At 33.6% G+C, this 56,051-nt stretch overlaps 1 protein-coding gene across 3 annotated transcripts; it reads left to right on the plus strand.

Annotated features, from left to right (window-relative positions):
• Positions 1-8,002: 8,002 nt before the first annotated feature.
• Positions 8,003-53,302, plus strand: LOC129229653 (nicotinamide/nicotinic acid mononucleotide adenylyltransferase 1-like). Of its 3 annotated transcripts, none has more exons than XM_054864011.1 (9): positions 8,003-8,153; positions 10,950-11,106; positions 16,001-16,152; positions 32,172-32,293; positions 34,033-34,134; positions 40,346-40,404; positions 42,164-42,256; positions 44,848-44,980; positions 52,681-53,302. In XM_054864011.1, exons 1-8 carry the CDS (start codon positions 8,075-8,077, stop codon positions 44,951-44,953), a joined length of 870 nt encoding a protein of 289 aa, XP_054719986.1. In that variant the 5' UTR covers positions 8,003-8,074; the 3' UTR covers positions 44,954-44,980; positions 52,681-53,302. The 3 variants fall into 3 exon arrangements, with proteins under 3 accessions (XP_054719986.1, XP_054719984.1, XP_054719985.1); XM_054864009.1 differs by having other exon boundaries at positions 44,848-44,905; XM_054864010.1 differs by lacking the exon at positions 44,848-44,980.
• Positions 53,303-56,051: the final 2,749 nt, after the last annotated feature.

Raw genomic sequence — 56,051 nt, forward strand, 5'->3', positions numbered from 1 at the left:
TCTAAATGGCATTACAATCAAATAATTGCCTTTCGAATGTTTCATATTCGAATAGTGTTATAATTGAATGTATACTGCTGAATGCTTGATCATCAAATGATTCTTTGGGGATGCTTGGTAGTCTAATGATATGTTTTGAGCGAAAGGTGTTAATGAATGAACACATGGACGGGTCTGTGGGAGACATGTGTTGTGTGTTTCGGTGGTGGAAGTAAAGGTTGGAGGCCCTTATAAGGTTCTAACTTGAGGAGGTATTAAAATTATAGTTCAGGTACAAGGGGGGAATACTCGAGACCCACGTGATAACAGGCCAGACAACTCCTCCCCCCCCCCTTCGTTACGCCACCAGTCGTCGATCTATGAACTTGGCGCGAAACTTTGAAAGCAGCGCATTTTACAAGTAAACAGTAGTGCTCTGGCTGAAACAGATGAAATAGGAAATATGTAACTTCGAATGCACATTTTTGAGTACAATACTGTTGTATTTATCTCATCCTTTCCTCGTACCGGAATGTAGAGACAATTAAAAATATATATAATTAAGTATTGCAACTGTCTGCCGAATGAAAGTGAGTCAGCGATTTCAGTTTCCGAACAACCTGCATGCGAAGAAAAAAGTTGGGCTTCTCATGGAATAAATTTTAAAGTTCGGAGGTAAGTACTTTTCTCAGATAAACAAATTTACATTTTATGCTTTTAAGAGTAGGGGAAAAAGGAGAGTTTCGCTGCAGCAAGCGGCTCTGCGGCTATGCATCTGCAATCCGCCTCCCGATAGCCGCCTGCCGATCCCCCTCCACCGCCTGCCGATAGCCGACTGTGACCTCCGTAGAAGATGACGGGGTTTTCGCATCGTGAATGGTTAAGAGGGTTTAGTTTCGGTTTTAAGTATTTTCGCGCATTTTGTCGTTTTTCGCGCGTTTTCGAACTTTGTCATTTTTTCATTGCAAACTTTTACGACGATATTTTCGCGCATTTATTTTTTTCCCCCGCGTTTTCGGACTTCATTACCTTTTTCTCATAATCTTTTACGAGGATATTTTCGCGTGTTTTTAGATATTTTGCCGCCAATTTTATTTATTTACGGTCATACAGGACTTAGTCGTTTTTTCTCACAAACTTTTACGAGGATATTTTCACGCGTTTTGATTTATTTTCAAGCATTTTAGAGTTCGAGGATTATTTTACCGTTTTAGTATTAGACTATTCTAAAGTTTTTTAATCTTTGATTATTTTCTCACATTTTTAGTCTTTCACTATTTTTAATCATTTCAGACTTCGAATATTTTTCACAAGTTAGATTTTTTTTCATGCATTTTTAGACTAGAAATATTTTTCACATCCATACATTTAGGATTTCGATTATTTTTTTCTAGTTAGGTCTTAGACTATTTTAAAGCTCTTTTGCATATTTTTAGCAATTTGTAGACTTAGTTTATTTTTATACCTTTTAATCTTTAATTATTTTTGCATCTTTTATTTATTTACAAGTGTACTCGACTTTATCATTTTTCCAACTTAAACTATTTTTTTTTCATCATTTAAGAGTTCAATTGTATTTTCATACATATTTACACTTAAAATATTTTTCGAATTTTGATTTTTTTTTCATACATTTCATACTTTATCATTTTTACAACTTAGATTATTTGCATGCCTTTCGAACTTCATAGTTTTTCTTACTAAGTTTATTTTCAATTATTTTCTCACATTTTTAGTCTTTAACTATTTCTTCACTTTTTAGTCTTTAACTAATTTCAAGCATTTCAGACTTAGATTATTTTTTCGTGATTTCGATTTTTTTAGTATATTTTAGAGTTTGATCATTTTCTCGCTTGTTTTTACTTTATCGTTTTTTTTTTTTTTTTTACCGATATTTTTAAACTTAGAAATTTTTCACAATTAGTGACAGGAATCAAATCCTCATATTCTTCAAAACATTATCAGGTCTTCAATTTTCATCCTATAAAATTAATTTAAAAACTTGCAATCAATTTACTCTTAGTAGTAAATAACACTTATCATTAACAAATTTTCAAGAATTTTAAAAATGAACTTAATTAATTTTTTCCAGTAAGCAAATTTCGCACTCAAGTTACATTTCATCACTACATATGCTTTTCAAGAGTTTTATTTATTTTATCACATTTCATTTAATTAACGCTACTAATTATTTTATCAGTATACTTTATTTTTGCTATAAGGAAGAAGCCAGAAAGGGGAGGGGCCATTTTAATCAGGTGAAATCTGGTTGCTAATGTAGCAGATAAGCATTAGTTCAGTTATGTTTGATTAAATATGAGTAGAAGAAATTGTCTCAGACATACAGTTCATCAATTGTTTGTATATTTATATATTACAGAGGATATGTTTCTCTTTTGAAAATGAACACTAATAAAAGGTATAATGAAATAGTAATTAGAGAAACTAAGCATTAGTTTCTGACTAATTGATGAGTGGGAGAAATTGTCTCAGTCATGCAATGTTCATCAAGGACATGCTTATTTATATATTAGAGAGGATATGCTTTTCCCTTTCTTAAATCAATACACGAATTGTAAATAGAGCTCACTCATTTTTGCTTTCTCTGTTGTAATTTCTTAGTTTTCCAGATTTTGTTTATTTTCCAAACATTGGCAGGGTTTAATTTCAAATTAATCTTTTATTGATAAAAACAATGTGTATAGATTAAAATTAAAAACTGTTGTGTAACAATAGTTTATCACTTCAAATTTTCTGAAAAATTGAAAAAAGTAATATATTTTTATGACTCTGCTAACAAAGGGGGTACCACAACTATGGAACCTGGGCCAAACTGAAAATATCAAAAAGAGATTAAAATTCATGATTGATACTTCTAAGTTCCACCAAAATGGAAGGGATCGATGTAGTACATTCTGTCAAGAGGCCGCACAATAAAGGATAAAATATAATATAGTTAAATAGAAATGAAAGAGACTAATTAGTTTACAAATATTTTATTGATTTTCTCCCCCATTTTGGGGATTCAAATGACGTGTATTTTATTCATTTTCTCCCTTATGGAGAGAAAAATTTTTAAATAAAAGTTTTAATTTATTTATTTTTTTTTTTTTTTCTAGTGACTCAAGAATTTAAACGGAATATCAACGTCATTTTTTTTCCTGGTGCGGAGTAGAGATGCGACAATGCATTATCATATCGGTCAGCGGCCACTTTAACAATTTTTCTTTTTCAGCCGATTTTTACCGATTAATCCGCGAAAAGATGTCACGAAGTGCCCACGGTAACATTCGTACACATATATGATAAATAAAGACTGGGATGCCTCGAAAAATTATATTTCTTCTAAGGCTGCAGCGAATCGAAAAAGTTTGGGAACACCTGCGCTATGGGATAGAATCTAAACTAAAAGTGAAACTTTCGGAAAACGATGGTCCGCGTTTCTATTCCCTAGTTTTGAATATATGAAAAAAAAAAGATAAATTTTAATTTAAAAATGTAGATTTCACATGTTAAGAGCATCTGTTAAATAAGTGAAGACACAACCAGAAAGTTAGAAAATTTGAAGAGAATGATGAAATTTTTTCAACAAACACTACCTTTATGTTGGTATGATGAATATGATTTTTGAGACTTTGATACTAATTTATATACCTGAAATTATTTTCGTTAGTAGATATTGGGCCAAATTTGACCATATTTAAAATTAATAAGCTGCCCAGCCACCAGAGAAAATGTCAATGCTTTATTGAAGGTATTTAATAAACGCCCTTTCATAATAATCGAAGCTTTCTTTTTTATTACTAATTTAAAATGGAAATATTTTCTTAGTTACTCCGTAAAATTACACATACAAATGTCTACGTATGCAGGCAGTCGAGGAGGGGGCGGGGGAGGGAATAACAGTTGCAATTTGGCCCTGAGCTCACAGATTGGTCCTGTAAACGAGATGCCTGTTCAAAATTATGTTTTCCGATTTTATTAAATTTTTTTTAACTATGGGTTTTTAGGAGTTTACTAACGAAAATTTTTTCTAGAATTTCATTTGCATTGGGCTGCGAAAAAACAAAGAAATAAATTCACCAAAAAAAAAAAAAAAAAAAACTGATCTGATTAAAACAAAAAATTTATCTTTGTACTGAAATGAGAAATTTATATTAAACAAAGTATAGAATGCGCAAATATGCTATCCATTGCAAATTTTATTAAGGAACGGCTCCAGATGGGGACGGGTACCCCCCATTTGAGCTCAAGAAGAGCAATGTGACACGAACCCTTCCCCCCTTTTCTGAATAACCCCCTCTAAAAGCAGAAGTTGGATCCGCCCTTGATTTATGCATGCTCTGACTAATTCGAGCACTTTATTATGTAAGTTTGTAGCAGTGTGTCTTTTGTCTCAAAGGCCCACCATTTCAAATTTTCTGAAATGGAGGGAGGGGTGCTCGAATCGGTCAGATTGTGTGCAATGCATTTAATTAAAAAAAACCCCCACCAAATTCGTACAAAAATGCCCAATTTCAGAAACATTTCAAAAATCCAGGGGGAAAGGGCAATTGAGTCCCTGATCACCCATATGACGGGCATGGTTGTATGTGTTGGGGGGGGGGGTTCATGGGACAGAACTGTGCTGCCATTAAAATTTTCTTTTCAGGTATTTTGGTTTCGTTTTGGGGGGGGAGGGGGAGGGGTATCACACTCTTGAAGGAATGGGCACCCCTGCAGATCATGGCACAAACTTTGCCGTTGATTTTTTGGGGGGGGGGGAATTGAGGGAGTATTTAAAGGAGTCTTTTTTCTTTCATTTATGGTGTCTCTTTTTTTGGGGGGGGGGGACTTTGTACAAATAGCTCCTATGAGTTATTAGAGTCCATGTATGAAAAGTTTATGACCCTATATGACTTTACCATAAGTATATTAATCAACTAACATATAACCAAATTTCACGGTGAAGTTATAATAAAACAAGTAACTGCATTTAAAAATAATTTTTCATATTTGCCTCTTATTTGACATTAAAAATATTTTTAAATTAATTAAGACGAATTGGATGAATAAAACACAATTTGGGAATTCGGAACTCCAGCGCTCGAATACGCCACCTTGCGGTGATTTACAAAACTGCCGATGAAACTAAAACATTGCCACGTTGCGTTCCACGTGTGTCTGTTGACGTAAACACAGGCAGTTTGTTCTGAGTATTTATTAACGCAATCGATGAGTCTTAGTTTGCTTTCAGCTACAGAAATTAATTCGTCCCTTAGTAGTATTCTCGAGCTTCTCAAAATAATGTTAGTTTTCCTTATTTCCTTCTAAAATATGAGTTGATTGAAAATGGTGAAAGCGAAAACTGGATTAACAAACTTGGATAACGTTATACAAGGTAAAAAATTTTATTGTTTTGTATGAATTTGTAATAATATGAGTTTTTTTTAATCTTAAATTAATTTAACTAACCATCTTTTACAGCAGCATTTAGTTGGAATGGACGGTATGCAAAATATTTTCTTGAAAATATTATCGTAGAACAAAATGAAAAATGTTCCTCCGAGAAAGAATTTACTTTATTCCTTTTATTCTCAGCTGAAAGGTTTCGCCAAATTTGTTTAGGGTTATAGTTTTAGTATTGTGCGAGCAAAGTAGCCTTGGCGAGATGTCGCGTTTTTAGTTAAACCATTTTTAATTTTTATGGTTGCGTTCGACGAAACTCACCGGTCGACCGGTAAGTAACTGGTTACTAACCGAATCGTTCTATGATCAACCGGTTACCATAATGGTCAATCAACTGAAAAGAAAACTACCACCATATATCCGTAAGAATTCTGTAGATGATTTGCATAACTTGACATAATTAAATCGTAACTCAGAAATTAGAAAAATCGAAACAGAAAAATTTTAAATTAACCGATTCGGGAATTCGAGAGAAATAACTCAGCAACAAATGCAAAACAATTCGCAACTCCAACGAACTATAGGGGGCACTGAAGTCACTGTCTAATGGCGGACTTAAAAACTAAATCAAACGCACATGGTAACGAAGAAAATGCTAAAAGTGTTCTGATTTTTGTTCGTACGTATGATTTTTTCGCTTTATTCTTTTTAAATTAATTTTCAAAGTCTTGTGGATATTCTGGCCCACGTAGAAAGAAATGAGAATTCAAGAAGCATTACTAAACGTCAAAGATTAATGCAAACTACGTAGTTCGTAGTTCTAAGCAGCTATTTCCACGATGTTGAATTCGATATTTATCAATTCTTGATAAAACTAAATAATAATTGTGGCCTGACAAGAATAACAATTAATATGCTAGAAAATTCAATATGACATTACAAATTGTTATCGAAAGAAGATGATACTTTTTTGCCTTGCTTGGCTAGCACTTATTGTTTTCCATTTGTAGCTTAGTTATTTCTCTCGAATTCCCGAATCGGTTAATTTAAAAATTTTTGTTTTGATTTTTCTAATTTCTGAGTTACGATCTAATTGTGTCATGCTATGCAAATCATCAACGAAATTCTCACGGATATATGGTGGTAGTTTTCTTTTCAATTGATTGACCATTATTTCTTTTCACTTATCGAATTCTGTAATCTTACTACCATTTTATTCCACTCATGATAAAAATTAAAAATGGTTTAACTAAAAACGCGAAATCTCGCCAAGGCTACTTTGCTCGCACTATACTAAAACTATAACCCTAAACAAATTTGGCGAAACCTTCAGCTGAGAATAAAAGGAATAAAGTAAATTCTTTCTCGGTTATTCATTTTGTTCTACGATAATATATTCAAGAAAATATTTTGCATACTGTCCATTCCAACTAAATGCTGCTGTAAAATATGGTAAGTTTAATTAATTTAAGATTAAAAAAACCCCATATTCTTACAAATTCATACAAAACAATAAATTTTTTTACCTTGTATAACGTTATCCAAGTTTGTTAATCCAGAATTTTCGCTTTCACCAATTATTAAGGAAATAATGAAAACTAACATTATTTTGAGAAGCTCGAGAATACTACTAAGGGACGAATTAATTTCTGTAGCTGAAAGCAAACTAAGACACATCGATTGCGTTAATAAATACTCAGAACAAACTGCCTGTGTTTACGTCAACAGACACACGTGGAACGCAACGTGGCAATGTTTTAGTTTCATTTGCAGTTTTGTAAATCACCGCAAGGTAGCGTATTCGAGCGCTGGAGTTCCGAATAAGCGCTAGCCAAGCAAGGCAAAGAAGTATCATCTTCTTTCGATAATAATTTGTAATGTCATATTGAATTTTCTAGCATTAATTGTTGTTCTTGTCAGAATATTTGTCTTGAATTCTCATTTCTTTCTACGTGGGCCAGAATATACACAAGACTTTGAAAATTAATTTAAAAAGAACAAAGCGAAAAATATCATACATACGAACAAAAATCACAACACTTTAGCATTTTCTTCGTTACCACATGCGTTTGTTTTAGTTTTTAAGTCGGCCATTAGACAGTGACTGCAGTGCCCCCTATAGTTCGTTGGAGTTGCGAATGGTTCTTAAGTTCAATTATAAACTAATATATTTAAATTATTAAAAATAAAAAAATGTTTTTGTTAAATGTTTTGTTTTTCTTAACTGTGCACCATTAATGAAGTAACTTAACTTGATCCGTAACGATTATATCAAAAGAATTGCTGCATTTTGCTTATCGCCAAATATGGCGATAAGCAAAAGAATCTAGCAACTTTTTTCAAATATGGCGACTGGATTTTGCTGTATTTAACGGACGGCGTCTGATGTCAGACACGCTCAGACATGCTTAATACAGTTACGGTCAAAGCATAATTCCATAATAAGGTCTTCCGCATCTCTTATTTTGGGATATTTATCGATTAAAAATAATCATCAAGTAGCATTGTTTTAGAATATCTTTAAGATACATTATAATGATTCAGCTAGCACCTTTTTAATTTCTTTTTCGATACTTAAGCCTGCTTTAAAATCCCTAACGGTTTTTTTAACTGTTTCGTTTCGTATTGTTTACAATTCGAGATGAACCGTGTCTACTTGAGAAATCGTCTGCAAAATTCCGATATTTAACGGCATTTATTTTTAAAGATGACTACTAAAACTCGAATAATGTTGCTTAGTTGTGGTTCATTTAATCCTATTACAAATATGCATCTCAGAATGTTTGGTAAGTTTTCAAAAATTGATCGAAATATCATATATACATGAGAGTCACTTTTAGATACTCGATATGACAAATCCTAATGATTTTGGAAAACTAACAAAATTCTTAGTTTTTAGTCTTTAGAATTGAATTGAAAATTTCAAAAACCAGTCAAGTGACAAAATTGCTAATTTTAGGAAAACATCTATATCACCATATTAAATTATTCAATGATGATTACAACATTATTTATTGAAAAAAAAATATACCGAAATATGTTTCCCTTTCAGTTTGAAACATTGTAATCCTTATAGAAAAAATTTAACACGAAGGTGAAAATGCTTTTTCAAAATTTTAGAGTTTGCCGCTTGACTGGATTTTGAAATAAATGGTTCAATCTTAAAATAGACATTTTTTGACCTATATATGTGATAAACTAGAAAAAGTATTTCATCAGAACAGCTTTAGCATGATCCCCCGATTGGCAACTTTTCTACATAATGACATTTTTTAACTTCAAACCATGCTAATGGGTAGTTTTTGCCAGAAATGCATAAAATACATCACATAATCATTAAAAATGCATAAGCCTTTAAAGTGGAAACCAATCAAACACAAGGTTTAAATGTCAGGGAAATGATTTCCCTCAACGTTGAAAAGTACATATAGGCCTGGATTTACGTACAAGCTGAGTAAGCTATAGCTTTGGGCCCCCGCTTTGTTAGGGGCCCCCATATCCTAGAATTTACCATGATTTGCCCCCCCCCAAAAAAAAGGGAACAAATCTGATATACCCCCCTCTTGGCGACTTTTTCCTGTTGGCGCCAAAAAAGCGTCGCCAAGAAAACTATGTATGACGTCATATGTCATACATCGTTCTTAGCGATGCTTTTTTAGCGCCAACAGGAAAAATTCAAATTATGTCATTAATTATTTAATGAAATTAATGCATTAATTTTTTTCCGTTGTTTCTCCGGGATACGAGCCCTCGGTCTCATAGTACTTTCGTAATGAGACCTCGGCTCGCCGGCCCTGCCTCGGTCTCATTACGAAAGTACTATGAGACCTCGGGCTCGCCAGGACCTCGCTGCCGCTCGGTCCGTTATCCCTCCGACTTTTAATATACATCACAGTCGGATATAAGTCACAGATCTCCTCCGTTCAGTATACAATAAAGTCACAGATTTTATGTGAAATTAACACCATTTTTGTGCTACAAAAATGCCAACCAGACCAAAATACAAACTACCAGAAACACACTAAAAACACAATAATTCAAAATATGTTCACTTACCTTTTTTACTTTTCTTTTACTTCCTCACGTGAGGCAGTGCACATATGTTCCGCTCTTAGGGAAATTATCCCATTTTTTATTATCATTACTTTACAAAAATATTTAAATATAAAATATATATATAAAAAATCTATTTAGGACTCCGGTACGTCCAAACGTTGGACGACCTGACGAAAAAGAAAAAGAAGATTCATTCAAAAATTTCAATTGATACATTTGGACAACATCACAAACCGAACTCATAATTAAAATAGAAAATTCAACTAAATTAACATTAAAAAACAACAAGAAAAAGAATACTCTAAAATAAAGTTTGAATTGAAACTTTATTTTAGAGTATTCAACTTAAAATCTCCCTAAGAGCGGAACATATGAGCACCTACCTCCTACCACACAGACACGTGCAAAAAGACAGACTTCGAGAAACTACTTTCCAGCGTTCAAGTTGCAAAACCAGGGTTGCCAAGTTATCGCCTTATTGGCGATTTTCGTATCGAGCGAAAAATTAAAATCTCGCCAAGAGGGGGGCATATCAGAGGAGAGCCAAAAAAAGTACTTGAAAAGATAAGTTTCATTTTCTGCTGCTTGAAAACCTTGAAAATTTGGAAAAGTGTGGCTACAAAACACAAATAGGAGGGAGTAGGGAGAAGGAATGCCAATATATATCAAATTCAGCTGCTTGCTACATCCTACACCAAAAATGTAAAAACAATGGTTCTCACGTTTCTGAAACATATTAAAAAAAATTTGTGACTCACATATTTCATATCTTGCTATGTATATAATTCCGAACACAGTATTATGGAAATTCTTTTGTTATTACAAGCTTTTATCTTACTTCTTCTGCATATTGTCAATCTGTTTAGCACAGAAAAAAAAAAAAAAAAACACTACCTCTATTCCTTTTTTTGTTTTCTGCTCCCCTTGGAACTGAAGCAAAGTTGTTGTCCTGAATAATCTATAGTTTCTTTTTCTTTTAATAAAAAAAACTAATAAAAATATCTATAAAAAAAAAAAAACTCTTAAAATAGCTGTTTCTTGCAAAGTTAGAACAGGACTAAAAATTTACAATCAAGTACTAAAATATCAGAGACAGGAAAGTACAAATGAAGTGCGTTAAATAATTGTTCTGGAGTCCTTGAAAATATTTTTATGAGTCTTTGAAAATCCTCAGCAAAGTGGGCTCCAATTTTATTTCTTATCAAGTGTATAATTTATGAATTGTTCAAATGGGCAGTATGTTACTCTCTTGCTAACTATTTTGTAAAACTGTTCACCATTTCTTTAAAGAATTTTTTACCATTGATCATTTTATATTTAATTCCTCTTTTACCCTTTTCTATGGCTAAAATGTGTTTGGAACCCAGCATAAGCTAACAAATCTCAATTGCAAACTTATATTTGAGTGTGGATATTTGTTCCCTTATTATGTTGTACATTTAATAAATTGTTTGCTTAAAAATTCCAGCAACATTACTTTTAACTGTCAGTTCCTTCCTTAAGATTATAAACTTGTATTTTATTAGAACTTGCTAGAGACTACCTACATTCCACCGGTATTTATCAAGTTATTGGAGGCATTATATCCCCTGTGAATGATGCTTATGGTAAGAAAGGCCTCTTGCCAGCCAAGCATCGATGTGAAATGGTGTATCTAGCACTTCATTCCAATGACTGGATCAAGTATGCTTTGTAATTTAATATAATAATTATCATATTGATAAGCAAGGGTTTTTTTTCCTATGTGAATGAATGTTACTGAATTTAATATAAATATATTGAATTTCAGTAATATTTTCAAAGTAGTGAGAAGCTAAGAGATGTAAGTGATCTTTTTAAAGTTGAGTAGAGATTACTGTAGATTTCGAAGTGGTGGGGGGAAAAAAGTTTATTTTTCCAGTTTTATTCTGAAAAAATTGATTTTTTTTTCAAATTAAAATGTAGTTTACCAGTTACATTTTTGTGGAAAACAGGAAATGTTGAATCTCTTTATAATAAATTAAAGTAAGGTTTCAAAGAAATTCTGGAGGGAAGTCTGTGGCGGACGTGCGTCCAGGACGCCCCATAGCACCTACAGCCTTGAAATCTTGTACAAAATTGCTTCGAGCCCCGGGGATGTGCACCTGGGGTTTTATTTTTTTTAATTCGAATTAGTTTTTTTTGTAACTAATTTTTTAAGCTCAAATTTTGTGTAAATTGCCTATTATTGCCTGTTAAAGGATTGAAAAATTACTTGCACATATTAATATTATATATCGTTGAAAAGGGTAGAATTTTCTGCGTTCCACACAATTTGTTTCAATGCTCTAACTTAAATACGGCGGGAGTTATTTGCATTTTTAGCTCGAATTTTTGTAGGCTTAACTAAAATTTAGGCGCGACTTTCTTGATTAAATTTATCAGTAAAAGCGAAAGAATTGTCCCACAGTTTTCTTTTTGACACCACTGGAAAGAGTGGCTTTTTTTACTCCAGATCTAACTTGACCTATGGTCGAAACACTAAGTTTCTATCTCTAGAGGAAAAAAGTTACAAGCCGTTAAAAGTAAAGTTCGAATAATATCATCCCCATTAAAATTATTCCATATTTTATTTGGCGTTGCCATAATTACGTCTTTTCGATTCGCATGTTTCTTCTTTCTTATTCACAAACTTTAAGAGTTTCAGTTTTAACGGAAACTCTTAGGCTTAACTCAATTGCCCCAAGATAAAGAGCAAAATGTATTACTTGACACCACGAATATGAAAGGGACTTTTCAAATATACAAAACTGCAGTTATGCAATGCTCAGGAGCCCCTTAGCCCTTACGCCTTTGCAAGTTGGTACAATTTATTTTGAAACCAGGGGAAGGGGTGCTTTTTGATCCAAAGGGAGCTTGCTCATAATGCGTTTTTAATCTGTTTTTTTCTAATTGATGATTTAAATCTTTGCGAATCAAATAAGATTGCAAAGCAATCTTTGGAGGTTGGTGAGCGTCAGAGAGTAGGGGGCAGAGCCCCCTAGTGTTTAAAAAGAAATATGTCAAAAACTAAAAAGGGAATTTTTGACATAACATTAAAAACCGCGGTTCAAACCGGATAAACCACCAACCATCAAAAACTTGCCAGTCCTGACCAAAACTGAACTCATGTTATGATAACTTGAAAAGAAACAAAAAATGCATTAATAGAAATCAAAATAGTCTAAATGAGAAGAAAAATGTGCCCTTTACCCCTCCTTTGCTTTGTTTTGTGTTTCAATATCTGAAAAAATTTGAAATGTTATCAAAACGTCAATCAGGTTCTTAATTTAATTCTCTTAAATGTGCATTAAAATAAATTCTAGTTCTTGAGACTTAATAATTTTTCTCTTTTAAAATTTAATGTATACAACAGGTTAAACCCCTTGCCTGTGTCGCGCGAATCCAGTCTGGGCAGTGACTATGTACAGATTTTGCAATGCTGGAACTGATTTTGAGTAGACCAAAAAATTAACTTTTCTATTTTGTGAAGCCCAAGCTGAATTTATTTCTACTTAAGGTTACTTAATTCACTATTTTCATAATAGATGGTATTAGTGGTCCTAGTTTTTCAACCATTGTGACTTCTGTGTGACTTTAAATGGTGTGATATGGACTTGTGTATAGTACCATGTTTTGGGATATAGCATAAAGCATACTGTAAAATTTATATATTGAAAATCATATTATTGTGTTTTTATATTATATTATACTAGTTATATTGCATTTAGCTTGAAAACTTTGTTTAATTTGTTCTAATTGAATAAGATGTACATGATCCGTTACTTTTTCATGTGTGTAAAAATTGTAAGTATGGTAGTTATTGCATTTAAAATTTTATTTTTGTCATCAAAAATCATTTTCTAACTTTTATAATAAAATAAAGAACTAAATTAAACAGTCAAAAAAATCTCCATTTTTTGGATCTATTTTTCTGAAATGTATGTCACAGTTAAATGGTTACTCCACGATGTTCTTTTATTGTCTCCTGTGTCACCCACATCATGGTAACATAGGGAGGTAGTAACACGGGGGATGAAATTATGTTCAAAATGACCCATGCATTTATGTTTTCATGGAAACAATGCAAAAGTATGTAGATTTTTTCTTTTAACTCAGACTTATAAAAGTTTAAATATGGATTAAACAGAAAATCTAATATTTAATCATATTAATAATCAGAAACATTTATGTAGTTCGATAATAACACAGTTTGAAAAAACTCCTAGGTCTACAGTTCCTTTTTTCTCAAATAATGTTCTTCTAAATGACACATGAGGCAATGAGAAGCAAAGGGATGTAAGTGAACATTTTTTCAAGTTTTGAGTAAAACATGTTTAAAGTTGCTGTCTTAGGTAGACTTTCATTGAAAAGTTTTTCTAAATCATGCTGTATAGCAGCTGCTACCAGGGCTACTAGTACTGTTTCTTGCCCCAAGACAGGGGAGCAGGGGCGTCAACATGCAAAAATTATTGGGGCGGGGGGCTAGACATCACCGGGGGCTTAGGGGGTTATGTACTTCCACGGAGGTTCCCCCCCCCCCTCCAATAAAGGTCAGAATTTTCTTCCTTGAAAATGCCAATTTACATATTTTCTGGTGTGTATAATTTAAACAAACAAATGTGACATGGCGTTTTCAAAGTAAAACAATCTAAAAATTGGTATGGAATTTTTCTGCTTCAACTAGATCATGTCACTTGTCTTAGTAAGAGACATTTTTTTGTTCTTTTTTACAGGGAGCCGTGCAGTGCCGTAGCTAGGCATTGAAAAAGGTAGGACTTGCATAGAAGGGCACTCCCAGAGACGCCAACTAAAAAAAAAATATTGTTTGTGTGTGTGGATGTGGGGGGGGGGGGGCATACTAAAGGGTCTTGCAGTGGGAAATTTTCTAAAATTGAGATGAAAAATAGTGAGTTTTAAAGCATTTTAAAGTTATATAATGAACATTCGAACCCCAAAACTCGACAAGCCTGAAACATTTTTTGGCTTTGAAAAAAGGAAAAAATAAATATAAACATGCACAGTATTTTTTGTGAAAAGGTAATTTAATTTACATATGTTTTTTAAGACCAGTTTTTTTTTCATTAGTGGTATCGGCTAACATATTCAAATGTAAACGCAGTCTCTCAATGTCTAGGTCATTTTTGAAAAACAGTTGATTTTTCAAAATTTGTTTCACCTCTGTTTAACAAAAGCAAGCACTCTTGTTCAACTGCAATGACTTGTGGGAGTTTAGTTGATGTAAACCGCACAATAATGCAAGATTGCGCCATTTCGCAAACTTCATCAATGTATTGCCTTGTAGTACTTCGGGATTTTGGAAGTGTGAGGTGAGCTGGTTTCATTGTTTTCATACTTCTTTGGTATACGTCGATTCTGAGGAAACAAAGGATGTTGAATTTGTTCATTTTGTGAATGTTTTTCTTTTAAACAAACCCAAAAGCATTCAAAACTATCACGCCTCTCATTTAATATACAAATCAAACCTTAGTATATTCTTTCCAGATGAGCAACACTTAGATGAGCGCGTCGTAGCGCTGCCCACCAGCAACTGACTTGACCAGTAAGTTCGCACACTGGGACAAATTCTGAGTGTGCTTGCAGCACCGTAACACTATCATTATTCACACCACTCATTTTCAGTTAACCTGCTTACTACCGCAGTAATTATTTGTTTTAACTTGTTACTGAATGTATTTTACGAGAAAAACTATCTTCAAACAAAGAAAATAAAAGTTAAATTTATGAGTTTAGAAAGCATAATATAACTAATAATTTTCTTGATTTATTTCTCGGGGCTCCGCCCCCTCAAAAATACTTTTGAGGGGGCTCGGGCCCCCTCAGGCCCCATGGAGTCAGTGCCACTGCAGGGGAGAGGTTCACCTAGACCATTTGTATTGGTTGTCTCCAAATTTTTAATTTTGTCACTTCCATCCCTTTGCTTCTCACTGCATCACATGTGAAAAAATGGCTATTTAAGTTGAGCAATGCATTAATTGCTGTTTTGGTCAATATTTAAGCAACAAATTCTAATTATGATATTGAGAATAAGGTGTGAGTAACATAGGGGGGAAAAATTAGAGGTCACAAGAATTTTTACCATCAAATGAAAACAAATTTAGGATAATATCATAAGGAGTTGAAAAGAAAAATAAATGTAATTTTTTAAAGTATTTTTCATGAAAAATATGAATATGAAACCAAAAAGTGCTGCTGAATGTGTCTTTTTTTTATTATCAGTAACCCCATTTAAAAAAATTAAAAAATGTACTTTTTGTGAAACTTTAGAAATGTGGTAAAGAAAAATATGACTGAGCTATCATTTTAAATGTTTGCATTTAAGTTTTGAATAAAATTTGGTTTAGTACTAGAACTTTGAGTTTCGGACACCATTAATTTTGGAAAGAGAAACAGAATTACAGAATTGCATTGGAGCAGAAGAACCAAATGCTGACCTGTAGGCAATAAACAGGAACTTAAACCTAAAACTAAAAGTGGGGGTTTAGTTTCAATTATTAGAAGCCAAGTGGCTTTCAATATTAATTACATATTTATTTGTAATTTTTTGAAATTATTTTAGATTAGATTGCTGGGAGAGTGACCAAACTTCTTGGATCCCAACTTTAAGAGTATTGGAGCATCATCAAAACATTTTGAATTCAATCACAAATACCAACAACTCTGCTGCTACTGCTACAAAGAAACAAAAATTGGATGTTGAAAATTTAAATTGTGAGTGCCTAAGTATTATTCTAAATTCTAAAATGATAATTTGTATCTCACAGACTTATTTTTGAAAAAAAAATGCAATTTTTCTCTAAAAAGCAATAAAATTGACCATTGTATACACACAATATATAGCGTAATTAAAAAGTAACATTAAAAAGTAACTTGTGATAATTATATTTTCTAACATGAATTATACTCTTTATCAAACATATATCACACCAGGATGCACCTTTAGACTATTTCAATGCGTCCTCCCTTCTTGAAAGTTTTGGTATGGTATACAGTATTTCTCTGTTGTTAGCTTACCAATAGGGAAGTTTTCAATTTTTCAATTTTATTTTTAAATGATAGAGTAACATGTATGAACATCATAGGTGAAAAATTTTTTGCGATAGGATAAGTAGTTTTTTAAATTAATTTTTAAGCTTCAAGCGATTGTGACGTCAAATGGCACAGGAAGTGACGTAATGCTCTCTTTCGCTGGACTTAGCTGACAAGGAAAAGCCGAAGGAAGTGTAGTTAGCTTCGAAGATGAAACGTAAACTCCTCGGGTTTCTGGAACATTAAACCTCTCATCCTCTCGGAAGTATTCAAATACCATCATTGATGTTACTTGAGGAAGATCATTAGATTGTGCTTTAACAAATCCAGCCTCCATAGTGTGTTCAAAAGGATTATTGAATATCTAAAAAGTAAAAATATTAACGCGCTCAAAATGTCTGTAGCAAAAACAAGGGATCTTCGGCAGAAGGCTGCCCATTAGTGTCCTGTGATGTAAGCTCGTGACGTTTCAGAAGAGCGCACTTTTGAGCGTTGATTTTTAACAATTCATTAAAAATCAATCAAGGTGTTTTAAAATTTGGCAATGGTGAATTTTTTAGTTTTGAGGGTCAATTAACAATATCCAATGGTCAAAATAGGAACATTTAATAGGTTGCAACTTCCCTATTGTCCTTTTGAAAAAAAAAATTATTTATGGTGGAATACAAATTGAAAGTTGCAGCTCAAACTGCAACAAATTTAGATGGATGGAATACATACCAGTTTTGTTAGTTGATTGAAAAAGGAAGAAAAGGCTTTTCTCCTGGGAATTTTTGTTTCTCTATATGATGTCAAACTTAAAGCAATGTTTATATTATATTTTTAGATATCGTTTTTTTGAGGACAAAGGAAAAGAGAGATATATGTAACAAGGGATATGTAAGAAATGAATAAGTACTAGTGATGGGCATAATCGAGTTCTCATAATCGAATCACTTGATTATTCAAGATCATTCGAGAACTCGATTATCACTTCTCGAGTTCTCGAGCGATGAACTTCTCGAGTTCTCGATTACCACTTTTCGAGTTCTCGAGCGATAAACTTCTCGAGTTCTCGATTGTCACTTTCCGAGTGCTCGAGCGATCAACTGCTCGAGTTCTCGCTTTGAACTTCTCGAAATGTTGAGTTTTGGAGATGTTGAGTTCTCGAGATCTTGAGTTCTCGAGATGTCAATCACTCGAGCAGTGTATTCTTCGATCGATTTGATAATCAAATGAACCTCTCAATGTAGTTGACTTCTGACAAGGGTGCCCACCTATGGAGGGGGGGGGGGGTCATGGCGCAGACTGTGCTATTGACATCTTTAGGGGGTGTTTTAAGAGGTATTTTTCTCATTTTTTTGGGGGGGGGGGTCTCTGCATTATTGAGGGTGGGGGGGGGGGAGGCTTGACCTCTGGGCGGGTGGGCACCCCTGCTTCTGAAATGTTTTAGTTGCAGGAGCGGATCCGTCATTTAGGGGGTCAAAGGGCTGGCTTTGAAAAGTTAATGATTTTACTTATGAAGAATGAGCATGGTTTTTTTCTGTCTTCCGAAAAAATTTGCATTGAACCCTTTTAACCCTTCCCCCAGAAAGACGGGCTGCGCTGAGGAACCCACAGGGGAGGTGGGTCATTGCGCAGACTGCGCCATTGAAATTCCTAATGGACGTTAGTCTTTTTTATTGAGTGTCCTTCTTGAGGGGGAGAGAGGATCCCTAATTTTAAAAAGTGTGCCAGCACACTTGAGGAATAGATTCCCTTGCGATCTAAATGGTATTACAATCAAATAATTTCCTTTCGGATGTTTCATTCGAATAGTGTTATAATTGAATGTATACTGTTGAATGCTTGATTATCAAATGATTCTTTGGGATGCCTTGGTAGTCTAATGATATGTTTTTAGCGAAAGGTGTTAATGAATGAACACATGGACGGGTCTGTGGGAGACACGTGTTGTGTGTCACGGTGGTGGAAGTAAAGGTTGGAGGCGCTAATAAGGTTCTAACTTGAAAGGCATTAAATTATAGTTCAGGTAAAAAGGGGGAATACTTAAGTTGAAAACCTGAGGGGACGTCTTCCCCCTTACGTTCACCTTCAACTATACTATTGGGTAATAATACAAGTGTAACAGGGGTGCCCATCCCCCCCAAGCTCACTGGCGCAAATTCCCCCCCAAAAAATTTCTCGCTTTCGAATAGGGTTAAACATAAGTTTCTAAAGTATCTAATTTCTAGTCGAATTCACGGGAGGGGGGGAGGCTACCCCTTACAAATATAATTTGAACTTAAATACTGTTGGATTGTTCCGCCTCGCTTTCCCAAAATTTACAACGTGGACCTTGAGTAAACAAGTTTTCGAGACCCCTGAGTTTTGCTGCACCCTTTTTTTTTTCAAACGTATGAATAATTACAGGGAGAGTGGATTTATTTTCCTGTTAAGGAATGGAGTCATTACTAGATGTATGTAACATGAACCTTGAAACGGAAATATAAGTCACTTAGCTACGGGGTCCGGGGGGTGTCTCCCGCGGAAATTTTTCGAAAATGTAGTTTTATAACCAGTTTTAGACGATCTCTGGTGATGTTTGGGGCATAAAAGGTTCGATGACCTCTTTCCGGTAATTTTTCAATATTGAAACTTCAAAAACGCAGTTGTAGTGTTAGGGGGAGGGGCGAGTTCGGGGGCTGTCCTCCGATAAGTTTTCAAAATTGTAGTTCTAAAAACGCAGTTTTTGACTATCTGTGGTAATATTAGGGAAAAAAGAGATTCGGGGGCTCGCCCCCGGAAAATTTTCAGGATAAAAGTCTTAAAAACCCTATTTTAGGCTATCTATGGTAAGGGGACAAGCAGTTTTCTGAAATTGATCCTCTAAAATTACAATTGTAGCCGACCTTTGTGACGTTAAGAGAAAGAGTTTTGTGAAGCTCTCCCGGAATTTTCTCGAAACTGAAGCCTAGAAAATGAAATTTAAGACGATCTTTAATAATGGTGACGAGAATGGGGGAAGGGAGAGTGGCGCTCCACTTAAATTTTCGAACTTGTAGCTTTATGTAAAAATGCAGTTTTGATAGATCTTGATCAGGGCCGTGGCTAGGTTAGAAAACTTTGGGGGGGGGGGGGGATGTACGCATTTCGTGGCCCCTTAATTGTTTCAAACGCATGTTACAATATGCAGAGGGAGAGATTTGGTTTCTGGTTTAGCAGGGATACTCAATTTACTCTACCTTAGTACTAGCAATATAAATTTAATTGTAAGGAAAAAATTCAATCAGAAATATGGGGTGTCGGAGGGCTACCTCCTGGCATTTTTTCGAAATTGAAGATATAAGAACGCAGTTTTAGACTATATTTTAACTTGGATAGGAAGTAGAGAGGAGGTCCAATATATCCTCTCTCGATATTTTTTACCCAAGTTTATGTTCCCAAAACACAATGTACGTTATATTTGACTATGAGAGGGGTCCGGGGGCTCTCCCTCGGCAATTTTTCAAGATTGTTGGTTGAAAAACTCGGATTTAGACGATCTATGGTGATGTTACAGGGGGAAGAGATTCGGAGTCATCCGCTGATAAATTTTCAAACTTCTTCACGTTCCGAGCACGCAATTGTGAATTATTTCTGATTGTGTCAGATAAAGGGGGGTCCGGGGGCTCTCCCCCGGGAAAAATTTGAAAATTGCAGTTCGAAAAATGCAGTTTTAGACGATTTATAGTGATATTATGAAGAATAGAGATGCGAACGCCATCCCTCCAAAGTTTTTGAAAAATGAAAGCTTTAAAATGTGGTTGTTGACTTTTTTGTTAAAATGGAGTGCACCGCCAGTTCCTTGAAATTAAAGCTCCGAAAACGTAGTTTAAGCTTTACTGAACTTACTTCACTGAAGGAGGAGGGGGGAGGGGAGTCTTGAAGGGGCTCGCGCACAGAAATGTTTCGAAATTGAAGCACTAAAAACGAGATTTAAGACGTTTTTCGGTAATGTTGGCGGGAGAGAGAGGGGTGCATTCTCTCGAAAAATTTCTGATCTGTAGAAAACGTAGTTTTAGAAGATTTTTGATAATGCTAAAGTTAATGGGTGGAGAGATTTGGAGTCCTCCCCTGAAAATTTTTCAAAGTTGAAATTAAATTAACGCAATCGTAGGCTATTTTAAATACTGTTAGAGGGGTGGGGGGTTTGGGAGATCTCCCACGAAAAATTTTCTGAATCCTTAACAATAAAATTTTTGAGGATCTTTAGTAATATTAGGAAAAGGACAGGTTCGGGAGACCTCAGGGAGTTTTTTTTTAAATTTAAGTCCAAAAGACGAAATTTATTCGGCCATGAATGATGTTGATTGATTAATTTAGAGGGCATTTCTCGGGGGTTACGTTGGGAAAACTCTCATGGTTTTCGAAACTGCAGCCCTAAATACTCATGTGCAGGCCATCTTTAATGACGTTAGGGCAAGAAATGGGATTTGAGAACGTATTCCCGGAATTTTTTCAAGGTCTAAGTTTTAAAAACTCAATTCCTGACCAACTTTGGGGACGTAAAAAGAAGGAATTGGAGTTCTCCACCTCAGCTTGGCTATACGTCCCTGTCTTCATTTTAAATTTTAATTATTGATAAACATATTGTGGTAATACTTTTTTCCAATTTTCCTTTGCCAAACACGATTATTTGTTTATATTTTCCATAGTAAAATTGTCAATATGCAGCCTGATATTTTTGTTTTCTTGAAATACAAGCGTCTGCGGCCCCAGAAAAAGAACTTTTAACATTTCGAACGGATCTGGTAATTTTTTGCGATATGTCCTATTTATTCCACTTCATTTTATTTTAAATGTTCCTCCTGTATCTCTTGATTAAGTTTTGATTTACTTACGATTTTTACGTTCAAACATTTAGAACTTCTGGTGTGATCATTCATCACAATACTTTGAATTTCTCTTAGCATTAAACTGTATTTTCTCTGTCTCTCTTTGTTTCAAATATATTTCGGCGACTCAGTCATTTTTCTCCACTTAGCAACGATTTTCAGAACAATATTTTTCATCAAAAAAATTACATATGGGAATGTTTCGGCGGTCCCTATGAAGCCATCCTATCTATTTATCTTTTTTTTTTTTTAAACTGAAGAATCATGAAGCATGGTTTTGTATAACCAGGGTCGCCGAGAGACAAGGCGTGCACCATGTTAGTTTTGACACCGGTTCTCCCTCCTATTATGTTTATTTTTCTCATGCACAATACTTTATTTTGAGTCAGGCCCATAGTTTCCGATTAGTCAGACATACCCACTCTGCGGCCTAGTGAATATTGCACTGAATACAATTTTTTGCGTTAAAAATGTTTGAAGCGCACATTTCTGCGGCCCTTACTTTGATAATCTTAATTAAAGAGAATCATGGATGTTCCTAAATTGTATTGTAACATTACATTTTCCATTCAAATTTAACTGAAAAAATACTTTTTGTCTCTATTATTTCAGTTGTTCAATTGTACTTACTATTTTTTTTTAAAACAACGAAGAGTTTTCCTTTTTCTTCGTTTGTTACATCGCCAAAAGTAAATTGGCGGCCCCACTTATTAAAAACTGGGGGGGGGGGATTGTAGCACCCCTCCCCTCCCTTGGCGTCGGTCCTGATATTGATGGAAGGTGAGTTTCGGTGCCATTCAACCGGCAGTTTTTCGAAATAGATACTCCAAAAAAATCAATTCTAGGATTGTCTTTGATTGTGTTAAGGAGAGAGGGGGAGGAATCAAGGGTTCTCTCTTATAAATTTTTCAAAATTGCAGTTCTAAAAACGCAGTTTTAGATGACTCTTAATGATAAAGATGGTGTTATTCGGGCGTTACAGTGAGGGGAGCTCTCTTGAAAGTTTTCCAAAATTGAAGTTACATAGTCAAAAAGGATGGATAGCTACAGATACCATGTGACAGATATTCTTCGGAAATCCTTAAAAATGGATTCAGCTATTTAGTACATATTGAAAATCAGGACTCGAGAATTTTAACGAATCAAATATCCTTCTATGGATATCAGATATAGAAGAAACTAAAAATGATTTACGAAAAATAATTAAAACACCTTAAGAAAAGACTGTTCTGCTTCCATCAGTGAAAACCAACATCACTGAAAGTTTTAATAAAAATCATCTAATGATAATTTGAACCAATCAGTTTAAAAATGGTAGAGAAGATGATAGTAAAGTAAAATTCTACATATGCTTCAGCTAGTTTATGAAAAAAACTATAGAATTGTCGATTAGAAGGATTAAAAATATGTTATTGACAAACTTCGAAACTAGTTCTTAACGATTGTCAAAGTGCAAATGAATCAATGAAAGACCAGTTTATAGTGGTCAGAATTATTACAAACAAAAATTAAGAGGGGAAAACTTTTTATTTTAGTCATTTTTGATCTCTCTCCCTCTCATCATTGTCACACGTATTTATCATCAGAATAGAGCTACTTCCGGAAGATTTATAATAAATTAAATAGAAAGCAAATCGTCTGATCAAGCTTTAAAACAGGCACCAACTCCATCCCGTCTTTGATGTTCCCTTTATTGAAAAGAGAGACGGGTATTAAATTTTGGAAAGAGTACGTGAAAAAAGTATTACTTATGCATCTATTTCTTGTTGAATAAGTTTAAATATTTTTTCCTTCCAAAAATCAAAAATTTCATGTTCCTAAGAAAATTAAAACATCCGAAAAAAAATCCCCCCCAAAAATTTTGATGGCGCAACTTGCGCCATAATCCCCCCCTGTGGGCACCCCTGAAGTGTAATAGGCAATAACAAACGTTTTAGAGCCCAAATATACAGATCACTGCAGACACGTGTTTCGGGGTTTCAAGGAACCCTTTTTTCAACGCAAAATAGTGAGATTGTGGATGTAAGGACATTACTGGATGTCTTTACGGACCATTCATCAATTACGTAAGGGTCCCGAGGGCGTGGGGTTGGAAAAATGTCTACATACTTTGGGGGGGGGGGGGTTCAAACGCATTCTTACGCAGTATTTTCCAAGCCGATGTTTCATTTGCGTCTGGAAAATAAAAACGTATTAGGATGACTGTTTTTTATTTGTTTTATGAAGAATTAATAATGTAAAACATAATAAAAGAATTGCACTATAAATAGCATGTTTTATTTTTAACTACTATCGCATCTTATACAAAAAAAAATGTCGAAAACGCATTCAGTCTAGATTCCAACTTTTTAGTAAATATTTCATCACACAAAAAGGTTTAATTTAATAATAATGAATTAAATTTTGATTCCAGTGATATTAGATTAGTTATTTCATTACAGTAGAAGACCGCTATAATGCACACCTTGGGACCAGAGCTTTTGCGTTATACAGGTTTTTACATTATATAGATCATTTCACAAATTTTGAAACTAATATTCAGAATATATCTATATATTAGCACTTCAGAATGAGTTTAATCTGCAATGATTATTAAAGCACCAATATTACAATTAGTTATTCACAAATAAATATATTTCACAAACAAAATCCCGTAGTTCTGCTAGCTTCATGGTTTGCATAACAGCTGCATTTTCAAGAACCATCTGGTATTTTCTGTTTACTATGAGTACTAATTTTCAATTTAAAAGCTTTGAAATAAGATGGAAACATGAAAAACTTTCAAAATTTTCTTTGTCTAACAATATTATGTTTGCAAAGCAAAACAGAGGGATTTTTCAAACTTCAAAACCTATTGTTTACTTCTGAAAAGTAGTGCGGTTTATAGAGAATTGCGTTATACAGGTCGGCGTTATAACGGTCTTCTACTGTATTTCGAAAAACGAAATGGAATCTTACGTAAGAATAGAGGGAGGGGTTTGAAAAACCTTATGTACCCTTACATGGGGGGAGGGGCTCAAAAATGGCCAAACTCATCCATACGTAATTATAGTGCCTAGAAAGAGAAGTGTGCCGACTGGCGCTTTTTTCCCCGCGATTCTTGAAGACGAATTGTATGAAAACCGCTAGATGGCAGTGCAGTCGAGGTGCACGTTCAATTTCGCGGTGTTAACATTAGTAGACGCAGGATTTTGTTACAATTTAGTTCCGCGTTTCTCTTTTTTACCTTTATTTCGTGAATATTTCATGAAACAGTGTTTAAAGCTTTTAATGGAGGCATCAAAGTTGAACATTGGAAGAAATAAAGCTTCATCTTGTTTCGTACCAGGATGCAAAAGTGCGCACAAAACATGCAAGGAAAAAGTTATGCTTTTTAAAGCTCCAGCAGATGAAGAAAGCTAAAGTGGAACTCGTTAATTCCCAGGTTAGATAAAGTTTTTGATAAATATTGCTCAATTTGTGCTCTGCATTTTGAAAAACATTTTATTGCAACGCATTTTAAGTATATTATAAATGGTGAGGAAGTTTTGATTCCTCGGGGAAAAACTTTTTTGTAAGATGAGGCAATTCCGACAATTTTCCCAAATCTACTAACGTACTGAAAATTTTAATTAGCTTAAGAATTTAGAAGCAGTTTTATTTTGAAACTAGCGGTACCCGTAGGACTTTGCCCGTGGGAGAAAATTAAAAGGTCATTTGATTAGCTTGTATATTTACAAATAATGGATGATGAATTTCTCGCCCATTGGCTATGTTCATTCGCTCTTCCCATGTTACGGTTCCACGTCATGATAATTTCGTAATTAACTCGTCCATCTTATGATAATTTTGCTCCAGAAACTGTTCTTAAAATTGAAAAAAAAAATCGAATTTTTGAAAAATCGCTTCGAGGTGCACACCCCCATGCTACAAACTAACTTTATCAAATTTCATGAAAATCGGCCAAACGGTTTAGGTGCTGTCCGCGTCACAGAGATCCAGACAGAAATCCGAACAGAAATCCAGACAGAGAGACTTTCAGCTTTATTATTAGTAGAGAAATAAGAGTTATTTCTCTAGTCCCTAAGTATTCAATAACGCACAGTTATTGAATACTTAGGGGCCATTCATTAATTACATAAGGATGATTTTGGCAATGTTTGATCCCCCTCCCCCCATGTAAGGGTACGTAAGATTTTTCACCCCCCTATTCTTACGTAAGATTCCATTTCGTTTTTCAAAATGATAAAATAACAAATCTTGGAGTCGTTACATCACTGTAATCGTTATGAAATTCACATTATTAAATTAAACCTTTTGCGTAAAGAAATAATTACTGAAAAGTTAGAATCTAAACAAAATGTTTTTTTGACATTTTTTTTTTGTTTTGTTTTGATGTAATATTAATTAAAAATAAAACATGCCATACACAATGCGACACTTTTATTATATTTTACTCTATCCATTCTTTGTAAAACAAATAAAAAAACATCTTATCCTAACATGTTTCTTACCTTCCAGACGCAAATGGAACATAATCTCTGCCAAATCGCTTGTTGACCGCGCAATTTCTCATGTGAAATACCGACTTGGAAAATATTTCATAAGAATGAGTTTGACCCCCCCCAAGTAAGGGTACGTAGAGGCTTTTCCAACCCCCCTCCCCCTCGTGACCCTTACGTACTTAATGAATGGCCCCTTATAGTCTACTATTTTCATTGAAGATAAATTAGCATAAGGTAATTTATATGCTTCAAAACAGAGCCGTGTCCAAGGGGAGGGTTTTAGGGGTTAAACCCCTCCCATTGAAAAAAAAAGTATGTCAAATGAAGAAAACGATTGACTTAAATTAACTTTAATGTGAAAGCCTGCGTTTAACGTTCCCCCCCCCCCTTCTCTCTGAAGTATTTCTGTAATTTTAACTCCGTAATTCTGTATTTTTTTCCCTCTAATTCAACTCAGTTGGACCTAAACGCTTGCATTTCTTTCTTCTTTTATAACTTAAAAAATTTTGCATAACATTCAAATGTTATGTAATTTAAAGCTTTGCCGACTGAAATAATATTTTGGAAAAACTGTGGTGGTAAAACCGTCGAATTATCTACCAATACAAAGCATTCGTATTGCTTATTGTAGGGAGGTAATGATGAATTTGGCATGTGTTGCAGCTATGAAGATGTATTAGTGATGGTGTTTAGTAATGTAATTTGCATCTACAATACGCCCGTTCTAAGCCTTATTTCAGAACATAAAATCTGATATGCATTCTCTTACATAAAAAGAATTCGTTGAGAGTTTTTAATACTTGTTGCAATAAACCGCATAGTTAACAGATTTAATTAAAAAGAAACAAACAAGGTTTGATAAAAGTGAACCTGTAAAATGAAGGAATACTTTGGTTACTTGAGCAGCCAGAATTATTCTTCTAGGGGAAGAGGGGGGGGGAGGTTACAGCAGCACTTACAGGTGCATAAGCGCCATACTGGGATCGGTAATTTGTAGCAAAACTAATAAAGGTTGTGAGGGATTGAATTCTCCCCCCCCCCCCAGGTAAGATTAAAACCCCTCCCTTTATGAAAATCTGGACACGGGCCTGCTTCAAAAAATAAATGAACACCCATGTAACAATTAGCAGTTATTACAGAATTTGTCTTTTGTGCAGAAATAAATTCAATCCGAAAAACGGGGCTTTTAAACTGCGAAATCAGCATGCAATTGCTGATTTAAAACGAGTCTGATTGAGGAGCATAACGTACTCATCGAGCGCAGCGCCATCTGGATTTTCCTCAGATCTGACCTCACTTTTTCCCCGTCGATCGGCACACTACTCTTTCTAGGCCCTATAACGTAGCTAAGGAATGGCCCCTTATATGTAAAAGCTTACTATTTTGTTGAAAAAGTGTACCTTAAAACTCCAAAACACGTTTCTGCAGTACTCTGTATATTTGGGATACAAAACGTTTGTTATTTCATGTTACTTTTCGGCACAAAGGTACTTAGTTGTTTCTTAATAAAACAAGTGGTTGATTTCTCGTGTAATTCATTCCTATGGGTGCAAATAAGAGGGGAGGGGGGTGGGGGAGTTTTGACGTTAACTGCGGGATTGTAATTTTTAGGGGATTTTGTCTCTTTTGGGGGTATTGCTCTTAGGGGAAGAGCTTCATAAGTGGTGCCCTTTGCTCTTGGAATGGATAGATTTGGAATGATTTTTAAAATCGAATGATTGCTTTTCTCTTGCTTTATTCAAATGGGGTAATAGTTGAATGTTTGACTTCGAATTTTCGATAATTGAGAGATTCCTTAATATTCAAACGATATTTTTAGAACGAAAATTGTTAATTATCATATGAGCGGATATATGGAGGGGCATGTGTTGTGTGAGTGGCGGATACAATGGAAGGTCATGGGGGTCATGACCCCCCCCCCTAAACTCTCGACAATAGTATCCGTACACATTGTGTTCAAATAATTTATGCATAAAATGTAAACGATGACAGTATCTTATCTTTTCAATACATCAATTTTTTTCAAAGAAAATATTTGAACTACTACTTTGTTTTATTGTGTATGATATTAATTTGCAACGTTTATCCCCAGTTATGAGCCTTATTCCTGACCGATTTAGGACTTTTTATTGACCCCCAAAAAAATTTCAGAATTTTTTCATACCTAAAACGGAAATTTCGTTCATGGGGGAGGGCTTTCTTCAGCATGACCCCATCTCCCTTCAAATGGTTTTCTGTATCCGCCCCTGGTGTGATCCGGTGGTGAAATCTTGAAACAAAGGATAGAGAAACGCTTTCCATACTGTTTTGAACTTGACTAAGATTAAATACGTACGTATGTACAATTTTTATTAAAAAGTGAGGGATAATGATAATATGGGCAGGTCGTTTGGCGACACTAGCAGGTTTAAACTTGAGAGTTGTTAAACTTAAAAATATATTAAACCGGTATCAAGGGCTTCCATATGGGTGGGGGGCAAGTGGGGGCTCAAGCCCCCTCTCCCTTCTTTGAAATTAGTACATCCTTGCTTATAGTTTTTTTTTTTTTTTTGCAAAAATGTAAAATCATTTCTTCTCCAGCAATTAATCAATAAGTTATTAAAAATGTCAAATTTTAATAACTCTAATCTGTACTGAAATCGGTTTCTATGGGGAAAATATCCTATTAAACCATGGGGAAAATATCTGAGCCCCCCCCCCCTTAAAATTTTGCATATGGGCGCCCTTGACCGGTATGGTACAAACCGTGTAATTGAAAATTTAATGTAGTCTTAGCCCTTTTTCGGATTATCGTTTCTTGGGGAGGGGGGATTGTCATAAAAAGCGCGCCATTGCTCACAGGGACGGACGGACACCCCTGTCATTCTATAAGGTTTTAGAATCAAATAATTGCTTCTCGAGTGCTTTTTCTCGAATGGGGTTACTCAGAGAGCACACTTCGTTGAGTAAACGTTTTAAAGCGATTGTTAACGCTGTGGCAGCCATGTTAAAACGTTTATGAAATGTTTAAACGCAAGGTGTTTATAATGCAGTGGTGCCCCCCCCCCCCCCATGGCGATGACACTCATCCCTCAAATGCGACGTTGAACCCCTAAAATAAATTAAAGCCCGCTTAAGTTACCCTCTCCTCTTCAAAACTTCAATGGCGCGGTCTGTGCCATTTACCCCCCTCCCCCGCGCTCTCTCTTGTATAATATATTGTTTGTTGTGGAATGCTCGGTTATCGAGCATCTCGGATGATTTGAAAACCGAATACGTAATCTGCTTTTTAGAGAAACTTGACAATCAATTTTAACCTTTTTGAGGACCAGCGCACGGAAAATGAAACGTAGCTACGGAACCTTAAGTTCCGAAATGGACCGTTGCGAGCCTAAGCATTTTCAGCAGTTTTGCCTCAACTTTACAAAAAAAATGCTACGCACACAAGAAGTCACAAATATCTTATGTATGGAATTTCAAAAAAAAAATCAATCTGTATAAAATGTAATTTTTATTTAAAAATTGGGCCGAAGAGTGGAAGCTAAAATAATCCCACACGACAAACTTCAATATTTCTTTTTAATGCACTCAGAAACATTTCAACTTCACTCCCAACACTTTTACTGTTATTGCATATTCCTAAAGTCGACGAATGAAAAAGAAAAATAAAAAAGAGCGGATCAAGAAAGAAAAAAAATAATCATGAACTTCAATGCACTTCAAGCCACACTTGTACACTTTTCAATGCGCCGGGAATCCCAATCCTCTGAAAAACGCAATCAGAAATATTTTACCCTCCCTCCTCATGTATTGATCAGATAAATATACGTAACTACTCTCAACAGGAGCATCAAAAAAAAAAAAAAAGCAAAGCTATAAACTAGGAAAGAATGAGTACTTTTGTGCAGAGCAACTATTCCCATACTTGTTTACATTATTAACTTCGTGTTTGAGAGCCCGAAACCATTCGAAATAATCACATGATAACTGAAAATTCATTAGTTTAAATGCATAACCGTTCGAATAAATCACTCAGTCGCCCAAATGCCGAGCTCTTAGTTTCTGACAAGCTAACAGGGGATCTAGTCGAACCTTCATCCCCCAAGGACTGCGACCCCAAAATGAAGACTAAAATCTATCGAATCGACCCCCTAAAACAAGCTTGCATTTCGAACTTTTCCAGAGGGTAAGGGGACAAAAGGTGTATCTGCTCATTTTATCGGAAAACAACAAAAAAAACTAGACCCAATTAAATGTAAAAACTAGAATTTTTCATGGAATTTGGGGGGAGTGGTATTGATTCCCCTTCTAAAAGGGGGGTCTCAATACCCCCCCCCCAACTTAACCTAAAACTTCTAAAAGCCAGGAGGGTTGTCCCCTTATTATACCCCTAATGGTAGGCTAAATGTCACATTTCTATCTCGAGCGCACCCCTGCCAAAACAACTCGGGAATTCAACTGAAGTCAAGGGAGTCCACTTCTCCCCTTTCGCAGGGCGATGGCGCACCCTCTCAAATGTTACGGAGCATCCTTCTAGAAAGAGCCCTCCCCCCCTCCCGAAATGAGATTAAAAAAAAAAACTCAAAAAAAACCGCTTCTAAAAATTTCGGTTTCGCGGGCTGGGTCATGGACCCCCTCCCCCCTTCCGAAAATTAGATTAAAAAAGCCCTCTCAAAAAACCGGCTCGAAAAATTTTAGTTGCACGGGCTGCGCCATGCCCCACCCCCTTTTAGTGGGCACCCTCGTAGCAGTCAACTCAATTTTAGAAAAGCGCAGAAAATGAACTACTTGAGTACTCGATTCAAACGTCTCAAGATCTCGATTTGAAACATCTCGAGATCTCGATTTAAAACATCTCGAGATCTCGATTCAAAAGATCTCGAGAAGTCAATCGCTCGAGTACTCGTTTCAGAAGATCTCGAGAAGTCAATCGCTTGAGTTCTCGATTTCAAAAGATCTCGATTATCAATCACTCGAGTGATCGACTTAAAAAGATCTCGATTATCAATCACTCGATTATCAGAAGTACTCGATTCCCGAGATCTCGATTATCAAAAGATCTCGATTAAGCCCATCACTAATAAATACCTTTGTGCCGAGGAATAACATGAATCATCCAACGTTAAATAAACAGATTACAGAATACACCTGTTTCAAGGTTTCCAGGATCCCCTTTTCGAATTCAAAGGAGTGAGCTTTTGGGTGTAAAGATATCCAGTAAAAGTCCTTTTACTGGATGTCTGTAATTGGAAAAGGGGTTCCTGGAACCCCTGAAACATGTGTATCCTGAAATCTGTTTATTTGTGCTAAACAACGTTGGAAGTTTCCTGTTAAAGGGTATGTAGTTACTGATGTATGTAAGTGAATAAGCTATTTTAAGTACTGAATGGCAAAGTAAAATTGATTAAATAGTACTTTAGCAAATACTGACTTGTTTTAAAAAATCAGTTTGGCAGTCTTGTCATTCAAAAACTACCAACTGCATAATTGCATCATGGTTGTAAAATCCAGGGAGAAACAACTAACCCCCTCCCTGATACCCCAAATGATGGGCTTGGGATTCGGCAAACCATGTAACAAATAAAAGTAACTTGCCTCATATTTTAAATTTGTACATTTCTTGTAAAAGTAAGTTTTAACTTAACTTGATTCAAGATTTATTTAATAAATGAACCAATTGAATTATTGATTAGGTATTTTAAGTTCCAACTTAATATAATTTAACATTTTGAATACATTGAAAATATTAAATTCATAAAATTAAGAAATACTTGTATTGTTTTTAAATTGTTGTTTTTAACTGCAAGATCACTTTAATATAGAAGGATTTCCTTAAACCATGGCCGCACTTAATTCATATATGCCTTGACAATAGCTGAAGCTCAAGACAACAAAGAGGACGTCCCTGTTTTTCATTGCCCACCCTGTTTCCCATCATCCCTGTTTTCCATTAACGTTGCCATTGATTGGTGGATTCACAGGATTGAGTTCAGAGCCTCTTGCAGCCAAAATAGATGACATCTAATTAAAAATATACAAACTTTGGAACGTTGTCATTGATTGGTAGATGCACAGAATTGGGTTTAGCACTTCTTGCGATCAAAATGTGCGACATATGACGTTTTGCATTTTTCGAGAATGTCAAGAGCGGATCATCATTGCATCATTTTAACACACAAAAGTCATAAAATGTCAAGTTCTATAAAGCGTAAGTGCAATCTAGTGGGGCATGCTGAAACATTTGTTTTTGCGCTTGGTTTCTAGTAGCTTTCTCAACTCTTGTCTAACTGACATTTAACAAATAACTTTTTAAAAATGTAATTATCTTTAAAATTGATTTAATAGGTTTATAGCTTGAACTTGCTCTTATGCTTCTTTTATTATTATTATTAATTGTTCACAGCTGTAAATAATAATGAGACAAAAAAAGATTGGGACCTTAGTGGGGCTGCCAGAATAATGCTTCTGTGTGGAGCAGACCTACTACAAACCTTTGGAGATGAAAAAATTTGGAAAGAGTCTGATGTAAGTGTTTTTATTCTAGTACAGTTTTGAAGCAAAATCTCATGCATTAAAAGTTGTGATGAAACTGCTAATTTGTTTACATTTAAAATAATCAAAAAAGAAAACGGTAGTTTTTTTTTCGATACATTTATTTAATACTTAAAAAAATATGTTGAATAAATGTGTAGGACAAATAACTATATGAAAGACAAAAAAAAAAAAAAAAAAATCCAGAATCCTTTTTTAAATGAAAGAGGGAGAATAAAACAGAGTCAGACTCAGGCACCAGGTCACACGGGCAAATAAAAAAAAATGTCTTGGGGACTAGTTTTTTCAGAATAAGAATGTTTCAGAAGTTATGTTACACTGATTTTTCCTGTACACTTTGAGAAGTAATTTAACCTGACATGCAGTGGTGTACATAGGCTTCAGTGTGCCTTCTTGCAAGATTTATTTGTGCATGGGGGGCACATGTAATGAGAGGGGGTCCCATTAGTAATTTTTCAAAATAATTTTAGCATATTGTTATCTTTTCAGAGTGCATTTTCATACCTCTTGGCCCCCACCCCCTTTTCACGGAAGTTGCAGGGGGTGATATGTACGGCACTGCTGACACCTAATTTTTTCTTCTGGCTTCAAAGATTTTGTAAATTTTGCTAATCACTCTTTGTACAGAGGCCAGCATATAAACTTCCTGTATTTAGAGAGAGCACTGTGTGAGTTGTAATAGAGATCAGCTCCACCTCCCCCCCCCCTCTTCCACCACCACCACATGGCTCATGGCTTCCATGCCGGTAGGTCAAAGGGGCCCCACGTGTCTCCCCAGGAAAAAAGAAAAAGAACAGGAGAGAAAATTGATGAGGTTCTTCAGTTACCATCAACATAGCAGCATTAAAAACCTGCGCATGCTCAAGCATGTATAAGCCTTTGTAGGGTATTTTACACAAGCTCGATGCTTCAGTAAGTAATGAGGAAAATTCCACAAACATGCTCACATGCACATAAAATGTACCATGTATGTCCATGATGACCAAGGATGTCCACGATGTTGTCATGGCTATCATGTCAGCTATGTTGGGAACTTGGGGCCCAGATTTTAGGACCCCAGCTCAGAGCTGGAGTGGCAGCGGAAGGTAAAAATAGTATCAGCTGCATATTAAGCAATCATCTTGGGATTCCTTTGTGCCTACATGGAGCAAGCATGGCTGTACTGTGTAGTGCAAAAAAAAAAAAAAAAAGCTCTTGTATAGGTTATGTGGACTGTATTTCAATAGTCAATAAAGTCATTTTGAATAAAATAATACATTTATTAAAAGAGTATAATATAAAATAAAATCATATATATTATATAAAATAATATAATATAAAATCGTACAATGAACCAAAGAAACTGAAAACATCACCCTAACCACTAACAGAAAATACAAGTGACAAACAACTAACTGGCGAAAATAATCAATTCAGTTTTTATGACATAGGGGCACGTGTGCGCACCTACTTGACGCACACTGCCAACGTGCCCTCTACTTTAATATATGCAAGGGATTTAACAACAAGCATTCTATGAAATGCTGTCATTTTTTCTGTGCTTCAAAAATTTAAAAGAAATATGAAATACATTCATTTTTTTTCTTTCATGAATGAATTTGTTTAAACAAATTTATTTTTTTTCTCAAAAGAATAATAGTTTTAAAATTTCAGTGTACCTCTCCCCCCACCCTCTCCTAAATAATAATTAATGTTTTGGGATTTTATTTTAGGTAGCTCAAATTGTAGGAACATTTGGTCTTACTGTTATTACAAGGAATGGCTGTAACCCTGAGCGTTTTATTTATGAATCTGATGTCTTATCAAAATACCAGGTAATTTTTCATTTTTCATGCATTTCTGAAGTTTTTAACTAATCTCCAAAATGGTGAAAAAAAAATTGGTGATATGAAGCGTTTTCAAAAAAAAAGGGGGTGGGGGAGAACAAGAAAATAAAGAAAAGAAACTAGAAAAATCTTTTAGCAATTTTTCATGCATAAAAAATTGATTCTGGCTATTTTTCAAATAACAGAGTTTGAAAAAAAAAAAAAAAAAAACTAAGCACTTTTCATAATTATAATGTACTCAAAAGGACAAACTTACTTTTCTGTAGCAAAATGGACAATTCAAGTACTCCAGTAGTTTTCAATTATTCCAAGAAATTGACACCACAAACAAAGAAAAGTCCCACTCAAGTCATTTTAAACCAAACTTTGCGAGAAAAATATTCATGTTACAACAATCAAATTTATGTTTTGATAAAATAATTATAAGAAATTCTCTACCTGACTTGAGCCGCACTTTTCTTCATTTGTGGTGTCATTTTCTTGGAATAATTGAAAACTACAGGAATACTTATTGTCCATATTGCTACAGTTATTTTGTCCTTTTGAGTGTATTATGAAAAGTGCTTGGTATGTTTTAAAAATCTGTTATTTTATTCCTTTTAGTGTAAATGTATTTCAAAAGATCCCCTCCCCCCCCAGATGCTATTAAAATGCAAATATATTTGCCATATTTTACTAGCTAGGCAAAAAGCATGCTAGGTTTATGGCTGCTATTTTGAGGTATTAATTCTCTTTACTGTAGAATTGATTGCACTTTTTCAATAAAAGTATAGTAAGTAGGACTCGACCGATGCATCGACTTGGCCGATGCATCGGCGCCGATGGTTCAACAATTTAGCCATCGGCATCGGCATCGGCGGCCGATGCTGACTTGCAGGAAACATCGGCCCATCGGCCTTAAAAACATCGAAAAGCCGATGGAATTGGCCGATGTTTTCGAAAAAAAAGGACCTTTGCTTTTTTACTTTTAATGCAAAGTAAAGGGAGTTATAGTTTTCATATAAAATTGTTTACTTAAATTTTAGTATGAATTTCTATTTTAGTCATCCCTGAAAGAGGTTTTAATACTGCATTCAGGTACCAAACAAGTTAATTATTGCGTTGTTTTTTTGCGGCTGGATGTACGTATGTATCTCTCATAAGTCCTAACTCAAAAATGGTAAGCTGTAGAAGGTTAAAATTTCGCATGGTGGATGTGCGTACGTTCCAGTTGTGCACTTCCCTTTTTGTTTTCAATCGGGTGTTCTAAAAAGCCTATTTACTCATTTTTTGTGGTTATTAATTACTTATTTCAATGCAAAACTAATATAGCGTCTCAGACTGGGCGATCATTTGGTGAAATATTGCTGGATTGGAGACCAACTTGGAAACAAATGTGAGATGGCGAAACTGTTTTTGTGTCATTTTGTTAGATTCCCGTTGAACCAACGGTAATTTTTAATTTTTCAATATTTGTAATATGAACCACAGTAATGCAGTTTTTTCTGTATCGCTTAGGCGGAGTTACAAGTTAGGAGCCCGTCGAAATACGTTTTGGGGCCCTATTTCTCTATCATGGAAGTTGAAAAACATTTATCATAAACATTTTTGTAACTCCTTCGGTGCCCCTATGGTTATTGGGCCACTCGCGCAATTGCAACATTTGCTATATTTTAAATCCGCCACTGCACGTCTAAACAAGCTCGAGTGCAAGTTTTAAATGGGTTTTTCTGCTCATTGTTTATGATTATTTTGAACACAATTTTTTACGAGTGTTTTTTGAATTTCCGAAAACACTTGCGAGCCTCCTCCCCTTCCTTCTATTTCAGAAATTAAACTCTAGTTGTACTTCCGAGTTGCTTAAAACTAACACCATTCACAAAATTAGAGTATTTTTTTTCAAACTTTATCTATTGTTTAGGAAAAGTTTAGAACATTAATGTAAGAAATTGATTAAAGACGTTTTGAATAGGACATAATTCGGAAATCAAAGAGTCTTCTGAATTTTTTCTTCGGAAGTGTTGTAGTAGGTTCAGAAACCCTTCCGACGCGTTGGTGGTATCGGTTCTGTACTAAAAAAATGTGGCCAAAGTTTGTGTGTGGGGTCGACGTTTAATGTTGCGAGTTTCTCCAAAATCAGAGGGTGATTTCCCCCCCCCTCGTTGTTTCAAGCATTTCTTGAGTATTTAGCGAAAATTTATTTCGCTGAAGAAATGTCATTTTGCGTTGTATTTCTCATACTTGTTTCACCTATATTTCGTAATACGCTATCTTTTTTGCATCATTTATAGCGATCGATTTTTTTCTATTGTAAGTAACTATTGTTATGTATTTTTATAAAATTAATAAATAAATTATTTTTGTTTTCATCATATTTTTAATAATATGTTATCGAAAAGTTTCAAGGATTTTCTATTATGCAATTTTTTAAATTTCAAAAAATTATAGTTAAATTGAAAAATTTAATTAGAACCTTTTTATAGGGCTTCATAAAAGATTAAACTAATTGTTCAATATAATGTGTGCAAACATATCAGATCAAGTAGTATATATATTCAGTTATTATTAAATTGGCGTAAATGTCGAGTTTGTTTATTGTAGCTGCGTATTAAGAACCTCGACTTTCCATGGATATTTCTTTTTTCAGCAAAAAAATTATGTCCCTGTTATAGCTTTTATGAAAAATTCAAACTTTTCTACTCATAAATTTTAAATAAGTATAAAAATATTCCTATTATGATTTAATATTGTAATTTACCTATTACCCTTTTTCTTTAATTCGGTGACTAAAAAATGTCTATGTGCAATCTTTCCACTTTAATTGCGTAATTTTTGACGATTTCATTTTATTTATTTATTTTTTGAATGATTAAACAACATAATTTAAATTTTTAAACTATGTATAGTGTACCTAAATCCATACATTATTACATTATTAAAGAAATCTTAGTTATGTGTTCAATTTAAAAAAATAAATCAAGTGATTATCTTTCCTTCTTTCTTTCTTTTTGCTATTGTTTTCTTTCTCTTTCATCATACAGCAGTCAAAAAAGGAGAAGCAAAACTACACCCTATACAGATTGTACGTAGTACGATCCAAAAGTTCGGGGACAAGATGTATAAAACCTTACCCAGAATAGTTCACTTTACCGAAGCACATCCACCTTCAAAGGGTCACCTTGAGGGACTATGTACTTCTGCCAATGTTCATATAACTTTTAAAAACACTACTGGAAGCCATTTTAATGTTTTTTTTTGCTGGGAACAGGTAAAAGTCACACGGAGCTAAGTCCGACAAAATGTTATGTTATTTGTTTGTCATATCAAAGTATTGACCAATCGAACCGTGCATCCTCAACATGAAAATCGCCTTCTTCCCCACGATGAACTTAAAGCAGCAGCGCAAAAGGTCTTACAGGAGGTTGCGAAAAATGGCTGCCAGGAGTGCTTCTAAAAGCTTTACGAACATTGGCAGAAGTGCATAGTCATTCAAGGTGACTATTTTGTAGATAGATGTGCTTCGGTAAACTGAACTATTCAGGTTAAGGTTTTATACAGCTAGTCCTCGAACTTTTAGATCATACTATGTAAGTATGAGTTTTCAACTTACTATTTCATAACGTTTTTAAGGGACGCAAGTTTATACGCATGTAGAAATCACAAGAGGATATTTCGGTCATCCATATGTTCTTAGGTACATGTACATGTACAGATGTGCCGAAAAAAACTTGTGAAGTTTAAATTGGGTGATCGTAAAACAAAAATTTCAGTCGAAATCTGATTTTCCTTTTGTGATTACAATTCCCTATTCGTAGAAAGGAAGTAAAGTGAAATAAATAAATGATCCTTTAAATCCCTGACAATCTTAACAATGTATATCCGTTAGATTATTATTTTTTTTTTGCCATCGGCCAACGGCATCGGCCATCGGCCATCGGCCATTTGGAGAAAAATAATCGGCCATCTTTGAACAATCGGCATCGGCCCATCGGCCAAAAAATGCCATCGGTCGAGCCCTAATAGTAAGTATAACATATCTGATAAGTGTTTTAAAAAACATAAAAAAAGGTGAGAAGTAAGATTTGTAAATAACTGTCAACTTACATTCAAGATAGTGTAAGTGTGCATTCTTCTGTGTTTAATACCTTATAAGGTTAAATTCTATACATTTCTTAATCTCTGAGCCTTTTTCAATATCAGGGTTAATTGTATGGTTGGTTATTACTGTGTGATGGGGATACAACTATATTTTACTTTTACTCAGTGGCGCACTCAGGATTGTTTCCTGGGAGGGGCTAGAATTTTTTAAGGAACTCCGATACGTGAATAGAGAGACAAAATTAGTATTTTTTTTCAACCTTTCCTAGATTTATGTAGATTTTTTAAAATTTCGTATCAGTAAAGTTTTATTAGACAGTTTTTATCTTAATTATATACCAACTTTATAAAATTTCAGGGAGAAATGCGCTCTCCTTCTCTCAGTGTGTTCTCTATCTATCTATCTATCTATCTATCAAACCACAAAATTAGTTTAAATTTGTAAATTATAAAAGAAACACACCAACTTAATTATGCTCAAATTAAGGAAAAACATAGAAGAAAGAAAACTGCTGCAAATATTTTCTTTTTAAAGAAAGAGGCCGAATTCTCTGTGGGGCGAAAAGTCGATTGTTGGGAAAAGTTGCTGTTGGGAATCGATTTCTTTGCAGCAGCCGTATTTTAAGAAGCGTAATTTTTAAACATTTTGCAAAATTAAAAAAATTAAAGCCCAAAAGATGCAATTTTAGGCCTTCTCTTTGGTCTGTTCAAGGAGGTTTTGGCCATTTTTGAATTTCATCTGATCTCTGGGAGGGGCTTAAGCCCTTAGCCCCCTCCGAGGGTGCATCACTGCTTTTACTCTATGTTTCACTCTAAAAATGATTTGAAATTAAATAGTTTTTATGTCAAGTATTTATACATTCACATTAAATTGGTCGTAGGTTATGATTGTCCAACAGTTTCAACAAACCTAATGTGCAATAATGTCAGGGCCTCATTGGCCTGATCACTATGCCTTAGGTTCAATGCCAGGCCTGTCGAAATTTCTCTATGTTCAGTAATGGTGATGGTGCCCATCAGAGGCAGTGAGTGGGGCTTATAAGAGTGGGGGACAAAATTTTTTTTAGGAAGTTGAAGACTATTTTAGGCTATCTTGAGTGACATGTTCTCTCGTGTAAATGTTTTGGAATTGTAGTTTTAAAAACACCATTTTAAATGAGTTTTGTCGACATTTGGGGAATGGAAAGGAGTTTCCAGGGTTGTTTTTTTTTAAGTAAAGTCAAATTAATCATAATAATAATAAAAACAAAGAAGTTTAGACTGTCTTCGTAATGTAAGCGTGAGGAAGGCTCTCTCCGAAAAAAAAAAAGCTTAAACTGATGTGTTAAAGACGCAAATTAAAGTCACCTTTAGCAAACTTAGGGCAAGGAGTTTGGGCTTCTCACCCAGAAATTTTGCAAAGTTTAAATATTTTTTAAGCGTCTTTCAAACCTTAATTCAGACTTCTCCTTTATTGACTTAAGGAGGAACGAAAAGATACAGAGGTTCTCCCAGTATTTTTTTTTTTTTTTTGAACTGATGAAATCCTAAAAATTTAGTCTTGAATTTCCTTTGGGGACATCAGAAAAAGATCTCCGGATTTTTTTTTCTTTTTTATAAATTGGAGTCTAAAAAACAATTTTACTCTATCTCTTTTTGATTTCCTCCCCTCAAACTGGAATCTTTATGACTCAAACTTAGTTCATCTTTGAATTAAAAGGGAGAAGAAAGTACGACCCGTGGGGATTTTCTTCCAGAAAATTTTCAAAATTGAAGCTTTGAAACTGAAATTTTAAACACTACTTGGTGACATTAATGTTTGGGTAATCTCACCCAGAATGTTTTGAAATTGAAATCTTAACATTGAGGCAATGTTTGATAATGAGAAAAGTGCGAGGGCAGTCCCCCAACCCCCTGAACTGGTGCCCATCAACTCTCTCTTGGTTGCAAAGTCCTCCAAGTTCTCATTCCAAATCAATGGATCTGGGGTTGCTAGGCTTAAGGTCTGGATCAAAAAACAGAGCAGTGTTCTGGGTCACTCCAACCGGTTAAACCACATGTTCTGTTAGATAAAGGGGCTCTGGAGTTTAGTGTAGTGCAATAATGTCTTATTGTTATTTTACTCTCTCTCTCTCTTGTTTAGAATAACATCCACATTGTTACTGAATGGATTTCAAATGAAATTAGCTCCACACATATAAGGTTTGTGATTTTATTTTTCTTTTTTAATGTTAAAATAAATGAGTTTTGCGCTTCAGTTAAATTTCAATTAGTAGTTTTTATGTTTTACTACTATTTCTGTTTTGGTTTTAATTGCTCTTTAGTTGCTTCTCTTAATAATGCTATAAATCAGCAGTAGGCAACCCGTCGATTGCAATCCACCGGTCGATCTCGAGCCCGTTTTCAGTCCATTATGATTATACTTAACCATGTTTTTTGACAAAGGAAATATTTATATTAGTTTTGAGGAAAAAAACTTAACTTTTTAATCAAAAGCTATTTGGATATTTTCAGCACTTTTTATGATCGCTGAAAGGCCACAATTTGTAATTTTCACAGAAAAAATATTTTTGCCCTTTCTTCTCGAAAAATGTCCACAAAAGTTACTATGGTACTATTACAGGTAAAATTTGGTTTTAATCTTTTAAAATTTTAAAGTAGGAAAACATTGTTTTAAACTGGATTTTACCAGAGTGACCCGTTGTGCAACAAAGAAGAGGATTAGCTCCTCCCCTCCCCAAACTCGGTCTTAGTGTTTGCCAAACTTGGAAAGTTGATTAGCTGTTGGTCTAGGTTGCCTATCTCTGCTATAAATTGTAAATGAAAAAGGGTTTAGAAACTGGAAATTGCAAACTCTTGGAATGGCTTTATAAAACATTAAAAAACTTATTTATGTTATTTACTGGGTGATTTTTGTCTTATTTATTCCTTCTGTACATTAATTACAAAGAGGTGTCACTTATGTATGAACTTTAACTTCTATTTTCCTGTTTTTAATTGTTTATAAGTAAAGTTTGACTTCTGCCCTATTTTCCCTTACTATGAGTGTTAAAACATGCTGTACGACAGCAACTTTGCCAATTTTGTGCTTTTAATTTCGTAAATCTTACTAGCCAATTGTCCGTTTTTCACGAGAAGGCGCTTGATTCCGCTTCGTTACGTGATATCCTATGATTCTATTTTGCTATTTTCGGCAGAAGGAGTATTGGGATCATAGCATTTTGTTGTAAAAGCAGAAGTTTTTAAAATGTAAGTATAACGAAAGTAGCAACAAGTGAAGTAAAGGGCACTAAGACTGTTTTTGCACATTAAAATGCATGTCAAAGTTAAGGTTATCTGGTTTACAGAAATGGGGATATGTTTACCGATGAACTCGTCGTAAAATTGTACTCTCTATTCGAGAAAGTGGGGCGAAATGGCTTCTCGTGGAAAACGGACTATACCAAAGTCTCCTTGAAATGAATTGTTTTGTAAGAAGCTGCTGCACTGAGCTTATTTCAACCAAAAATTACAATTTTTTCTGAAATATTATGATTATCCAATATTTAGTTAATTTTTAAAACTGATTCATGCATACCCGAATCTAGAAAAGTTTTGAAAATTTTCTTTTTTTTCCTCAAAATTAGGGTTCCACATTCATTTTTCAAGGTTTTGTATATTCTTATTTCCATGCCTCATAATTTAGCAACTGATTTGGATTCCTTTCAATGTTTTAAATTGCTGTTTATTAAAAGAACTCAAGCCTTGGCAGCCTTGATTAGTACACAAAAAGGAATTAAGGAAAACACGCCCCACTTCTGAATTTATTGCCATTTTCAATATTTTTGCAATGGTTCTCTTGCAAAGAGGGCATGATTCATGAAAGTTACCAAATATTGTACTTTTATTTCTAAACAGAATTTCTATGTAATGCATATTATTATTACATCTTTTTTTATTTTTTGACATCTGTTTTTTGTAGGCGAGCATTACGTAGAGGGAAGAGTGTTAAATATTTAATACAAGATTCTGTTCTGCAATACATAAAAGAGCATGGATTATATGCTGCAGAAAAGTAAGGCTAATTATCCTAGCTTTAATTGCTAAAAATGTGAATGTATAGTATAATATATTTTTAAATGATTTTGTTAGCTCGTTCAATTCTGACCCGATTATTTCTGCAGTATCATCTCTCATGAATAAAAAGTAATACAGTTGATCCAAAATTTATTGAAATTTTAAAGCTTAGTAACCGGTGAAATAATGTAGAGATAAATTTAACACATGTTTGAAATGATATGCGGCATTTAAAAGAAAATAACCCTGAAAAAAAAAACAGAAAAAAAGGGTCAGCGGACAAAAGGTGCTTAAGGATGCTATCCATCAGTTAATTATATCCGCTCACACAGGTATCTGACTGTGCTGTTCACAGAACTGTTCCTTTCTTAATTACAGTTCATAATAATAGACAAGATTGGACATTTTGAGCATTTTTAGAAAATTGTTCTTAGCCATTTTCATAATTATTTTATTCAAGAGATCTGTCACATCTCATATCATATTGAATCAAGCATGTATGTGTACTAGTTATTACTTCTTTGCAGACATTATTCTGTAAATTATTCAGTTTTCAAATGTTAAATGTTTTATTCAGTATGAAATTTTTTTGTAAATACAGTAGAACCTTAATTATCCAAAACGCTTTTAACCAAAGTCGGTTTTCTTGAATTTTATTTTTTACTAGTGGTACCCGCACGGCTTTGCCCATAATAGAAAAATTAAAAGGTCTTTTGGTTCGCCTGTATATTTACAAATAATGTACGGTGAATTTTCTCTCCAATTGGCTTTTGTACCCATGTTACGGTTCCACGTTATGATAATTTTGTATCTCGCCAATTGGCTTGTGCCCATATTACGGTTCCATGTTATGATAATTTCGTAATTTACTCGTTCATCTTATGATAATTTTGTTCTTAAAATTAGAATAGAAAAAGAACCACATTGAATTTTCAAAAAATCGCTTCGAGGTGCACACCCCCATGCTGCAAACTAACTTTGTGCCAAATTTCATGAAAATCGGCCTAATGGTCTAGGCGCTATGCTCGTCACAGAGATCCAGACATCCAGACAGACTTTCAGCTTTATTATTAGTAAAGATTTGTGAATGATATCACTTCAAAGTCATTGGAGGCAACTATTTCTTTCTAGGAACCGACTTATTTTTGGATTTCTGTTACCTCCCCCTCCTCAAGCTCACTAGTAAATTTCTTGAACACTGTAGATAATTCTAAATTTTAAAATGCTGTTAAATTTGAAAGAGTTTGAATGTTTTATTAAATAATTATTTCTTCTTTACGTATCTTTGTTTACAATCAAAGAACAAAAATAAAATTAACTGCATTATGGATAAAACAATTACGATTAAAATGACTACAATATATCTTACTAAATTTGTGCTGCATTTTCTGGTTTGTGCAATGTTTGTTGAATACATTTATTGTTCATAGTTATATCTGGTGTACAAATAAGTTTTAAAGGACTTTTGAGCAATATGGTCACAGGTATTAAATCAAAACGGAATATGTTTGCAACTAACTTCATTTTATAACCTCATTGTTAGGTTTTCATTTTCAGTATGTGAGATTTCCCTCAATTGGAAAAAACAAAGTTTTTGAGTGCTCAGAATATGTCAACTTTCGTACCAACAAAACACAATTTGCGGGAAAGTTCACTTTTCTGCTGAAGGTCATCAAATGCTGCAAGAAACTTATGGGGAACATGCTTCATCAATTTCCACATGTGAGTTTTGGTATAGTCATTTTAGAAGTGATGATTTTGATATCAATGACAAAGAGCATGATGGACAACCACAAAAGTTTGAAGATGCCGAATTAAAGGCTATATTGGAAGAAGACTGGTGTCAAAGAACGTTACCAAACTCAATTGATGCGTTTGAACCAAGTACTGCGAGAAAAATGGCCACAATATAAAGAGAGGCACGACAAGGTAATTACGCAACATGATAACGCTTGACCACATGTTGGGCCACAGGTCAAAACATACATCGAGATCCTGAAACTGGCAATCCTACCCCTCCTTCTGTATAGCCCAGACATTGCCCCTTCCGACTACTATTTGTTTTCCTCGATGACTCATGCTCTTAGGGATCAGTACTTCTGCTCCTTTAAAGGAGTCCAAAATGTGATCGATTTGTGGATTGCATCAAAGGAAGCATCGTTTTTTGAGCAGGCATTTGAAAATTGCCAGAAATATGAGAAAAGGTAGTGGCCAACGATGGGCAATACTTCAAAAACTGAACATTAAAAAACCATTTTTTCACAATAAAGCGTCAAACTTGTAAAAAGAATCCTTTAAAACTTATTTGTACACCAGATAGTAGTAGAATGAAACACATCATATTTAATAGTTATTTTGCAAACATGTATGTGTTTAAAAGCAGAATTAAAATTTCTCTTTTCTCTTAACAACCATTTTGAATATCCCTCCTTATCCAAGAATTTCAATTTACGGAATGTAGTCAAATCCCCATTAGTTCAGTTATTTGAGGTTCTTACTTCTATATTTATTTTTTATGTTTAAATAACAATTCTAATATGCTATTCTTTTCTTTTCCCCCCATTTGTGTTTGTCCGCTTGGAACAAAAGTAAGTATCATGTTACATTTCCTGACATCTGTGATTCAAACTATGAGTACTTAAAAAAGGTTTGTGATGATATGTTCATTGAAAATGAGCAGGAAACTGCTGTATGAACCACCAGATACTTTTTTTGCTGCATTGTAGGTTTGGCACAATTTTTTGAAATTGCTTTGAATAAATATAAGGTGATGCAAAAACACACATATCAAAGGAAATTATTGTTTAGAAAGTTGTAATGACAACTAAATGTTGTTGCTTAACAAACAACAAATGACAACTAAATGTTAAAGCTTTTGTTTAACGGGTTGTTATATTTAACACATATTTAAAGAGTACTGATTTGTAATCATTACTGTGGCATGAGTAGAAATTATTATTGCTTTTTAGACTTCATTACAGTGTGATTCAAAAAGATTGACAAATTTGCAAATTGCTATCTTTCCTGCACTATACATTGTTCTTGAATTATTTAAATCTCATGCAATTAAACATACATTGAAGTTTACAGGCATACAACATGCCTTCCTCTGGCTGCATAGGTGACATCTAGACAGCAACTAAATTCATGCCACATTTGGAGAAAGATTTCTTGCATCATTGAGTTTACCTTCACTTTTGATACGGTTTAGTAGGTCATTCAAAACCAGAAAGAGGTGAGGTGTAAAGATCATCTTTTATAAATCCCCACAAGATAAACTTGCTGGGTGTGGGATCAGGCGACCTCGTTTGCCTGAAGTGCCAAGTGCAAGACATATTGCTTACGATTAATGCAGTCAGTATAATGTAGCTTCCATTATTCGTTGGAGTTTTGATATTTTTGCAGCCGGAATCTCGTGCTTTATTAGTTTATTGCTTTATTCATTGTGACCTTATCTGCTACCCTTTTCTCAAGTCTCATTTTGAAAATAAATTGACATCTTTCCATTTATTCATTGTGTCCCGTTTAATCTGTACGACCTCTACTTTCACAACTATTAGCCCCAGATGCATATTTGCATTTGCTAAAATAGTCAAGCAGAGTTAAGATAGTAAACATTTGAAGCCAGCAAAAAAAAAAAAAAAAAAAAAAAAAAAAATCATAGGGAAATTATTTAAATCCTCGTTTAGGAAATATTCATGCAAAAACAATTTCTAACGTAAAAAAATTGACATTAATGTGACCAATATTCACCGAGAGTAGCCTTTTGTGACTTACACCATTTTACACTCACTTTCACCTTTAGGGATGGGGAGGGGGATATGGCAGCTAACAAGGGTGTAAAATTATATGCTTTAAAGAAAGTTTTTTTCAAATTGTACTAGCTTTTGCTGTGTCTTCTTTTGTATCATGGCATAACATTTTTCAATAGCAATGAAAAAGATGAAGGTTTTTTTTTTTACTTTGACAACTTGTCATTCTTCTGAAAGGGCGATAAGTTCCAATCTCATTTTCTGCATGGTCATTACTAATTAGAACATGAATATTTCCTTCAGTTTTGGTCGCAAATGATTCAAACTTTTTGTGTTGGTATGATTTTTCAATGGAGATTATTTCCCTAAATTCAATGTAGGAGACTTGGGGACCATATAAAAAGTTAGATTTCGTTATTTTTTCATTCAAATAAGGTCAAATAAGGTTATCAACATTCTTCTACAATGTCAACATTTCCCTTAATGTTCCTGACCCCATAAAATTGTGCCCAGATTGCACATGCTGACATAATTGTTGCATTGCTCCGTGGAAGAGAAAGGAATGAAACACATGTCCTCCCTTAATAAATACAGAAAAAATACCTAAAAGTGCCATTAGAGTCAAGACAGCAGTTCCTAAATAGCTTCAACACAGACTCTACAAATCCTCCTCCTAATACAGTTCTCATTAAGTCACATTAATTCGAGTGAGAACAACAGTGTTACTAAAAACCACATCAGAAGGAAGACAATTATTCCTATCTAACATCAGGGCTTCAATTAAGAATACTCATCAGAATAAAAATAAGTTTCTAAAAATTCCCATTTGAATGAGGGCAATAATGCCGGAAAAAAAAACTACATTAGAAAGTGAAAAACCTTTCCTAAAATCACTACAGTAAAACCTGTAAAGTTGACCACCTTTGTAAGTTGACCACCTGTCTAAGTTGATCGCTTTTGTCAGGAAAGGAATTAGTCCTATCTTATGTAATGCAGGAAAACCTCTGTAACTTGACCACCTCTCTATCTTGACCACCTGTCTATCTGACCACTAATATACACCAGCTTTGGTTTGGAGTATTGTAAAAAAAAAAAAAAAAAAAAAAACCTTTGTAAGTTGACCACTAAGCAAAAGCATTAGATTGTTCTATAAGTTTCATCAGTTATGCCTCAAATAAGTAACCAGACATTTTAGAAAAACCTAAGAATATTTGTTTCCATCGAAAAACATTGAGCTAATGTTAAGTCCCAGAAAATGAGCCAAACTTCAATAAGGAGATATTTTGTTGAAAAATAGATTACCATGGTTAAAAATACACAAGAAAAAACCACATGAAGAATTTGAGTCACTTTTAACTTATGAATTTTTAGGAATTGTTAACATAAAGGAAGTACTTTTTCATAACCAATGAGGCATTTTTTATTTTTTTGTTGATCAATTCACAGAAATTTTAAATTTGTATGACACTTTACACGTCGTTCTGGTAAACAATCTCTAAAAATATTAAACAACATTTTTTCTTATTGTTTTAAAGTAATGTTAAACAATGAAGGTGAGTTTAAAGTATTCCAATTAGTTAAAAAATAAATGCATGGGACAAAAAATGACAAAAAAAAAAGTTTTCATTACCACCCTCTATAAGTTGACCACCTGTCCAAGTTGACCACCAAAGTACTGCACCGCAAGTGGTCAACATATACAGGTTTCACTGTATTAGAATATGGACATTAATGTCGAAAAATCCCCAATGCAATAAGGGGAAGTTTTCAAATGACGTTTAAAACCATCTAAAAACGTGGTGTGAAATAGTTCCCAGAACCTTCATCAATTGGCACAATGGGAAAAAAAAAAAAAAAACTTTTAAAAATATAGTCCAAAAGTTTAAAAATATTCTAAAAAAGTCCTTTTAGAGGAAGGACATCAGTCCCACAAAATCCTCATTAGCATCAAGAATTCCTAAATAATATGAACAAAACTTGTAAAAGTCCCTATTAAATTAAATACAACAGATCCATTAAAATTAAAAATGCAATGCAAATCAATCCTCTGCCAATTGCAGAAAAGAAATAAGTAAATACTAAATCGTGAAACATAATCAAATATTTTTAACGCCTTGATTTACCGCCAAAGCCTCAATGCAATACACGACAGCAGGAATTTTACTTCTTTACATTCAAGCGAGAAATGGCAACAAATAATATTATTCAGCTGTTTCTTCCCTAGACTTATAATACAAGTATTATAGGTCTATGACTTTTTCACACTTATTTTGGCCTCATGCAGATGATTGAATAAAAATTAATTTCCACTTATTTACAGGGTTGCCACAGAAGTTCAAGAATGAAATTCCCTGACATTTCCAGTCGATTTTAGGAAAAATTCCAGGATAATGAATGTTAACTTATGTTGTTTAATATCAATACAATATAATTTTTACTCTAAATAAACCTACTTTATTAACTAAAAAATGCTATAAAACATTATCAATAATTGTTATTAATATCCGTGTTAAAACAAACTTGAAATTTAACTACGAATGCTTTGAAAGACCAGATATTTCCAATTAATACTTTTATTTTTAAATCTCTGCAGTTATGTTGTGCAAAAGTTTGTTTCCCTTCCAATGCAAATATTTTATTACTCAAAACTTTTTCTTGGCACTTTTTTTACTTTTTCTTACTTTGCAACCTTTTCCTATTGCAAGATGGTATGTGCAAGGGACCATTCTAGCATACTGAGCATACAATAAATCTCATTTGATTTAAGTCTCCTCCCCCTCTTTGCAGCATGAATAACAGCATTCCGTCAGTTCATAATGCTACAAGACTTTTCTTTCAAATTTGTGACCAACATGCACTTGTTGATACTACATTCTCAATAAGTGGTGTGACATATTTAAAAAAAAAAGTTATGTTTAAAAAAAAAAGATGTTCAAAATTAAAACATCAATGTTTTAACAAAATCCACCATTGATGTTTCCAAAACATCGACATCGCCACTATTCTCAACTGTAACATAAACAAATGAAAAAATTATCCGCATTGTGATAAAATCATAACATCCGTCTTTGGTAAGCAAGGATTTATAAAAATCATAGTTCATTCTGTTTCAAAAATAAAAATATATGCTAAATATTCTCTGCAATGATGATTCAATTTAAAATTAATGTTCTTAATACATAAGAATATAGAAAATTATTTCACTATTCTTTTAAAATTGACTTTAAATTTTGTTTTAAAAAGATTTTTTACACATCCTTAGCTTTAAAAAGCAAATCAAGAACTAAAAAATTCAATGCTCATTTTTTTACAATTTTATATTTTTACAAAAAAATATGTAATTGCTAATTAACTCAATAACAGTTGAAGTTTGCAAAAATAAATAAAGTCATTTTAATCCAGAATTAATTAAAATAACTTCCAACCATTGAAATGATGGACAAGTTTCAATGATGCATAAGAACTGAAATCTCAAACATACTAAGTAATATTTGGCAAAGTCACATTCAATGTTGGCATGTTTCCAAAAAAAAAAAAAAAGTTTTAACCTATAAAAGCTAAAATTTTAAGGCTTTAAATTTTTATTGATCATTCATTTTATGAAAATGAAAGAAAAAAAAATAGAATGAAGTCTATTAAAATACTCTTAAGACTACATGTACTTAGCGGAAAATACCTGTAATGCACGGCTTGATTTTTTCCCCAAAAGAAGCAAAATAAGATGTAATGATATAAATCAGAGCTTCATAATTTTCGTATGGATTTTTTTAAAAATTTATTTATTTTTAGCCTTATTACATTTAGTACTTAAAAATGAGCTTGAATTTTTTCCTCTGAACTATCTGGTAAACTCACTTATCTGGAATGCAACATTTACCGCACTTCCATACTTTTACTCAACAGTTTCACCCATCAGATGCAAAAATTGCGACAAATTCCCTGACATTTCCAGAAATTTCAATAATTTGTCACTTTCCCTGACCATTTTAGGTGATTTTCATTTTCCCTGACAATTCCCGGTTTTCCATATTTTCCAGGTGCGTGGCAACCCTGTTATAAATGCTGATAACTTTTTTCTTGTAAATTTAGGCCCTTCAAGATTTGGAGCCTAGCGAAAAATTTCTAAACAGGATTTTTTAAGAACTTCCAACGATACCTACTTTTAAAAAATGACATTTGAGTAGAAAGAGTCATTTAAATGTAGAAAAGTATTTTTAATTATCTCCTTTTAAAATTGCCATCGTACAAAGATGAGACATGGCAAAATTGGATCCTTCTTACGTGTCTTATTCTTTGATACCTAGTTTGACCCTCAACTCCCACCCATTCTCGAGAAATTCAAGTGACATTAATAATCAAATAGATGCATGCATAAACATGGTCATATTTTAATACATAAGGTGCTGTGATATGCAGTGCCGGATCTACAAACTTTCTGAACCCGGGGCAAAAAATTACTGCCGTCCTTACACGTTTCCTTTCAAATTTTTATATCTAGCTTTAATGGAGAAACCACAGCAATAGGCTGAATTTGTTGTCCCCCCAGAAGTTGCTGCCTGGGGCAAGGGCACTGGCTTGCACGCTGCTAGATCCGGCACTGGGTAATATACACCGTTAATTCCAAAAAAGTGAAGGAATTTAAATTTTCTATCACATATATTTGATATGTGTTATCTTGGTCATCTTATGTTTATTGCTTTTATTTCTATTTCACTTTGCTTTGGAATGAAATTGCATGTTGAGTTCATTAACCAATTCTATAGTACAGTTGAGGTATACGCACAGCTGCAATTAAGCAGGGCATAGTTTGCATGGGCCCATTTTTACGGGGGCGAATACAGACTACCATTTTAAAGGGGATGTCATGTTGTGGAATATTTAGTCATAAAATGCATAGATTTAAATCTTTCTTTCGTTTTACACGTTAGCTTTGATCTTTTTTCTCATTTTGAAATCTAATTGTATTCACTCTTCTAACACTCTCACGTTATTGTTTACTATATGACGATATGCTTGTTTACTATAGCTTAATTATTAATTATATCTTATACAGTGAAACCTGTGTATAACGATAACCTGTCAATTACGATATTTTTTAGGTCATAACATTATCTCACTCCTCTAACACTCTCACGTTATTGTTTACTATATGATGATATGCTTGTTTACTATAGCTTAATTATTAATTATATCTTATACAGTGAAACCTGTGTATAACGATAACCTGTCAATTACGATATTTTTTAGGTCATAACATTATCGTTGTAGACAAGTTTTACTGTATATCATATTGTATATTTGAGGTCTTGCACGCTCACCCCCACTCGAAAATTTTAATAATTTGCATCCGAGTTGATTCAATCCAATTATCGTAAAAAATATCATTAATTTTCATCAGTTTTCATCTCAAATAAATAAACAGTTTGGAAATAATTGGCCTGAAAAATTAATTAAAATGTTTTTAAAATGCCAACAGAATAAGAAAAATAGGGAATTTTCATGGTAAAATTTTCAAAAAGTCAGGGAATGTTTAACTTAATTTTTAATAAATTATTATTTGTAGTACCTTTTCTTTGAAAAACTGCTGGTTTTTCAAAACAATTAGTAATTTTTTATGTTTTTCAAATAACCTATTTATTTAAAAAAATCAAGTTAAAGAGATATTTAATTTTTAAACTAAATTAATGGTTTGTTGTTCACTAGTAGTTTTATATCATTATTATCACACGTTTGAAAATTCTTTTATTTCGGAAAATCATTTTAAAATTATAACTTTTAGAAAATGTTTTTAGTAATTGGAAAAATATTGTTTATCATATCAGGAATTTTCGGAGGGGAAAAAAATCTTTCACACAGGAATTTCCAACTTCAAAAAGAAAATTTTAGTTTATTTTTTAAACTAGTTTTTTTCCTCTGTCAAAAATATTGTATTTTTTCACAACAATGACAATTTTTTACGTAACAATAAAAAAAAAAGATTTTACACAAAGCTGATATAATTGCCTTGCTTCAATTTTTTTTTTGAGTATTTGCAACAGATTTCCAGAAAAGGTACATTGAGAAAAGCCTACTTAAAATTATCTATGCAGAGTGTACCCAACACACATTATTTTTCTAGCGTGTCAAAAATCCTTTATAAAGCTTGAATTATTTTCTTAAAAAAAAAAAAAAAAAAAAAAAAAAAAAAAAAAAAAAACCAAAAGGAAAGTACATTTTCATTGAAGGGAAGCCACTTTGAAATTTGATATCAAATACAAAACCTTAGCACAAAATTGAAAGATATCACAGACTGTCATTGATATCATTATCATAGTGCCAAATGTTTGAATTTAATCAAAAATCTAGCATTTGATACAAATCCACTTGAACTTAAAACTGGCTAAAATTGGACTATTGGCGAAAAAAAAAAGCTTATTCATTATTGCTTTTGGAATAGCTTAAATGGATATCTTTAACAGAATATTATTGTCTTCCATTTATTAAAAGATAAATAACTTTTTGAATGCCTTTAAACTATCATTATTACTGAAGATACTTACTGCTCTGTTTTCAGAAACTAGTTAAAAAAAATATTCATTTCAAGTTAAGTTTCATTTAGCCTTTCATTAAAAAAAGTTAGTTTTGAAAAAGTATTTTGTTATTTGAACGATTATGAATTGATTTCTTTCAGGAGCTGATGTTACTATAAGCATAAGAAATTATCTCAAAAAGAACAAGATGCAATACGTTCTTTGCTTGTGTTCCTAAAGGATGGTGTTATATTGTGTTTATGTGGTAAACTATATGAATCTTGTACAGCAAGTTAAGCACCCTATGTAAAAAGAAAAAATGTTCAAAATTTTAAATAAATTTGCTTAAGTTGTACATAACTTATTGTTAAATCATAGGTGCATACCGGGCAGACTTTTCAATAAAAATAAATAAATAAATAGATAAATAAATAAAAAATGCAAAGATGTATGAACAAGGATTTTTGTTTCAAGCAAATTTTTAATTTATTCAAAGCTACAAAATACTTGAACCGAATTCCAGAATTTTTTTAGTTTTTTCCGGGACCTGACAAAGAGTGAGCAACTAAAAAACTTTGGCGACTAGTTTTTTAGAAAGCATATTTGACTGAATTTGCCTATAAGTTCAGAGAAATAATTTGACTGGAGCCTAAAATATTTTCCTGGCTCCTAAGAATTTAGTTTTTGTCTCAGTCCTTGGTCATTTCCCCTGTCTCCCTGCAGGCGCCTGTGTAGCAAATTGCTGAGAAAAGTTATTATTTTTTGTGTATATATATATATGTACATATATGTACCAAATAATAAATGTAAAAAAAACTATGATAATAAAAATAACGATATAAGTTTCCTGTATTAAAAATTATTTTAATACTCTTCTTCTGAAGTAACGGCATGATTTTATTATAAATGGTTGACGACAAAGGATCTTACATTTCCAGACTTTATTCTGAAAAACTATCACCGTTTCCCAAATTAAAAAAAAAAAATGTTGTGTGCACCACATTTTCCTAGTACTATCCAACCACAGAGTGTATGGAATTCGCAAACGTCCACTTAAGACAAGTCTATCTGAATGAGGGGGGGAAATAAAAATTTGATGCACATATTTCGCTCATTTGAATGAGACTGAACGAGACTCTGCTTAATTTAGAGGCTAACATACATCTGCAAAAGCTGACATCCCTAAAAACTAATAGATTTGTCCATTTCGGCCTGTAAACCGAATGTTTGCCTTTCCATACAATCCATGGTCAGACAGCAAATCTATTGCATATTCGATGCATTTTAATGACTCGAATTGATAAATGCAATCATGTACGCACAACTAGCAATATTCACGGAACTCATTCTACAACATGATTCGACTTACCCAAAATGAATATAACAAATTTTTAGGATAACATTCTGCAGAGCTGAAACGAATTCCGCGCCCTCAGCACGAGATTTTTTGGAAAAAAAGCGTTCGGCATTTGTATCAGCTTTGTTATTTGCTTCCTTAATGACGTTTTATTCCTTTTGCATCACTGAAGGCGGAAAATTCTATACTGTACCATTCTAAACTTTTCTTTGTTAGAATGTACGAATAACCACTTTGTATTTTCCATTCCAAATGTGAAAGTAAATTTAATATAATGGTACCTAAGCATAGTGCTTTATCTAAAGCTAGCAGAGAGGGGGGGGGGGGAGAAGAGAAAATTTCTTACAATTAAAAAAAGATTTTGTTTTGTGACATTTTATGTTAAATAACAAACTTAAAAGTTTCTACTTTTCTTTCCTACATGAAAAGTTAAAATTAAAACTTTTTATGTAGGAAAGAATGTATAAGAAATAGTTTACAACAGTTTAAGGGCTAAAATAATAAAGTAGGTTTATCAATAAGTTGTACAGGGCCATTCCATTTGGTGGACCGAGACATTTTTCAGTATACAGTATCAATACAAATAAAACAAGCTAGAAATTTTATTTTTGATAGCAACAGTTCCGTAATTCCCGTAGAACACGGCTTCCCAAACTGTGGCCTACGTACCCCTTTGGAATTGACCTTGTCTTATTTAATCCACTTCATTTTATTTTAAATGTGCCTACTGCATCTCTTGATCAAGCTTTAATTTACTTATATTTTTACGTTCAAACATTTAGAACTTCTGGTACGAGTATTCATCATAATACTTTGAATCTCTTTACATTAAACTCTGTCTATTTTTTTTCTTTCTATTTCAAATATATTTCAGCGACCCATGCATTTTTTTTCCATTTCGCAATAATTTTCAGGACAATATTTTTCATCAAGAAAATGACATGTGGGAAAGTTTCGGCAGCCCCTATATGAAGCCATCATATTTATTTTTTTTAACTGAAGAACCATGAAGCATGGTCTTGTACAACTAGGGCCACTGAAAGACAAGGCATGCACCATGTTAGTTTTGTAGTCGGTCCTCTTTCCCATTATGCTAATTTTACTCTATGCACAATACTTTAATTTGAGCCGGGTCCATAGTTTCCGATTAGGCAGACATACTCACTCCATGGCCTAGTGAAGAGTGTACTGAATACTCTTTTTTTTTTTTGCTTTAGAAATGTTTGAAGCTTACATTTCCGCGGCCCTTACTCAGATAATCTTAAAAAAAAAAAGAAAAACATGGATGTTCGTAAATTGTATTTTAGGATTACATTTTCGATTCAAATTTTACAGAAAATATACTTTTTTGACACTATTAGTACTTCAACTGTTCATTTATAATTACTATTTTAATTTTTTTTAAACAACAAAGAGTTTGCCTTTTTCTGTTTGTTACATTGCTGAAATGAAATTGGCAGTCCTACTGCAATTCACTAATGCGAAAAACAAATTTTGAATTAAGATGACAATATCCTATTTAACTCTGGCATGTATTACTTTCCCCTTCATTGATTCAGACAGAATGTTTTGTTCAACTATAGTGAGTGTTATTTTAGGTTACAAAAACATTTAAATAATTGATGGATGTTCAATTTTAAAGAAAAGTTTTTTAAAAATAATTTTATTAGGCATGTGAAAAAAAAGTATTTTTACAACAGTATCCATTTGATGAGAGTATTACTACAATATTTAACATTTTAAAACTTAACTGATGCAACAATATCACAGAACATAAACACATAAATTAAAAAATGATTACAAAATGTATGACAGTCAATCATAAAGAAATTAATTCAAGCAGTCTTATTTTCCTTTGAAATGACAATCTTAATAACAATTCAGACACTAATTAATCAAATGTTGAAAGGTGGAAATGTTTTATTACTCAGAAGTGCTGTTATCAAAACATTAAGAACAGTATCTGCAAAAATGAGTTTTTGAGATATTGGAAGAAATGCATTTTTCATACCTCACTAACAATAGTGAAACGTTGGAATTTGAGGTTTTTTGGGTGCTTTATTTTCAGAGGAAGCCAAAGGAGCAAGCTTGTACATTGTACAATAAAACCTTAGTACAAAAGTTAAATGAAAAATTTGCAGATACTGCCCTTAACCTGCTCTGGCAGTGCAGGGC

Source organism: Uloborus diversus, chromosome 9 (assembly GCF_026930045.1).
Source record: "Uloborus diversus isolate 005 chromosome 9, Udiv.v.3.1, whole genome shotgun sequence".
Classification (NCBI taxonomy): Eukaryota; Metazoa; Arthropoda; class Arachnida; order Araneae; family Uloboridae; genus Uloborus; species Uloborus diversus.

Bases quoted from the DNA above. Each gene is read 5' to 3' on its own strand.
- LOC129229653 (XM_054864011.1), top strand. From the start codon at position 8,075: ATGACTACTAAAACTCGAATAATGTTGCTTAGTTGTGGTTCATTTAAT. The intron at 11,107-16,000 runs GTATGCTTTGTA...AAATTATTTTAG, and splicing joins CATTCCAATGACTGGATCAA to ATTAGATTGCTGGGAGAGTG. The intron at 16,153-32,171 runs GTGAGTGCCTAA...AATTGTTCACAG, and splicing joins GGATGTTGAAAATTTAAATT to CTGTAAATAATAATGAGACA.